This window comes from Microplitis demolitor, chromosome 10, assembly GCF_026212275.2.
Source record: "Microplitis demolitor isolate Queensland-Clemson2020A chromosome 10, iyMicDemo2.1a, whole genome shotgun sequence".
Classification (NCBI taxonomy): Eukaryota; Metazoa; Arthropoda; class Insecta; order Hymenoptera; family Braconidae; genus Microplitis; species Microplitis demolitor.
In genome coordinates, this window is record NC_068554.1 from 8,273,185 (window position 1) to 8,345,273 (window position 72,089).

A 72,089-nucleotide genomic window follows, 5' to 3' on the forward strand; every position below is an offset into this window, starting at 1 on the left:
GTTATCCGAAAGAAATTTCTAATTTCCGTAATTCTGCTTCGATATCGCGCAGTTTCGTCTCTTTTTCGATACTTGCCTGGTCTCGCTCCGAAAGGTCACTTAATCGGTCATTAAGTAGCCGTTCCCGGGCCTCAAGATCTGCTTCCCGATCATCGTGTTTTCTACACTGTTCGTTTAATTTTTCTGACAGTTCGAGGAGTTCCTCCTCTGTCATAGGTCTACGTTTATTCATTTTGCAAAATTATTGATTGTTTGAGCTTTCTCAATTGTCGAGTCAATTATTGAATATTTATGAAATCATAAAACAAATTGTCAAAGCAATCGTAATTATTACCAAACGGTAGGAAAATAAATTAATTAATAATATTAACCTAATTTCAATTAAAAAAAAAACAATTGATTTGGAAAAAAAACGAAGTAACTATTCAACTACAAAATGATCAATTTCACACAGTTTTGCGTACACCCGATAGCTTTGGCAAATTTTTATTCTTAACCCACAATTGAGAATTCTAAACAAATCATATTAGGTTTCACACTAGTGAACGATGGACAGTAATGTTAAAGTAAGGCACTAACAATCACAAAATATTCATATGCGTTCCCGACGGCAAGAATTTATATTCATTACTGATATCATGATCCGAGAGAAGAAAGAAAAAAAAAATAAATCACTTTCGTAGGGCACCGATACGTCATTTATTTATCAATAGTAAAATAAAATAAAATTCCACGGGAAATAATATAATGATTCGAAAATCGTTCCCGTCTGTAAGAGTGGTCGCGAGTATTTATAATAATAATTTTTGTGAAAAAAAAACATTAAACACTTTTTAATACGAAAGGGAAACACTCGCGGTCACTTTTCATTGAATTTCCGTAGCAACACTTTATTAATTAAAATCAAATAATAAAATAAAGGAAACTCAACAACATCCTGGTCACAGCACCAATGTTACATTCTGGCTTATCTATTAATTAGACAGAATAATTTTAAATTGACCAGGTTGACGTCGTTAGGGTGTCAATAGACCCCAGGTGCGTCAGCTGTTGACCTTCCTTTATTTTATGCGAAAATGTTTTGATGACTTACCATGGTAGAGATTATGGGCCCCATAAGTCGGCCCAAATAATCCCTTTCTTACGTAGTTTCTTCTCCTCCGCCGGTGCGTACTCGTCCTTGCCGGTGGCCTTGAAATAGGCCTCAGAATAATACCCGTAACGAGGGTCGTGGAAAGGGATGCTCCCACTAGGCGGATGGACGGATAGAACGTCCACTGGAATCAACTTCAACCCTCACTGATACCAGTCCAGAAGACTGTGTTCTCCCTTGCTGCTTCCTCTGGACAAGACGGGCCTGGAGGGCCCGGTTCCTCCTTAAGAGCGAGTGACTCCAGCTGCTGAATAATACCACCAGAACCCGACGGGTCACGAACTTCACTCGACACGATACCAGAACTTGGTAACTTATTAACCGGTTTTGGAATGACCAACGTTACCGGATCGAGGAGGACTTCCTCGGCAACGATCTCTAGGCGGGGACGTTGGTGAACTGAACAACCAAGATCCTCGTGGATCGTTCGAATGATCCGGCGGAACTGGGCCTTTTTGCCTGACCTTCGGCTTCTCGGCATGAATTTTTGGGATGCGGAAGGGAAGTGCTTAGGCTGCCGGTATCAGCGCCCAAAACAGATGAGAGTATTAGGCTGCCGGTAGCAGCGACCAATATGAGGTATGAGATTATTAGGCTGCCGGTGACAGCGCCCAAAGTTTAAAATAAAGAGTGCGTATTTGGTAAAGTACGGATATATATTTTTGCCTTAAAGTCCGAGTGACAGGATCAAGCCAGCAGTTTTATGTAGAGTTCTTAGCTCTACTAGATCTTGTGATCGACTGCCTTGATTCTGTCCCTCCTTGGTATTATACATTATCAAAAGTGTTAACGTTGCATCTCAGGTTTCCTATGAGAGAATCGTCGTGGCCCGGGTCTCATGAGTCGTCATCTGTTTAGACTATCCGCGAGCCACGGCGACTCTCTTATCGCAAGAGATTTCCGTTACATTGTTGGTGATGAATAAAATAATATCGCCAACAAAGTAACGATTTATTAATTTATTATTTAATTATAATTCTAAGAAGTGTCGAACCGTTTATTCGCCCACCGTGGCGAATAAATAATTCGAGATTTCAAAAAAAAAATTTCCAAAAAAAATTTTATTTAAATTTAATTAGAGCCAGAACGTAACACCTGTGCTAATGGATAAGTTCAGTGAAAGTGAATTAGTTTTTCTCTTCCATAACCGGCCACACAATGATAATCTGGATGATATTATTGAATCATTATTTAGTGACGTGCCTCCTGAGAAAATTGGTAAATTTGTTAACGATATAATTTCGTTCGCAAAAAATATTGAAATTATTCAAAGTGCGCGAGAAGTTTCGTGTCCAGGCTGTGCTAAAAAAAAGACAGTTAGCAAAGAATCTATTTGAAATCAGTTAAAAATCTGCAATTTCGCATACTCGGAAAGTCATAAAAATGTCTTCTTAAGGTCCAAGGTATATAAAAATTTTTATTTTTTTAATAACTTATAGCTATAAATATTCATTTAATTATTAATTTACTTTTTTATAGACTTCACATATGTACGGATGAGTGTAACCACGAGGGCCAAATCGAGTTCGAAGACATAAGTGACGAAAGTGATATTTTCGTGGATGACGCAATTTCAAATTCATATTATTTTAGAAACGCGAATGAAGAAAAAATAAAGAATTGGCTATTCGACAGAAAGAAATCAACTTACAACTTTTTCATTGGAAAGAATTATTATTAAGCTTTGAAGATCGCAAAAATTACGAAAAAGTTTGTCATAAAATCTCATTTACATTAACTAAGTTATTGTTTAAAGCTAGCAAACAGCAATAATGGAACTAATAATTGATTTCGTGGGTTTCGAGATGTCTGACGGTAGGTTTATGGTGAGCGAACTGTGTGCTACTGATATTTGTGATGAAGTGGGTACATATGGACTTGCACGATGTGAACATTGGTTGTTTGAACCACCTTTGGATCAAGTTGATGTTGCTGTAATACAGAAAAGTGTTGATCACTGTGGACATCAAAATTCAATATCATGGATAGCTGGTTTGCTACCATATGAATTATTGAAAGAAATTCTTGAAATTATGGTCAAACGTACACGATACTTTTACGTACAAGGTGAACAGAAGAAGAAATGGCTTGAAGATCTAATTGACACTGTTGTACCAATTATTGATTTAGAAAAAATTGAATTTTTCTCACCCTATCATAAGAATGATTTCTTAAAATATCAATGTCCATACTATGCCTATTACTTGAAGAAATTGGTTACTTCATGTGCATTTCAAAACGTCCAAGAGTTCAAGAGATGGCTCTGGCATTTTTATGGAATTCAATCAACATACGAAAAGTCAGTTCAGCTCTACTATCAATTAAACAATCTACTTTGTATGGAGAATCGAGATATAGCATGCTTTGATGATACATTTATCCTTTAAAATACAGTTCTGCAAATCGATCTCGCTTGGCACAAACTACCAGAAGAATAAAAAAATAATGAAAAATTGATTGGCTATTAAAAGTGTCGGGATCTATATATTTTCCGTGATGATATTCCTGATAGCTTTGCATATCCATTTAGAAAAGATTGCTCTAACTGTATTTTTTAGGTTAAGGAAAATATCTATACTCTATTGTGTATTTGAGTTTATGTAAGACCAAAATGTATATTTTTAGATTAAGAAAAATATCTATATTCCATTATGTATTTAAGGTTATGTTAGACTAAAATGTGTATTTTTAGGTTAAGAAAAATATCTTGTTTATAATGTATTTAAGGTTATGTAAGACTTGAATGTATATTTTAGGTTAAGAAAAATATTTGAGATTATGTGAAATAAAAAAATATTTAAGGTTATGTAAAACTTAAATGTATATTTTAGGTTAGAATTAATAAAAAACAATGTATATCAATATAATAAAAGGTTATTCATTTATAAATGTAAGTTTTTTAATTACTACAGGTTCAATAATTATATTTAATTTATTAATTTTTTGTTTAAATCGTTCTCGATCTCTTGCTGCTTGTTCCCATTCACCGCTTCTTGCTTGCTCGTGTGCAAATATCCATGCATACATGTAATGTATGGTTGGCGTTGGATTAAATTTAACAGTCTTCATATTAGTTTTCGTCCAATGCTGCTCATAGGATTATACTCGACTATGCGATCATGTATAATGAGACAATAAGCTGATATCTGCGCGGGAAATTGATTTGTAGATTCAAATTCTAGACGAATGTCTACTGGTCCAGAATTTATCGATTCGTTTTGTTTCGAGCGATCAATAACATACAGTGGTGCTTGTTCCAAAAATTTCTTCTTCGTTAGCAGTGGCTCAGGTTCTTTGTTGTAGTATGAAATTCGGAAATTTATATACATGACATACAACAGAGCATATTGATTGTTTGCAATGTTGAGGTTTAAATTCTTATAAGGATAACTCTGAGAGTTTAAAAATAATTTTATATCTCTGATGTTGCAGTAATCAAATACGTTGGGATTTTTAGTAGTATCATTTTTTCTTGCTGTTTGAAATCCAAGGATTACAAAACGTGGTTTCTTGAGCTGCGTAGATGTTTTGACACCCCAAATGTGCTTCGAAGTATTAGGTAATAGTGGATATTCGTAGAGCTCCCAAGCCCGGAAACTGATTGAGATAGCTGTATCACTTGTGATATAATTCAAAGCTTCAATTTTTTGTTTATCAGCCATAGTCACATATGGTACAATCCACTCGATTTTTTGCTGCGTAATTTTAACAGCTTCAGCATGAGCTCCAACAGCAGGTGTGGCCACAATGTTTGCATTCAAATCGGAATTCAATCTTATTAAAATCAATTCATGCTTTGCATTGACGATAACTTTATGGAAATCTTCAGCAAATCCAAGCAAATGACTCAGTGGTATAGATACATCAAAGTAGCCATTGCCATTGTGTAATTTGTTGACAGCTTCATCTATAATCCAGCCTGAATTTTCTTGTGTATTTTGTTGAACTGGACTCAGTGACGTGTATCCCTTCATGAGACTTGTGATCCCGACATTTTTATTACGATCCATCTCAACATCATTGAGCTTTTAGCGTATTTCTTCAAACATATGACATACTGTGATGTTTACCATGTGAGTAGTTGCACTTACAGCTGTACCATCAGAATTTTCCTTACAAATGCAGTGTCCCTTACGACCTTCAACCCATTTTGGAAACACTCTGAAATCATAGTCAGAATGTGAACATTCTAAATCCAGTATGTTTCCAGAGTAGTTTTGTGCCCTTTTTTCAGAGTGAAACCAAAGTGTTTTCAGAATGGACCCCAAGTGAGTCCAGAATGATATCAAATTTTTTTCAAAATGGGCTCAAAATGAGTGCAGGATGAAATCAGAGTGTTTTCAGAATGAACCCAGATTCGATGAAATTCAAATATTAAGGAATAAAAAAAAGTTGGTACTTTCTAAACACATAAATCAATAATAATCTAGAGAACAAATATTTTTATCCTGATTTTTTAATCAACTATGCTTTTGTTAATTAGTTAATTTTACTTGTTGAAAGTTTACATGAAAACCCTGATTATTTCTAAATTAAAAACTCCGGATTTTTTTTATACTTCTTGGAACTATTCTTGAAAGGCTTTAGAAAAGATTGCCGTTAGAAAAATTAAAAAATTTCGATTTTTTACTTCTTTATTAACAATCTAAAAAATTGTAAAATAAAAAACGTAAATAGAGGAATCAGTAAAATTTATTTATTTTTTTTTTGTTTTTTTTTTTTTTTTATTATTAAAAGCTACATAACAATAATTGAAAAAAAAATTTACTTGCATAGTTTAAATAATTTTTATAAATAAATGCATTGTTAATAAGATTTAATAAAATAATTAAAAAAAAAAAAAAAAAAAAAGAAAACGCTTAATGAAAATAACGATTTTTAAGAAAAAAATTGTTTCTTAAAAAAATTTTTTTATTGCTAAAGAGTGCTTTTGCTAACTAACAATTTCTTTTTTTTTACTCAATATTAATATTAAGCAACCATAATTTTTTTTAAAATCATCATTTATCATGTTCTCTTATATCAGAAAAAAAAATTTCTTCATTCATTTACTATTTGTTTCGTACGCAAACAATTTGTTATAAACAAATAAATTTTTACGCAATATATTTTTTTAAATAATAAAAACAACTATGCGTTTTTTTTTGTGGAAAAAATTTTTTTTTTATTTTTGATATGAGTTTTTAAATTATTGTACACTTGGACTTGTCGCTATCTTCCTGTTTTTCTTCATTGTTATTAAAATAACTTATTGAAGATACGACTACAAGACTTCAAGTCTTTTTTATTCTCCATTAATAATTTAACAAATTGAACTTTTAATTAGAGCTCTGAGTTAATTGCTTAATGAATTATGAATAAAAATAATTTTTATAAATACTTTGTTATAAATATAAGAAAATTGTAAATTAGCAAATTTGCTTTTTGGCAATAAAAAAAAAAATTTTATACTGAGAGAAAAAAGTGCATATTTTCAAGTAAAAATACTTGATCCAAGTATTTTAGATACTTAAATAGTTTCAAGTAAATAATTTCTTAATTCTAGTAAAAATACTTGTGGAATCTATTGATACTAAAAACTTATGCTTAGTTAAAAAAATACTAATGTTAAATAATAGAAAATTAAAATTTAGAATTTAAAATACTTGAAAGAAATGATTAAAAACATTTAATTTAGTAATTGAAATAGTCCAATTAAATAATAAAGATTCAGATCTAGTAGTTAAAATACTTAAGTATAATAATTGACTATTTTCATTCAGTATGTAAAATATCCAAATTCAAAAGGTAAACATGTATATTTAGTATTTAAAAATAGTCCGTATGGATGCTTCTTCGGAATCCTCTGCGCTGTTGGATATGCCTGAGAATCATTCCAAAAATGTACTCACGGGTATTTTCTCCTAGGGTACTTGTACTCTTTAAATAGGATATTATCCTGAGGTGAGTAGTTGACAACGTGACTTCTTACTTCTTTGAGCGGAGCTTATCACTTCTATTCTAACTGTCCAATTAGGAAAATGTTGCAGCGCTTTTCTGCGCCTAGCGGTGATTCTTGGTACTAATTTTTTCTGTTGCACTCTGCGTCTCTGCACTTTGTTATTTTCACTCACCTTATTTTTTCTCTCTCTTTATTTATTAAAATTTTTTACTTTTTGTTTTTTACACGGATTATATTTTTTGTGTTTATTTGTTTTTTTTTAATACATTTTTTTTTTTTTATAAATGTAAATGTTTTGACTCAAGCTCTTTCGATTGCCACCTCAACCATCCAAATCAATTCATTAGTTAAAAAGTTACAAAGAGTTTACACACACACACACACACACACACACACACACACACACACACACACACACACACACACACACACACACACACACACACACACACACACACACACACACACACACACACACACACACACACACACACACACACACACACACACACACACACACACACACACACATCATTCTGAAAATAGTCAGAATAGCTTCCTAAGGACCTCAAAAGTCGACATCTGATAAAAACTGATTTTTGAAAATCGGGATGAAAACAATAACTTCCCGAATTTTCGAAAATTAATAATTTTCTTAGCGGGAAATTAAAAATACTTGAAAAATTTTTTTTTTCTCTCAGAGTATGAAACGATTTTTTTTCAAAAATCGTTATTTTCATTAAGAATTTTTTTCTCAAAAAAAATTGTATTAAATCTTATTAACAATGCATTTGTTTATAACAATTATTTAAACAATGCAAGTAAAAATTTTTTAGAAATTATTGTTGTGTAGCTTTTAGCAACAAAAAAACAAAATAATCAAAAAAATAAAATTTCTTGATTGCTTTATTTACGTTTATTATTTTTCAATGCTTTAGATTTTTAATAAAGAAGTAAAAAATCAAAATTTTTTAATTTTTCTAATGGCGATCTTTTCTGAACCCTTTCAAGAATAGCTCCGAGCAGTAAAAAAAAAACCCGGGGTTTTTTGTTTAGAAATAATCAGCGTTTTTATGTAAGCTTTCAACAAGTAAAAATTAATTATTTGTTATTCAATTAGTTAATTATTTAATCTGTTTTTGATCTGTTGTTTTAAAAAACAATTGCGTTACGGGTAGACAAAACTAGATTAATTCTTGATCTTTAAAAAATTTTAGTCCTGAAAATTTGCAAGGATTGAACTAGATTATATCATGGACTTGTAATATTTTTATTTATTGTTAATATTTATAAAAAATATATTAAGTTACAAAATCGATTATGTTTTACTTACAATTTATTTAGTGTCTTTTGTTTAAAAATGTCAACAGTTGATGAAAGTTTTTACAGCTTTATGTTTTAGCTGTCTTATTAACTGAATATTCATAGCATTGAATAAAAGTAATAAAATAACTCTTAAAATATTAAGAAATTTTCCTTATTTACTGAATAAAATCGAAAATATTATAGCATTAGAAATTATCAAAATATTTGTGACATCTTATTACAGAAGCGCCTTACCCTGCTTAAAAAATCCGATAGATTCTTATAGCCAAAGTATAAGGCCCTATACTTAACTATAGCACTTCTCATAGAACTTATTCATTCTTATAAAATGTCTATAGGAATTTATAAGAAACTATTGGATTCTATAAGATTTTCTAAACAGGGTAGCATGTTTTAACTATCAAGAAAATTAAAGTAAATTTATGCATCTATATTATTATTATTATTATTATTATTATTATTATTATTATTATTATTATTATTATTATTATTATTATTATTATTATTATTATTATTATTATTATTATTATTATTATTATTATTATTATTATTATTATTTATATTTGTAAAAAGTCCTGTTTTTGATCTAAAAGCTATTAAAAATAGACTAAAAATTATAGTCAATAAAGTCTGTTTTTGTTTTTAAAAACAATTGAACACAGACCATGAATTCTGTTAAAAAAGTCTGTTTTTAGTCTAAACCTGATTTCAAACAGACTAAATATCATACGAAAATAAGTCTGATATTGGCTTGGATAAGGAATAGTATGGGCAAAAACAGATTAAATTCTTATATAAAAGAAATACGATTTATAAACTTAAATTAAAGAAAAAGTATTTGAATTTATCATTTATTTTAAAACAGATCTAACTTTCTGACCCGGGTTTTAATGTGAAAGACTTAAGAGAAAAATTTGCTGGAACAAGATATATGTGGAGGAGGAGAAAGTCACCGGTGCTAAGCAGTAGTGGAAGTAGTTCAGTGTTCGCCACTACATCGCGCCCAACCTATTATTGTCCTGTCCCTGGTTATATAAGTATTTCAGAGTTATTATATTCTATACTTGAAAACAATTCTGGCACGGGTACTTCTCTGTTATTTGACAGAATGACAAGTGCCTGTTTCGATGGTCATATAGTAGATGCTGTATAACATTGTGACAGCAATGTCAAACATATTTGTTTTCTTGAAAAAATTGTTTTTACAATCCAGAAACATAAAATATATTTTAGATAATGACAAAAATTGATTTTTGTATCCAATAAATTCTGTTCAATATTTTAAAAATAATATATTTCGGCAAATTTTTTTTTTTTTTCAGTATTTACTTACTCTGAATATTCTCTGGTTTGAGTATGTATTCACTCCGATCCCACTCTGGAAATATTCTGGAAACACTCTGGTATCAGTTTGTATTCAATGTGGATGCATAACGGTGTCAGTATGTATCCACTCTGGATACTTTCTGGAAACACTTTGGATTTGCTCCATATCTGCTCTGGAAATATTCTGGGTTCACTCTCAGCAAAGGGCACAAAACCGTTCTGGAAATACTCTGGAGTCCGTATGGTTGCATCGTGTTACCAGAATATTTCCAGAGTGTTTTTAGACTGGGTTGAAAGTCGTAAGGGGTACTTTTACTTGGAAGTAGACACAAGTCTTGATGTTGAACTGCAATTCTTATTTCATCGCTGTTGTTGAATGTTGATAACGCATACGGGAGCTGAGAATGCGCTTCATAGTGCGCAAACGACTCATCAAAAATGATTTGTCGTTGAAAATTTAAGATTTCCGCCGCCATGGTCGTGTACACGTCAAACAATAAGAATAAATTTTTATTTTCTTAATTTTTCACGTAATTTTAGTCCTAGCCTCTGTAAAAACTGAGCGTTCTGATGTGTTAACACCTTGTGAGGTACTTGGCGACTGATGTTGCTTGACCATATTGCTATCTTTTTATAGCCAGTACCACTTTTTGTCTCATACACGATACCCATTATTTTATAGACTTTAAATGCCGTCTTATGGTTATCGTCTCACCTCTAAAATTAGCCAGTTTTCCGTCTTGATCAACAATTCTCAATCTGAGATTTTGTATTGCTTGTACGGTGATTGGTAGATAAATGACGTGAGATGGCAATTCAACAATCTTATATCCAGGTGGCACACTTGGAAAAAATTCATGATTATTGTGAACTTTGTGCTCATTTATGTAAGCATCTAATGTCATGTTGCACTCAACTCTCAGAGCATTGAGTTTTAATATCTTCACTGGTAAATCTGATGAGTGAGTTTTATGTGGTGTCAGCTTTTGGTTTGTAAATTCCAGTAGTCTACCAATAGAATCTTGACGTGTAAAATTTACAAATTGATCACACTTAATTTCACTTCTCAATTCATTATTATTGGCTCTTATGCTGATGTTGAGTCTTTGTAATTTCTTTTGAATATATTTTTTAATGTCAGTGATTTCATAACTTCCTGTTGGTATCGTCAAGACTCTCTCCATAAGAGTTTCATATTTCACAGCTTCTATGTTTTCACTCATTGTATTATTGTTATTATTATTTTCAGTTACTGAGATATTGTCATCAAGCTTTGTAATTATTGCGACATTTCTTTTAGCTCTTTTATTCTTGACTAGTTTTTTCTCATCAATATTATTTGCATTAATTTTTTCAATATCAATATTATCCACAGGATAAAAGACATAGAATTTACTAGCACCAACATCAATATCGGGTATTGAGTTAAATGTTAATAACCCTACAAATCCCACAACATAATTCTTTGTTGATGATAATTGAATTGGAGGGAAGTAGTTAGCCTCCAACACGGATGTGGATCCTGTTAGCGTTAATGTGAATGGCTCAGCCATTACTGATGTGTTGTACACAGATTCACTTCAATTTATTGTTGTCCAGTGAGAAATTTAAGACACAAATGTCCACATATAATTGTATCAAAATCCTGATATCTTTTGTGATTATATTTCACGCTACTAACATCGAGATATTCCATCAGATCTTGTGGTGGTTGTAAATTATCAAAACTGTCAAAGTAAAAAACTTTATCATTATTTTTTTTATATACAACCCAATGAGTACCAAGTCCAAGTTTATCATCAAGATTAACAATAGCTGATTCATTTTTTCTTGGTCCAGTTTCAGGTAAATCATTTCTCATGGAAACACCATGAAAGTTTGGAATTCTTAGAGCTTTAACAAATTTCAGTAAATCGATGTTTGTGAGTGATCGATGTGGTATCTCTACTTGTTTTTTGACTTGCATCCTCTGCCGACTGGATATGGTCTCAAGTATAAGCCTTTACCCTGTAACGTAATTCTTTTTAACTTAACACTTAGATACTTAGATAACTCGATTAAACGTACGAAAAATTTACACGTAACTTATACTCAATAAATTTCCTCAAATACTCAAACTCAAAATACACAAATCGGGCTACGTTACACTTCACCGATCACTCCTCTCATTTCCTCCAGATCCTGACGGGCGCCAGCCGACTTTTATTTCCCCGGTATCGGCAACCGGTCTAAACGTACACGTAAATTAAAACCTAAATATCTAAATCCTTCGGAAATGAGGGAAAGGAACGGAGGTAGCGGCATGTCCTGGTGCGCTCAGTATGCTAGGTTGTGGAGAGAGGGTCGCGGTTCTTTTTACGCGGAAGAAGCTGATTAATTAAAATTAAATTAAACCAAATAAAGTAAAGAAAACTACATAAAATATCGTAAAGAGGACGCGAGAGCGACGCGAAGGGCCCAATTGGCTCGCGGTCGAGTACTCTCGGTCCCTCAGACAAATAAATACCTGGGTATGACATCGGGAACCTCTTGTGGACGACGAATCACAAAACTTAACACAATTCTAGATAATAATAAAATTAAAATAAATAATGCGGTAACTCAAGACGGCAAAATCACGACAAACGGCTCCAAAACTCAACAAATAGAGCCACAAGCTCCAAACGGCATCCGCCAAGAGTGTGGTCAAGGCCTATCTGTTCGGCTCTCCGACTCACAACCACTCGCTTCAAGACCCTAAACTCGACTACTGGGTCGACTCGTACTCGAGCGACTCCAAAGTCCAACTCTCGGACACCATGGTCAGTTCTCAACTCCTGTGCTCTCGTCTCCTACTCCATTCAGGTCTCCTCTCTACTACTCCCAGTCACTCTCACATTCTCGCCCGTCCATCCATTCTTCCCCCACCGCATACAAGCCGCGGACTCGCGGGTCTTCCCGCAGTATCACTCCCCGTGATATCCGGAGTTAGCGAATCTTTGGCTACCTCGAGCATCGCAAACGAGGCCTGCCGTTCCCAAATAAACGTAAATGTACCCCAGCTAACTCCGGGTACCAACTCGCAGGGGCGGCGACATCTCAGTCGCTCCTTCGTGATCACCACGTCAACCCCGAGAGCTAGGCCTAGGCCTAGTCGTCATCACTGGTCGGGAGGCACGGTATTTTGCCCACTATCCGCAACACAGCTAGACATCCCTCGTTGAATCCACGCTCAACCACACAGACACTCCAACACAGACAACATAACGTATCCATACTCGTACTCTCCAGGTTACCTGCGTTAATATCCCCGGACAAAATATCCCCGACAAAATATCCACGACAAAATATCCCCCGACAAAATATCCCCGCGACAAAATATCTCCAGACAAAATATCTCAGGACAAAATATCTTTATGACAAAATATCTACGAATATTTACGTTGACTTAAAAAAATTTAATACGAGCAATGCAAGATAATAAAGAAAGAAATAAGTATGAAATATTAAAGATTATTTTGCACTTATTTATTAACATTAATGAAAACAATTGAATTCGAATACAAAAAAAAGTAAACTTATTGATTAATTTAATAGTACGTGCCCTTTTTTCAGGCATTTTGTGTGTGTGTAAATACAAAAATATCTGAATGCACCCACTTGCAATAACATTGTGCCCTTTTTTCACACATTACTTCATTAATTATTCAACGATAGGGATATTTTGTCAAAATATATTTTGTCATGAAGATATTTTATCCTGAGATGTTTTGTCTGGAGATATTTTGTCGCGGGGATATTTTGTCGCGGGGATATTATGTCGGGGGATATTTTGTCGTGGATATTTTGTCGGGGATATTTTGTCCGGGGATATTAACGCGTGTCACCTACTCTCCACACACTTACTTCACCGCACACGTACTCCATACTCTCTACTCACTATTTCCTACACTCAACTCAACATACGTACTAACTCTATCACTTTCTAACACACAGACTCACGCTTACTCCCCTTCTACTCCATCTCCTCGGCAATGTAACGTCACAACCCATAGATGTTTGTTCCATTTTTAAATTATGACGTTTGCTCTCCTCTAATCGATTTTTAACGGCACTTGCATCATTTATAGCTTTTGCTATACCAGTAGCACCTCTAGCCAAAGCTCCTGTTGCACTCAGGCCGGCAAAAAGCGGTATTCAAAATGGTAGTACACAACCAACTTTAGATGGAATTGGTAAAGTTCGTGGCAGCCTGATATTTTTTTTCCCACCAGATTTTTTAACTGCCTGAAGAGCTCCTTTCAACGCTGTTTTGATTGGATCATCTCCAGGAGTCATGGACTTTTTAGCAGCTGTGACAACTTGTCTTAGTGCTACTTGTTTCTTTACACTAGTCTTTCTCTTGCTGGTACTTCTTTTCTGCTCTTTGTCTTGCCAGTCTTTGTCTTGCCAGACTTTCTCTTGCTAGGCTTTTTCTTGGCAGCTGTTCTCTTCTTCAACCCCATACCGAATCTTTTTTTCATCTTCACGATTTTATTTACACTCTACGCAGCAGCTTTTTCACCAATACCAGCGTATTTTGCTTGATAACGTTGCCACGCCTTCTGAGTAAGTATTTGATCAGCTTCGTGACGTGCCGCCAAATTTTCACGATTATATGAGTATGCGATATCGTGTTCTTTACACGCAGCGTCTAGCGGATTAATTCCAGAATCTCCACGAGCTAATCTCTTGGTTAGCTTTGTGCCTGATCCACAGTACTGGTATCCAGATATGTGTAGTTCAAATGGTAGCTTATTGATTATACTGTTTACGAAACCTCTACCACTGGTCTCTACACGTCTGCTCTCCATAGTAGCAGCGTCATGACTGACTTAAAATGATATAAAACCTGGTACTTATAGCTGACTGAGTAAGTTGTTGTTGTGACAACAACTTACTCAGTCTTGTTGTTGTGCAAACTGTCAACATAAAGTTTAAATGTCAAGAGGCCAAGTTGCCAGTAATAAATTTTGATTAAATTCTTTAAGGTACGGGGGTGAAAAAAGTTAAAAGACACGGTGCTTTATTACCAAACAGTGTACGTGCTATATTTTGTGGTCCATCAAATTGTGAAAAAACAAATGCTCTGCTCTCACTCATTATACACCCCGACGGCTTGAGATTTGGAAATATCTATCTCTACTCAAAATCTCCGATCCAACCGAAATATAAATTTTTAGAATCACTACTTAAACCAATAGAAGGTGTTGAATTTTCTACATTCAACGAGCATGAGGAAGTACTGAAACCGGAAGATGCAAAACCAAACTCATTGATGATATTTGATGATGTCGCTTGTGAAAAACAAGATCATATCAGAGCATATTTTTGTATGGGTTGACATAAAGATGTTGACAGTTTTTATTTCTGACAGACTTACACACGTACCTCTAAACATTTGATACGGGACAATGCAAATTTTATAGTTCTCTTTCGTCAAGATGAGATGAACTTAAAGCATGTGTATGATGATCATGTAAATACTGACATGTCATACAATTTATTCAAAGATTTGTGTTCAGCATGTTGGAATGTTGATGGTAAATATGGTTTTGTAGTAATTGACAAAGACAGTGAGCTGAATAGTGGAAGATATAGAAAAGGATTTGACTGTTTTATTAGTATAAATTAACTTGTACTTGATGAATAGCAATCAGAGATTAAGCGAACTCTAACGCATCAACATGACGACTGAGGAATTTTTAAAGCAACGAGATGTCTTACATCAGATATCTCAGACTAGTGATGCTATCCGACGGAAGCATAGAATGCTCAAGTTAGGTAAAGACACAACTGAGAAAGCAATGGGTGAAATGTTCAAGCCTATTGTTACACTTCTACAAAGTCTAGTCGAATCATCTAAACATAAAATCAAACAAGAAGTCAAGCAAGAAGTCATAGAAGAAGCCAAAAAAAATAATTCGACAGTGCATAATAATACAGAATTTGATGATGCAAATAATTATAATAGTATTATCTCTGAAGATAGAAGCGGAACTCTGGAAGAAACACAAATATCTTCTGTTGCAAGTACCCCTGCTAAGCCAGTTAGCAGTGAAATAAAGTCTTATTTAGCTAAAGTATATAAAAAAAGTAAAGATATAGATATGAGATATGGTGTCCGTAGACGTTACAATGATTTTTACATTGGTGATTCTGAAATAATTTTTGATGTTACTGAGATTAATATAAAAAATAAAAATTACTCAGTGACTCCTGGTTTATTGGAATTATTATTTAAAAAATCACCTGATGATTCGAAAGTCACACAGAATGATGAAAATAAAGATCTCGAAATAGTAAAGATGACAAATGCTCACAGAAAAAATTATAAGCCAGATGAAAGTGGCTGAGGCAGCTGTTCCGCGTGGCCCGAACAAAGGCCTCTGATCGTTTGGCGCGGGATGAAGATCCAGTTATCGGTAAAATGGGAATTTTATCGACCACTGGAGCTTCACCTAAACCAAAACTGTACTGGCTAGGTTTTTTCTGTGGTTTTCCTATGCCACTGCACCTCTATTGCACAAGGGAGGTAGCAGGGCATCACCGTGATGATGTAGTACAGTCATAAGCACAAGTCGGGCCACAGCCGCAAAAATTAATAAGAGGCGAGAAAACGGAGAATAATTTGAATGTAGTAGAGTTTTGTAAAACACTTTGAGTGATACAAGTAAATAAAATAATAATAATAATATAAGCCAGATGGTAGTTTTCATGAAGACTTGACAATCAAGTATGTTCGAATCTCCCGCGTTTGTTTTTCTCATCGCTACTCTGAGGCCGATTAAATAGAGCTGCGTCGGTGCGTTATCTTGCGCAGACGGCTTCACCGGTCCCATTCTTATCTCAAGCTCCGCCCTCTTATCCAAGTGGGAATGAAGAAGAAGACGAAGCCATTCTCAAAAATTCACTGACGCTATAAGCAACACGTGTTTTTTCCTTTTGTAATTTATAATCTTTACCAATCGCTTTAATAATTAATGTTCTTCATCTCAAATTTATTCTTAATTGAAAGTATAAATTATTTACCGTGCAAATTAGTAATTATTTAAGTAATCAGAAATTAAATAGTTAGCTAATTAATTAAATTCATCTCACCACGTGGTTGCTTACCGCCAAAGGCCATCTTTTCTCACATCACCACGTGTTGCCGCGTGATCAATATATTTATCTCAAAATTATAAATAATAGAATGCAGTGTAAATAGTGTATATCATAAAAATAAATAATTAATTCATTATTTTATAAAAATAAAATAAGTGTTAATTAAAACTATTTATTTTAATCGTAAAGAACTTCATCGCATCCAAGCTTCCGCCAATTAAGCGTTCTAGCATCTCACTATCCTTTCACTTAATTTTAAATTTAATTTCAATTAAATATTTAAGTGAATTTTTTCATTGGTCCTCCGATAGCTTAATTGGCGTTATTTAAAGTTTAAATATCATCTCAAAAAAAAAGTGCATTATCATAGTCATTTCAACGCGAGTACATTGATGAGTACCCTGGACGTGGTACTGCATTGGTGGAAAAAGTGCTGAGGGACACATCAGTGCAAATTACACTTTGTGAAGTGTCTAGTGAATCGTGTCAGTGCTTCAATTACCAGTAAACATCTCAAGGTCATCTCTACGGTCTGAACTCACGCCACTGCATCTCATCACAAGGCATCACCAGCTACTGTCAGTTTGTTCTGTTTATTTTTTCAATTACAAATTTTCTGGTTTTCGTTTCATCTCACTCTAATTACAGATTTTCATATCAAGTATTAAAATGGCTGCCGTACAAAACAGATTGACAATGCAAATGGGACGGACGTCTTTCATATCATCTCTGGCTGCAGCAGCCGAGGCAGGGGTGTTTGAGACACTCCCTCTGTCGTCAACTACCTCAAAACTCAAACTTCTCAATACATATTGGGAAAAGTTAGAAACCGATCACGAAAAGTTGCTGTCATCTAAGACGGACGTCATGATCGAGCATAAGTATTTTACCGACGATTCGTTCGAGACCACTCTCAAGCAGTTCCAGGCAGCTGCAGACGGACTTTATACCCGCATCGCGGATATCGAGGCTAAACTACCATCTCAAGGCAGCGTGCTGGCAAATTCCAGCGTAATACAATCACTCACCATCTACGGCTTTGCCAACCATCATAGTCTCAAAATTCTCAGGGAATTATCAAGACTGGAGATATTTTCACGATTTATTCGTCTCATTGATCAGGGAAAACCTAAATCTCACCAACGCCGAGAAAATGCATTACCTAAACTCATGTCTGGTTGGTGAAGCTGCTAGTCTCACCTCAAATATCAGCATCACCTCAGAGTCGTTTGAGCCAGCCTGGGACACCATCGTCAACCAGTACGAGAATAAACGACTCCTCATCTCAACGCAGCTGGACAAGCTCTTCAGCATCCATGCAGCTGAATCATCATCAGCCAAACACCTCAAGGAAGTTTTGGGCACTGCCACCGAAGCCGTTGATGCCCTGAAATCGCTCGGATCACCCACAGAGCATTGGGATCAAATCCTTGTCCATCTCATCTCACATAAGCTCGACTTGGCAACTTTGGAGGCTTGGGAAGTCAGTGTGGGAGCTACCACTGAGTTTTCCACGTTTGCAGAGCTCAAAACGTTCCTTCAAGGTCGCATTCATGCCCGAGAGGCTATGGAATGCGGAGTATCAGCAAGAAAACCCCAGTCTTTCAAGCCACCTCCACCCAAAGGGCCTCCTGCAGCACGTGTGCATAATTTACAGCAATCAAAGACTGAGGCTTTCAACGTCTCATCATAATCTCAACTTAAACAGCCTACTACTCAACAACCACCGTCAGAGAGCACCCGATGTAAACTTTGCACGCAAGGACACTTCGTGGTCTATTGCCCACAGTTTCGGGCCTACTCTCCTGACAAGCGGCATCAGTAGGTAAACCAGCAGTACCTCTGCACTAAATGCCTTCGTTCCCATAACATCTCACAGTGTCGCAATCCCAAGACGTGCGCCTACTGCCAGGACAAGCATCAATCAATGCTTCACGGTGCCACTGCGCTTACGACGACCAATCTCATTCAAAAGAAGAGCCCAACTCCGCCGCCACCAGTGGTACCTGCATCTCAACAACTCGATGAGGCATCATCATCCGCAGCTGATGCAAGTAAGTCTGATTAAACTTATTTTGAATCATCTCTTTGACTTCAATTACATCTCACCTCTCTTGTCTCTCACTCTCAGCTCACCTCAACTGTCGGATAACAAGTTCTCACCTCACCTCAAGCTCGACAAAGGTCGATAACAACAATTTCCAGTTATCATCTCACTCAGCAGCGCTCAATTCAGTACAAATCAATCACTCTCACAACATCTCAAGAACAATATCACGACCCAGTGTCTCATTAGCCACTGCCAAGGCTATTCTCAATTACGCAGAAGATAATCATCAGATTATCCGTTTTCTCAATGACCCTGGGTCTGAACTTACACTCATATCACGGACAATAGTCAATAATTGTCAACTAGACATCATTTCATCTTAAATTCCGATTGTTGGAGTTGGCAGTGTATCATCCGGAAGTACATCTGGAGCTGTAAATATCTCACTCACCTCACTTCACTCTGACGATAGTGTTATCATCTCTGGACACATTCGCAACAAACTCACAGCTGAGTTGCCAGCTATCTCAATCAAGAAACACCCGTGGAATCATCTCAACAATCTGCAATTAGCTGATCCAGACTACTTCAAGTCTGATAAAATTGATCTTCTTATCGGCGCAGATTGTTATGGACAGATTATTAGACCTGGAGTCCAAACTGGTTCACTTGGTGATCCAGTTGCAATCAGAACAATTTTAGGCTGGTCTATACTTGGTTCTGTATCATCTCAATCTCAACAATCACCAAGTAGATCTCACCATCTCATCTCCAATGATCAACTTCATGACTCAATCGTCAAGTTTTGGCAATTAGAAAACGTTCCATCACATCGCAACGAGCCTCTCACGGCGGAAGAAGCTGAATGTGAGTCTCATTTTCAATCAACTCACTCTCGTGATCACACTGGTACATATACCGTGCGACTACCATTTAAATCATCATCTCAACAACTGGGACATTCAATGCACATTGCTACCAAGTGTCTCAATCGACTAATAAAGAACATCTCACAAAAGCCTGAGTTCAATCCTCTTTACAAATACTTTCTCATGGAATACGAGTCTATGGGTCATATGAAGAAAGTCGCAGGGTCATATCAACCATCTCATATCACCTACTATCTACTTTATCACGGTGTCCTGCGAGAAGAAAGTACAAAAACCAAGCTGAGAGTCGTTTTCAACGACTCCAGTAACACAACCTCACGAATCTCACTAAATGACACACTTCACACGGGTCCAAAACTTCAGTCTGAAATCTTTGATGTCTTGCTGTACGTTAGGAGACACTAATTCATCTTCACCACGGACATCACTAAAATGTTTCGTCAAATCAACGTTCACCCAGATGATTGGGACTATCAACGTATCCTCTGGGTCCATGATGACAATCAACCTCAATCTTTTCATCTCACCACTGTAACATATGGTACACGTCCAGCACCATATCTCGTTGGCCCCGTGCTCAAACAGCTAATCATTGATGAAGGAGATAAGTATCCACTAGCTGTTAAGCCTTTTGAGAAAGGCAGTTACGTGGATGATATCTGTGGAGGAGCTGACAACTTGCATCATCTCAACAACATCGCATCTCAAATAGAAGCCATATGTCTAGCTGGTTGCTTCCCACTAGCCAAGTGGAAAACTAACCATCCTCATTTTAATAAATTGTCATCATATAACATCTCAAATTTTCGAGAGTTCAACGAATCGACATCCAAAATTCTTGGACTTTCCTGGAAGTGTCAACCATATCATCTCACATTCACTGGTCATACATCTCAAAAGGCTGCTATTACCAAAAGATCAATTCTCTCAGAAACAGCCCAGTTATTTGATCCACTGGGACTCATCTCACCTGTTGTCATCAAAGCCATGATCTTGATGCAAGATCTATGGCTAGAAAAAATTGGATGGGACGAAGTACTATCGCCTCAGATAATTCACCGCTGGAAAAAGTTCCGAGATGAATTACCTAAATTATCTCAACTTAAAATTCCTCGCTGGCTCAACATCTCATCAGACACCTCAAACATCGAGATCCACGGATTCTCAGATGCATCACAGCAAGCTATGGCAGCTGCTGTCTATATCAAGACTCATTATCACCTTATACCAGCAAAAATAACTCTTGTCTGTGCCAAGACTCGAGTTGCACCACTGAAACGTCTCAGCATTCCTCGTCTCGAATTATCAGCAGCTTTCCTTCTCACTGAACTCATCTCACACGTGCAAGCAACGCTAAACCTTCAAGAGGTTCCAGTTTTTCTGTGGACAGACTCAGCGGTCGCTGTTGCATGGATCAATCAAGAACCAAGTAAGTGGAAGGAATTTGTAAAGAATCGAGTACAAGCTATTCAACAGAATCTACCAGCAGCTAACTGGAAATTCATCTCAGGAAAGCAAAATCCTGCAGACTCAGCTTCCAGAGGCTTAACACCATCTTAACTACAATCTCATCAACTCTGGTGGTCAGGTCCATCCTGGTTGCTAGAGCCATCACACCAATGGCTAGAATTCACATCTCAAGAGGATCTAGAAGTTGAAACTGAACGCCAATCAGTTCAAGCTCATCTCGCAGTCACCAGTGCAAGTTTATCACTTGGTGATTTGCTTTCATCATCATCAAATCTCACCAAATTACTCAGGGTAACTGCAATTGTGAAACGAGCAGTTGCAGTCTTCAGAAAAATTCCTGCATCATCTCTGAACATCTCACCGCGGACCTTTTTATAATTTTTCCCCGAGACAATTTCTTATTAATTTTATTCATTTTCATTTATTTTATTAATTTTGTTTACTTATAATTAATCGATTTTTCGACTAGCGACTATGACTAGATTCGACAGTTTCCGGTGCGTGAGTTACCCGACCCACCTGGAAACTTCTAGAATATTTCTGGCTACCTGCCTGGAAATATTTGACTACGTAATCGCTCCGGCTACCTGCCTGCAGTTAATTAATTACTTAATTTTATATACTTAAGTCCGGGTCTAATTTATGTATTTTTATTTACGAAATTGATTATTTAATTTGCGAGTAATAATTTTCCGAACTCTAAGACGCGAGGCTACCAGACGTATACTATGTATTTTATAAAATTTTCCGGCTTACTGCCTGGAATAAATTTTATAAATACCTTTATAACAATTCCCAATCTCAATTCCGTCCTGGTGTTGTCCCGTGTCTCGTCCTGGTAATTGTCCTCGTAAAATTCTCGGTCTCGTTATTGTCTCGTCTCTCTCTCTCTCTCTCTCTCTCTCTCCTTCAACTCTCCACCCGTTCTCTCCTTCACCTGATATACAGACGCAATAAGTATTTATTTAAAGAAATACCGGCTACCTGCCTGGGATTTATTAACAAAATATGAAAACTTCATCGCTTGGTTCCACAATCAAAACTCAAGCTATCAATTAAATAATTACCTGGTATCATTAAATTGACGGCGTCTGTTATAGCGTCTGTTCTGGCGTCACTTAGTTGTTTTTTCCCACCTCTCGACGATTCGGATGTTCCGATGGATAATGCCCGATTCTCGTTCCGGTCCCAGTTTATAATTGCTCGCTCACTCCTGTCTTTGGTTGTCTTTTTCTCGCCTACTTAATCTAAGTGGGGTTGACGGTCGAGCAAGTGAAATTTCCACTTCCAGACGACTAGTTGCTACCTACCCGGAATACCCTGGGTGGTAATGTCAAATGACCAACAGTACACATAATAGATCTTATTTTGGACTTATTTGAACGCGGTAAATTCGAATTTACCCCGTTACAGCATGCGCGCACAATGCATGGAGATATGCAATTGACGCTAGCTGCCGTGCGTAAAAAATGTTAGATCTTTGGGGGAAGAATTCCAATCAAGTCTCACATTCAACGCTGCGTTGTATGTGTAAGACAGAGAGCTCAACGATCTCAACAGTTGATGGGTCAACTGCCTACATCTCGAGTCTCACCATCACTCGTCTTTGAAAGTACTGGCACAGACTGCGCAGGGCCTGTTCAACTCAAATACTTTCAAGGACGAGGCACACGCTGCTACAAAGGCTGCATTGCAGTCTTTGTATGCTTCTCAACTTCTGCAATTCACTTGGAAGCAGTGAGTGATTACACTGCAGAGAATTTCTCAAGGCATTCAGGAGATTTACAAGTCGTCGTGGCGTCTGCAAAACCCTTTATAGTGACTGTGGAACTAACTTTAAAGGGGCAGATGTCATTCTCAAACAACTTCTCACCAGTGCTCTCAGCGAATCATCTCATCTTCAACAAATTCTCACCTCAGACGGAACTCAGTGGATTTTTAATCCACCTGGTGCCCCTCTCATGGGTGGCAGTGAGAAGCCGCAGTCGAATCTGTCAAACATCATCTCCAACGCACAATTGCGGATCTGCTACTCACATACGAAGACTTCTCAACATTCCTCACTCAAGTCGAGGCGCTATTAAACTCAAGGCCACTCAGTGCTCTTACTGATGACCCAGATGATATCTCAGCTCTCACCCCTGGACATTCTGTCCGGGGCGCACCACTCAACACAGTTCCTGAACCCAGTCTCACCAGTGTACCAAAATCTCGTCTCTCACTTTATCAAAGAATTCAAGAAAGACTTCAATATTTCTGGGAAGAGTTTTATGCATCCTACCGCCAGGTGATTTTTTCCGGGAAAAAGGGCTAGACTCTTCACCTCCTCCGGTTTAAGCTGAAGAATCTCCATTACTTTCTTTTTCTTGATGGTTCTGGGCAATCCATAGATAATTCAAGCATAGGCTGATTAGCCTCTCCCCAGATCTTAGGCATAGGTCTGGGGGTGCGCTCGCGTATTGTTATGTCATGATAATATTCGAAATCACCGTCTCGAGGGTCGATTGGGTAGACTCGGGTACCGTTTAACTTTGCGTCAAGCTTTTTCCTACGCTTCGTGGCTTCCTCCTGCGCTGCGTACTTGTATTTGTCCAAGTGTACCTTGGCCTCTGTCATGGTCCAGGGGTTACTACGCTTGGGCATGATTATCGGATGTTCTATAAATTGAAATCAAAATTAAATGGAATCTCCCTTTTAAGGGAATAGAGTCGATGCTCCACTTACTTGCTAGCCTATCAATACTAAATCTATTTCCTATCTTAGTTAGAGATTAAACCTAAAATTTCTTTATTTTTCAAAAAAAAAAAAAAAAAAAAAAAAATAGAAATGATACTCTTTAAGGGAAGGGTATCTTAACCGTGACTATAGTAAGGTTGTCTGATCTTGCAGCAGAGATTCGTGCTGTCTTATTAAGGTTTGGGAGTCAATGTGATCTAATGGTGTGGGGAACATTATTTTTTTTCTTCATTTTATGAAGGGCGAGATTTTAGACTTTTCTTTGTTAAGTCATGGACTGAGAACGCTAATTTTCATTTGACGGGTGTTTCGGAAATCTATGTCTTTCATTTGTTTCTAGAGCAACAGTTCCGTTTTCTAAGATTTTAACTATCTCATAGGGGCTATGATAATGACTATCGAGTTTCCCCTTTCTCGGTTCTTTTATTGGGGACCACGACTACATATCCGCGGACAAAACATCCCCGGGAAAAAAAGTTCTTATATGATTATATAAAAATCATATAAAAGTGACTCATATAAAATCATATAAAGTTTTATAATGAAATTGGTCCTATAAAAACTTATATGATTTTATAAAAACTTATATAACCATATAAAATTCTATATAATCATATAAAATCTTATATAATCATATAAAATCTTATATAATCATATAAAGTTATATATAAATATCTAACGTTTTATATAATCATAGAAAGTCTTATATATTTATATAAAATTTTAGATAACCATATCAAGTTTTATAGGACCAATTCTAATATAAGGCTTTATATGATTTTATATGAGTCACTTTTATATGTTCATATATAATCATATAAAGTTTTTGATTTTGATTTTAATGTTTTCAATTTATAAAATATATGAGGTCATTTAGTAATTAATTTGTTTTCATTATAAAATAATTATTATCATAAAAAGCTATTGAAACACTTTATTTATTGAATTTTAATATATTAATATAAACAGAAGTATCCATATGCTATAATAATTATAACAATGTTAATAAAATTAAAACCTACTTTTGTAACGTAAAAATATACGTGTGTATATTGCATAGGCATTTTCGTGAATACTTTTTGTCTAAAACTAATTACTCACATAAGTTTAAGACACAGTTTTTTTTTTTTTCTAGTAATTATTTCCTAGAAAACTATAAGTTAAGATTTGGTTTTTATAAGTAAAATTATTAATACTTGTCTTTAAGTTTATCACAAAGAATGCTAACTTTTGTTTCATATATTTATATATATATATATATATATATATATATATATATTATGCATAGCTAGATGAAAAAAGAACCAAAAATGTTAATATAAATAATTATGAATTATATATGGATATATATATGTATTCCTACTGTCCGTGTCACTTTCAAAAATTATTTAGGAATAATACTTTAAATAAAAAAAAAAATAACAAAAAATATACGTAGTCGTTTGGATGACATGAATGATTTTTCGACCAGTATTGATATGACATCAACTATTCATAATATTTAAAAAAAATAATCAATAATAAAAAAATATTTAAAAAATATTTATAATAACTGCTCAAATAGAGTGAAAATTTTTGTGAGATTGTCTCTTTTTACTTAAATCTTACTTTCTTACTTATTCTTGATCAGCTGCATCTTTTTTACAGTCAACTGCCTGATGCCCATTGTTTTTTTTTTATTATTCAAATCATTATTATCATGTATTTGTTTCTTCGATTCCACAAGTTTTTGTCACATTGCCGCTGTTATTATTTTTCGACTTTCCTTTGTATCCTTTTCTTTAGCTAATTTCAATGAATAAGCTAAAAATGATATATATAGTTAAATTTACATTATTATTATTTATTTGTTTCAATAGTGTTAAATTTGATGTGAGTGAAAAATTTCTAGACAAAAAATAAAATAAAATCCTAAATCCCAATTTCAATATTATAATTTTATATTCAAAAAAGATCTATATTTCAAAAATCATTAAGTTATATTTGTCAAATATTATAAAAGATTTAGTGTAATATATTGAATAATTCAAAGTACAACAATATACACATAATAATGCAATAAAAATATAATCTCGTAACTGACTTTAATTTTTTAAGTTTATTTTTTTTATAATTATAATACGAAATTTTAAATTGAATAAGATAATTTGATAACAAAAAGTTGATTGGAATATAGTTTGTAAAAAACTTGAAAAAATAAACAGTAAAAATTATATTTGCGAAATAAACAAATAATGCAATATACGAAGAAAATAGACATACCGATGATTGCTTCTTTAGCTCTTATGCTCATAACTTCTGTATCTTGTTCCATTCTATCTCGACCTTGAGCTCTGGGAGATCTTCCTGATAAAGTAATTTTTAAAATTGCTTCAGTTTTAAAAACCCCAGAAACTAGTGTACGGGCAATTAAATGTGCCGATTTCTTATCATTGCCATGGAATGAACTCTAGACACGCAGTACACGTTATTGCCAATATTTACCATCTAAAAAAAAAATATTCCAAAAATGTAAATCGAATATTTTAAAAATCTCATTTTTGTTATTATAAATTATGTGAGATTAACAACTATCCAATTTAGTAAATACCTTATTGTTATTATAAGTAGGACCATATAGCTGATGATCATCATCGTCATTATCAAAATGATTATTATCATTACCATCATGTGCCTCAGGTTTATTTAGAGATTGTTGAGACATTTGTGCACTCGAATCGTCCTTGTCCATTTCCGAAGGCATTTTTGTTTTGTTAAGAGATTTTCCTGGTGATGAACGACGATTTAAATCGGAGTTCAAGTATAATGAACTATTTTCACGAGATTTTAATTTTAAATTATTTATGCCATTAGAAGCAGAAGTGTTAATATCGTCAATTTCAAATGTAGGAGTTGTACTTTTTGGAATTTTTTGTAGATTGTTATCAGATTTTTTGTTTTTATTTATTTTATCGTTAACCTAAAATAAAAAAATGAGACGTGAATTAGCAGCAGTTTAATAAATAAATAAGGACCTAAGATTTTTGAACAAGATTAAAAACAATTTAATTTTCTATGAGTAAAATATACAAAAGAGTATTTAAATAATACAAACCTTAGAAGATTTTGGTGAAGATTCACTTTCTTTACCAGAGGAAATATCAAGCCCTGAATAATCTGACTGTTCGGATTCAACAGAAGTATTTGAATCATTAGCTTCTAATAATTTTGATTTCTATGCATGTAATAAGAAAAAAAAAATTAATCGTCTCAAATTAGTATTAAAAATGAGAGGTTATACGAATTTAATATTTACATGAGAGCTACTATTTTTTGTTATTTTAGATTTTTTAGTTGATGGTTTGTTACACTTATATTCTGAATTACGAGGTCTTTTACGAAGTTTCATAGTGCTGTCGACATACAAATTTTTCGGAGGATCATCAATATCAGTTATTTTTGGTTTTGTTTTCAATAATTTCAATCGTTTTAGTTTTAAAGCTTCATCATCATCTAAAATAACAAGCATTATATAATTTTAATTATATAGACCGATGTCAAAATTTTTATAAAACGAATTAACAAATTAAATTATTATTAGTAATAACTTCCATTCCATAGAAAATCATATTTAAAAAAGATGGATTTTTACCTGAAAAATCAATCACAACACCTTCATATTTTTTTTTTATGTGAATAAAATTGACCACGTCACCAATTACCACAGTTTTTAAGTCACAAATAACTTTGTCATCTTGTTCAATAGTTAATGAATTATCTTCCAAACATTCAATTAAGAACATCATGTTAATTTAAATATAATATTTAAGATTTTTTTTATTGAAATATTATTTTTATAGCGCAAATCACTTAATGAAACGCACACAAGAATCGACGCTCATCTAATGTAGGTTATGAAGCATGGCGGAAACAGGATTTCCCTCGTAATCCTATAATATCGAACTGATATAAATTTGAAAATATTTTTCAAATTTTATTCACAATAATATTTTAAATAATAAACGAATTCTAAAAATTTTTTGTAGATATATTAGTATTCAACAATATTTTACTTTATGAGGCATAAAATATTATTTAAAAAGTAAAATTCGAACCATATGTCTGGCGTCAAGATTAGTCTAATAATAATGGCGTTATAAATTTACCATTGATATTTATATTCATCAACGTCCACTCAAAGTAATGTCCTATAATACCAACATAGCTATTGTTTTGGCTTTTTAAGAAAAACATAAGTGTTCAATTTATTTATCATTTAATTTTATAAAAATAAAAGGAATTAATAACATCGTATTATTAATATGTCAACCTCAGAGGATGAAGATCGTATTCCAAACAAGAAATATAAACTTTGGTTACATGATGATAGTTTAATGGTAAATATTTTGTTTTATAACCTCTGTTAAGTATAAACGGCATATAAATTCAATTATAAATCATACAGAAAGATATAAATTATAATAAATGTTGTATAAAAAGGATTTTTTTTAATTTAGTAAATTTAAAAACATTAAGTAAAATTTACTAGCTATAGATATATAAATACTTGAGTGATCGAGTATTAATTCCCTGATCTGGTACTGAGTCTCTTACCTTATCGATGTTTTTTATTAGAAAAAAATGTGATAATGTATTTTTAATTTAATTTGTTATAGATACCTTTAACCACATTGGAAAGGCATAAAAAATCGTTAATGTTTTCAAAAATTTCTGGTGAGGAAAATAAACAAAACGAAGACATTCAAATAGTTGATTATAATATTTCTTCGATTTCACATAATAATTTGGTAAATGATGAATGTGACCATGATAATAATTCTAGCAGTAGATTGAGTGAGTCAAGTAATCTAGATGAAAATGAATACAGTGACAGTAATAATGACAGTGATACAAGTGATAACACTTTGTCCAGTCGAAATATTAATTATAATCAAAGTGATGATACCAGTTCTTTTGAAGAGCCTAATTATGAAAGCTATGAAAATAACTATAATATAAACATGAGTCAAGTAGATATAGATGATAGTGATGGAAATGATGAACAAATTTGTGAAAATAATGTTACAAGTATTTTACAATTATATGAGAATAGTTCTTCGTCCCTTGATGAGAGTATAACAGCACTTTTAGATCTATATGTTAAGAATAATTTAACAAAAACTGCTTTGTCTGATATTTTAATATTACTTCATCAAATGTTGCCTGAAGATAATTATTTACCTAAAACAGTTTATAGATTATTTAAATGTGTTAGTGATAAAGTATCTGAACCAGAAGTCATAAAACATTTTTATTCTAAAAAATGTTCACAATATTTGGGTTCGAATTTAAGAACTAATCGGTGTGATTCCTGTAATGCAGATAAAAAAAATATCGCTTTCTTTTATAAAATTGATGTATGCAAACATATTAAATGGATGTTTGAAAAACAAAATTTGGCTGACAAGCTTAATATAATATCAGATCAAAACTCAAATACTATTCATGATATAACAAATGGAACTGAATACATTCGTGTGAACTCTAGAGAAGATAGACAAATTTATGATTTAACTCTTATACTTAATACGGATGGAATATCTTTGTCAAACAGTTTTAAAAGTGAGTGTTGGCCGCTTATGTTTACTATTGCAGAAATACCTCAACAATTAAGAGAATTACATGTTACAGTAATTGGTTTATGGTATGATGACGTTCATCCTGTCATGAATACCTTTTTGAATCCATTTTGTTTAAAATTAAAAAAATGTTTTGAGGAAGGCATAAATTGGGTTCATCCAAGAACAGGAAAAACCATTATTTCACGTATCATAGCTCCATTAATAATAGCAGATGCTCCGGCAAGAGCATTCAAAATATAGTAAATTTTAATGGAGAATATGGATGCAATATTTGTGAAATAAAAACATCTTTATCTAAGTTGAAAAAAAAAAAAAACGTAAAGTTCGTATATATCCTTTCATTGAAAAAGAAAAAATTAAGCTAAGAACTGGGGCCAGAATGGATAAGCAAGCAAAAAATGTCCTTCAATTAAATTTGCAACATGTAAAAGGAGTAAAAGGTAACACTGTAATAACCAAACTTCCTTTACTAGATTTAGCAACTTGCTTATTACCTGAGTATATGCATTCTGTACTATTGGGAGTAAGTCGTCAGTTTATAAGTTTATGGCTTGAAACAAAAAAAACCATATAGTTTATCAAAACACGTCAAGAAAATTAATGATTTTCTATTTAATATCCAACCACCTTATTTCTTTAATCGAATGCCGCGTGGAATATTAGAGTATACTTATTATAAAGCATCTGAACATGATGACTTTCTGTTGATTTGGTCACTTCCAGCTTTGATTGATTTTTTATCAGAAAAATTGATGCAACATTGGATATTATTTTGCAAAGCAATATTCCTTTTAAATCAAGAACAAATCTAACGAACTGATATAACTATTGCTAGCAATTTACTTGAGCTATTTGTTAAACAAACAAAAACATTATATAACGATTGTGCATTAAAGTACAATTTGCATCAATTATTGCATCTTGGACTGGTTGTCGAGCGATGGGGTCCTTTGTGGGCTACGTCGGCGTTTGTATTTGAAAACTTCAATGGCTATTTAACTCACTGTATTCATGGGACTAAACATAGAGAACAAGAAATGATAAATCATTTAAAACTTGCTCAAGGAGTTAATGTACTGAAAAATCGTATTGCCGACAAAAATTCTGTGCTATCACAAATGAATAAAATTAAGCTGCTTGGTAAATGTAAAACTGTTGAGCTCGATGAATGTGAAATGCAATTATTGGAAAAATTCAATGTAAATCAAAATAACTTTGATGTTTATACTCGTGTGAATATAAATAATAAATTGTACACATCAACCAGTTATAAAATAACTAAAACAAATAATTATACAATTGAAATTTGTTTTACTAATGATTCTACTACTTATGGAACTATTAAATACTTTTTTGAAATAAAAGATGATTTTTTTTTCGTAATTAACATATTTTCTATAGACCATCATAGAATGTTTTATAATTTAGAAATGCAAGAAAAAGTAGAATGGATTCTACCCATAAATGTTTACAAATCATCACTCCAACTTGTAAACTATAAAAATATAAAAAATATGTATCACGTCATAAGAGTCGGTAACTATATTTATAAACGACCAAACCAATTGAGTAAAATTCGTTAAAAATATCTTATTTTCAAAGGTAAAACAACGAAGTCATTGTATATTTATTATAATGACCAGACCTAGTATTTTGAAAAAAGCTTGAAACTATATAAACTTTTATATAATCTTATATGATTTTATATAACCATATTAAACTCTTTTGGAATTATACAAATTTTTTTATAACTTTATATAAAATCACACAAATTTTTATATATCATCTGAATTCTTATAAGATTTTTATATGAACATATATGATTATATAAAAGCATATAAAACTTGATCTAGTAGATTTATAAAGTTAAATATAACTTTATATAAAATCACATCAATTCTTATAAAATCCTTATAAAATTATATAAATTCTTATCAGGTTTTTATGAAATCATACGAACTCTTATATGATCATGTATGATTTTATAAAAGTATATAAAACTTCATCTAGTAATTTTATAAAGTTAAATATAATTTTATATAAAATCACATCAATTTTTAAAAAATTATATAAATTCTTATAAGATTTTTATGAGATCATACGAACTCTTATATGATCATGTATGGTTTTATAAGAGTATATAAAACTTTATCTAGTAATTTTATAAAGTTAAGCATAACTTTATATAAAATCATATCAATTTTTATAAAATTATATAAATTCTTATAAAATTGTCATAAGATCATATAAACTCTTATATGATCATATATTATTATATATAAACATATAAAACTTTATCTAGTAATTTCATAAAGTTGAATAGAACTTTATATAAAATCACATCAATTTTTGTAAAATTATATAAATTCTTATAAAATTTTTATAATATCATACGAACTCTTATATGATCATATATAAATTTTATATAAACATATATGTTTATATATGATCATATAATAACTTTTTTTCCCGGGTCCTCACGACAAAATATCCGCGGACAAAATAACTACACGGCAATATATCCTTAAGAAAAATTTATAAGGTAATATAGTAGTCTTCAAGTGAGGCTCTATCCATTTTTGACTATAAAATAAGTCTTCTGTATGCAAAAAAAAAATCAATTAAATTAAAATAAATCAACATTGCGGTTTTTTCATGATTCTAGTGTTTTTTGTCACACTTTTATGATTGTGGGTGTATTTTTATAATCATACACACACACACACACAAAATTTGTGAAAAAACGGCGCTATTTTTCATACCTTTTTTGTGTGTTCGTACATTTATATAATCGCACACACACGAAATTCGTGAAAAAAGGGTGCCATTTTTCACAGCTTTTTTGTGTGTGGGTATATTTTTGTAATTGCACGTCCCAATAGTCATAATTAACTATTGAAATGTAATTTAATCATGACATATGTATACTCGATATTTTAAATGTATTTATGAATTAAGATTAAATACCTCAATATAAGATTAAATATCTTGTATCTATGTCATTAGATCATTATATTTGCAGATTATTAATAATATTGTGATATATCGAAATTATTATTTTATACTTTAATAATAAAACTCGTCTAAACTCGCTCGATAATTCCCAATTAATCATTATCAATTAGTTATTCACATATATCGATTTGACGTTTTTTTGGCACCTAATATTTGACCGTACAGTTATTTTGTCACGGTTGCTTCGACAACTGATTTAATTTTTCGGGTAAATTTTATCTCGCGGATATTATGTCGTGAGGATGTTTTGTCCACGTTCATTTTGTTTATATTTTGTCGCCGTTATTATGTCTTTGGATATTTTGTTACGGAACCCTTTTATTATATACACAAATTTACCAGGTGAAAAATTTACCTTGTGTAAAGTTTTCTTGTAACAATCCTTTGAGTGAATTTTCGAGTCTATTAGATTAATTCGAGCTATAGCTCGGGCTTCATTTAATCGGGTCAATAAATTACCAATTGGCTCAGGGTAGGTCTCTATTTGTAAATAATCTGGGAATGAAGTTGAAGAACGGGCATTTTTCCCGAACATTAATTCGAAAGGTGTAAAATAAGTCACAGCGTGTACGGTTGTATTATAATTGAACATTGCTGTAAAAACTTTATCTATTTACAAATTTAATTATTTAATTTCCGGAACTGGGTGTTAGAAGGTCGTGAAATAATAATAGTCAAGTATAAAAAAACAATTAATATATTAACAATATCACAGCACAGTAACTTGAACAAAAGTAAAATTGATCCGATGATAAGACTTAAGAATGTAGTGAGTTGATCCGATAAGTAGGACATGGATGTGTGTATCACACCACGCCGAGCGTAACAATGTTAAAATTTAAGTAATTATTAACTACTGAACGGATTTATATATGTAATCAATCCGATCAGAATCGTAGGAATACACTGAGTGATCCGAGCAATTGAACATGGATGTGTGTATCACACCATGCCGAGCGTAGCAGACGTTGACCGAGCACATGATCACAGAATCAATTGAACAGTTTTTATTTAATCATAATTAATTGAGCATGTTGAGTAAGTTAAATATTAATTGTCAATAACGATTATACACAATTGATCCGAGCAGCACTTAGAACAAAAAAACGACGCCGATGGTCAAGCCACGCGTCGTGGACAGGTTAGAATTAATGATGTTGAGCCGATGGCGACTGAATCAGAAGTATATATAATTATATTGGCAAGATGGTTACCTGGTGAATTAAGCACGTTCTGGGAACTTCTTAATCCTTGACAGAGTGAAAGAATTTGCGGTGAAAACTGGTTTGTACGTAGAGGAAGGAATTCACTGTTGACAGCGTCGTAGCAGCAAAGATAAAACCGGTTGCCGGGGGTGAGTTAGCTGCGTCACCGGACGGCGCTAGCGGCTGAACTCCCGTCGGATCGCGGGAAATTTAGATTGGTAATCGATAATTACCAAACATTCCGGCCGCCATCAGGAACAGGGTTGCTGATTGATGAGATGATCCAAGCAGACACGCCAATGATGATCCACATGAGCTGGTTACGCGTCCCGTTCAGGTGCGAGCGGCAGCAATGCAAGTTTGGCAACTGGCCGCGTGAGAATACCATTGATGGTTTTGATTGTGGCTACTCTAGTGAGCCCATCACGCCCAGGGTGAACGTCCGTGACCTTCGCGAGAGGCCATCGATTTGGCGGAGCATTCTCATTGGTGAGCAGAACTAATGAGCCGATTTGAACATCATTCCGTGGTTGACACCACTTGGTCTGGGCCAGCTGGCGTTGGATGTAGCTGGTGGACCAATGTTTCCAGAAGTATTGAGCACGTTGTTGTATGAATTGCCATCTGGAGAGCCGTGACGAGTTGAGGTCCATGAGTGAAGGCTCTGGAATGGCGTTGAGTTCTCTCCCGATGAGGAAGTGACCGGGTGTAAGAGCGGTCAGGTCATCAGGGTCTTCGCTGATGGCTTCCAGGGGTCTTGAGTTGAGAGTCGCTACGATCCGAGCTAGGAGAGTTGTACTTTCCTCGAAAGTGAGTCGAGAATCACCGACAGTCCTCGTGAGGTGATGTTTGAGCGACTTCACCGCTGCTTCCCACTTTCCGCCCATGTGGGGAGCCGCTGGTGGGTTGAAATGCCACTTAATGTTATTCACAGTGGCAAAGGCGAGCAGTTCAGCCGATTCTCGTGTATATTGAGAAAAGAGCCTCTTGAGCTCTGAGCTAGCACCTTGGAACGTGGTTCCGCAGTCACTGTATAGAGCTGAGCATATTCCACGCCGGCTGATGAAGCGATAGAGAGCAGAAATGAAGGTGGCGGATGAGTAATCACTAACTAGTTCTAAATGAACTGCTGAGGTGACGAGACATACAAAGACGCAAATCCAGCCCTTCGACGATTTCGATCCACGTCCCTTCCACGTCTTGAGAGTCACGGGACCCGCATAGTCGACACCAGTGTGAGCAAATGGTGGTGACGGGGTGACCCGTGGAGCAGGTAATTGTCCCATCAATTGTTGGGCACGAATTCCTCGATGCCGAGCACATTTGAGGCATTTGTGAATGAACGACCGAACTGGTTGCCGGCCACCCAATACCCAATATCGTTGCCGAAGATAGGCGAGTGTGAGCTGAGTTCCTCCGTGCAGTGTACGCTGGTGGGAGTCAGAGATAATGAGCCGAGTGAGTGGAGCATCACGTGGTAATACTGCAGGGTGCTTATGTTGATCATTGTCTGGTGCATTTGCCAGACGCCCACCAACTCGGATGATGCCGTCGGTGTCCAGGAAGGCAACTAGGCGAGCAAATGGGTGATCCCTTGGCCATGATGCTTGAGTGTTGAGGAGCTTTATTTCACTGTGGAAGTAGACTCGTTGGGTTTCCTTGATGCAGAAGCTGAGCGCTTGCGAGACTTCGTCAGAGGTGATCGCATGATTGAGTGTTGAGTTGGGCTTGTGATTGAGCAGATCCCGGAATCTCCAGCAGATCACGGTGGCTCGCAAAACCCGTAGTAGCGGAATTGGGCGATCCATGATAGTCCAGTGAGATACCAGCGGTTGAGCCGATGAGTAGAACGCCTTGATGGGTCGTTCTTCAGGTAGTGAGTCTACATCAATATGAGCAGGACTGGTGGGCCAGGACGACTGGTTTTGGAGCAACCATGGTGGGCCAGTCCACCATAGCTGATGAACCTTGAGCTGAGTAGTGGTTAAACCACGTGTCGCACAATCTGCTGGATTTTCTGTGCCAGAAACGAACCTCCAGTGGCCATCTGGAGTAAGATCCTGAATTTGTGACACTCGATTCCTGACGAAGTCCTTCCAGCGCGACGGGTGAGAGTGAATCCACGTGAGCGCGACTGATGAATCAGTCCAGAGGTAGGTTGGAACTCGCTCGTAACCTAGAGTTATCTGGCAGTGACGGACGAGTTTGGCCAACATGAGAGCAGCACTTAGTTCCAATCGGGGAATCGTCATCTTCTTTAATGGCGAGACCTTAGTTTTGGAGCAGAGCAGCGTTACTCGAACTCCTCGAGCAGGATTGTGAACCTTGATCAGAACGGCAGCTGCCATTGCCAATTGAGAGGCATCTGAGAATCCATGAATCTCAAGATCCGAGCACGTGGATGAGCTGATCCATCTTGGGATTTTTATCGAGTCGATGCTGATGAGTTCTTGCTTGAATGTTTTCCACTTATGGCGTAATGTAGCCGGTAGTGGTTCGTCCCAGCCGAGTTTCACAAGCCAGAGTTCCTGCATAAACATCTTTGCCTGAATTGTGAGTGGAGCAAGGAACCCAAGAGGATCAAAAATCTGAGCAATCTCTGAGAGTACTGCACGTTTGGTGTACGATGAAGCCGAGGTTGATTGCGCAGTGTGATGGAACGAGAATTGATCTCGTTTGGAGGACCAGAGCATTCCCAAGACCTTGGTGCTGGTATCTGGATCCTCGAGTGGGTATTGATCGACCACTTCCGCGTGGCTGAGTTGATTGAGCTGGCGAAAATTACTTGCCCACTTGGCAAGTGGGAATCCGCCCGCCTTACAGAGTTGTTCCGTTTGATCGGCGACCTGTTGAAGTGTTTCGGTGTCGTCAGCGCCTCCTGAGATGTCGTCGACGTAACGACCCCGAGTGAGTGGCACGATGGCTAACGGGAATCTGTGTCCCTCATCCTTGACGAGCTGGAGCAGGGCACGAACGGCCAGGTATGGAGCAAACGTCGTGCCGTAGGTAACGGTAGTGAGCAGAAATTGCACAATATTGCCGACGTGATCGAACCAGAGTATTTTCTGGTAAATCTGGTCATCACGGTGGACCAGAATTTGGCGGTACATCTTGGTAATGTCCGTGAGGAAGATGAATCGATGTGTGCGAAGTCGGAGCAGAACATCAAGGATGTTGAGCAGAAGTCTGGGACCTGTATGCGCTAAGTCGTTCAGGGACAGCCCAGAATTGATTGGTTTGGAGCCGTTAAATACTACTCGTATTTTTTGCTTGTTATTGGCGGTCTTCAGGACCCCATGATGAGGCAGGAGGTAACCTTGGTGAGCCGAGTCATGGTCTGCGAGTACCATGTGGTTAAGTTGAAGATACTCATCCATGAACTCCCGGTAGAGCTTGTTGAGTTGTTGGTCGTTGTTGAGACGACGCTCCAGGTGCCGAAGACACCGATATGCAGCACTGTATGAGTCTCCGAGCCGAGCTGGGGAAGACTTGAATGGGAGTCTGACAATGTATCTTCCAGCAGCAGCTCGTCTGTGTGTGCTCTGGAAATGAGCTTCACATGCTTCCTCGTCAGGAGTGAGCAGATTGGGTTGATCAGATGGTACCTCTTCCTGAATCCAAAACCGTGTTAGGAGCTCCTGAAGCTCTTGATGATGATCCGAGCAGGTTACTTGTAGCATCCGAGGTGGCTGGTGAGTAGTTGTGGTGATTGGACCGAGTACAATCCAACCAAAGATAGTATTTTGAGCGATAGGGAAATCATCTTCCCATCGAATAGTTTCGTCGAGTACTACTCGTCCGTAGTAATCAGCACCAATGATGATATCGACTGGTCCTGGTACAGCGAAGTCTCGATCTGCTAACTTGAGAGACTTGTAGCGCGCGAGATCGATGTTTTCGAGCGCAATGGACGGTAGTAGAGCAGTTAAACCACTCAGGATGTGTGCAATGATGGTGATTTTCTGAGCTGAGTGTTGAGATACGAGTGTGATCTGCACACACCCTTTTGTATGACCAGCCTTGGTGGAGCCAATCCCCAGTATGTTGAGATTTGAGCGTGAGCGTGATAGAGCTAAGAGGCAAACTAGTGAATCTGAAATAAAGGAAATTTCAGAACCAGTATCTAGTAATAGTCTAATTGGAGTAGTACTTAACTTGGTCATTAAGTTGACACGGCAAGTGGCGAGCAGTACTGCAGGTCGTCGAGCAGAATGAAGATCAGGTATCTTGTGAACCTGGGAGGTTTGAGCCGAGTAAGTTGAAGAATTTTCTTCGAGCACAGGCGCAGGAATTGAGCCGAGCAGATTGCCATGCGGAAGTAGATCACATTATTGAGCAGTCGAGGTGTTGCTGCCTTGGGTAGTCAGGCTGAGCTGTCCTGGGTGGATCATGGAGTGATGATCACCCTGACATACGCGACAACGAAACTTGGATCGGCAAGCTTCCTTGCGATGGTGTCCCAGGCAGTTGGAGCAGAGCTGGTACTTCAAGACCACTTGGCAGCGGTCAGCATTGGAGAGTGCTGTGAACTTGTCACACTTCACAATGTAGTGATCGCCACGACACATATCACAAGGATATACCGTGCTTGGTTGAGCCGAGCTGGAGCCACCCGATGTCACTGGCGGTCGTTGAGCAGACGATGAACTCTGGACAGCGACATTGGCGTAAGCACTGGGTCTTCCAGAGGTTGAAGGCTTTCTCAGAGGTTTCTGAGCGTGAGCCGAGTTATTCGGACCTTGGGCTGGTCCAATGCGTTCAAGAGCTCGAGCACGAGCTATAAGAAACTCATTGAGCTTCTTGAGCTTCGGAAAGTCCGTTGATGAGCCGAGTGAGTGTTCCCACGCCTCGCGGGTTGAGCGATCCAGTTTTTTCTGAATGAGCTGGGTCAGCAACATGCCATCACATGGTGCCAGACTGATCCCCTGAGCCTTGAGCGCATTCAGTGCCTGAGAGACTGAATTGATCAGACCGTTGAGCTGTTCGGAGGACTTGGCTGTCATGGGTGTCAAGTCCAGCAGTTTGTCGAGCTGAGCCCCGACGAGCAGACGTTGGTTCTCGTATCGCTGGTGCACGGCCTCCCAGGATAGCGAGAACTGAGCATCGCACATTGGTGCATTGGCGATGAGTTGAGCAGCAGCACCTGTCAGGTGCATCTTCAGGAACTGGAGTTTCTGAACACCCGATAGCCCCTGGTGTTCCTCCATGGCTGACGTGAACATGTCACGGAACTCAGGCCATTTTGCGTAGTCACCGGAGAACTTCTCGATGTCCAGAGGTGGGAGAGTGATGATCTTCTGAGTAGGTGGCGCAACCTGGGCCGTGGGGACAGGTTGTGGAGCAGGTCTGCTAATAGCGTTGAGCAGTGAGCTGAGCCGAGTGCGAGCGCCCAGGTAGGAGCGATATGCCAGGTCATATATGCCCTCCTTGACGTACGAGCTCTGGAGAAACTCGTCAGTACAGTTGAGCCCCAGATAGTCATGGGTGGCGACGAACTGCTGCCACTCTTCGTTCAGGATGTCGATGCGCACCTGGAGTTCAGCAGCATCTCCATCTGTGGTGAAGGTGGCCGCGAGGGCCTCAGTATCTGAGAAGAGCTTGAGCCGAGAGTGTTGACCAAGAACGCGCAGCTCCAAGTCGCATTTAGCTGCAGACTTCTTCGGAGTACGCTTGGTCCTCTTAGTCTTGTCTTCAGGATCGACACTTGAATCGCTGAAGTGAGCAGGATCTAGGCGCACATCCTGAGACTTAACCGTTGACGCAACGTCGATGGTCTGGATCGTGATGACCGGTGTCAACGGGCGTACTGGAGCCGTGGAGTCGAGCGGAGTGGATCCATGTCCTGGTGTTCCACTTGAGGCGTCTTCAAACGACTCTCCAGTCGACTTCTTGTCGTCAGACATGGTAGACAATAATCTGGTGAATAAGAGCAGGTACGAATAAGAAATTGAACTGTACAGGAACTACTGACGTGACATCATTAATAAATTCCAACAACCGATCCGGCTCGAAGGACCAAAAAATGTAAAAACTTTATCTATTTACAAATTTAATTATTTAATTTCCGGAACTGGGTGTTAGAAGGTCGTGAAATAATAATAGTCAAGTATAAAAAAACAATTAATATATTAACAATATCACAGCACAGTAACTTGAACAAAAGTAAAATTGATCCGATGATAAGACTTAAGAATGTAGTGAGTTGATCCGATAAGTAGGACATGGATGTGTGTATCACACCACGCCGAGCGTAACAATGTTAAAATTTAAGTAATTATTAACTACTGAACGGATTTATATATGTAATCGATCCGATCAGAATCGTAGGAATACACTGAGTGATCCGAGCAATTGAACATGGATGTGTGTATCACACCATGCCGAGCGTAGCAGACGTTGACCGAGCACATGATCACAGAATCAATTGAACAGTTTTTATTTAATCATAATTAATTGAGCATGTTGAGTAAGTTAAATATTAATTGTCAATAACGATTATACACAATTGATCCGAGCAGCACTTAGAACAAAAAAAGGACGCCGATGGTCAAGCCACGCGTCGTGGACAGGTTAGAATTAATGATGTTGAGCCGATGGCGACTGAATCAGAAGTATATATAATTATATTGGCAAGATGGTTACCTGGTGAATTAAGCACGTTCTGGGAACTTCTTAATCCTTGACAGAGTGAAAGAATTTGCGGTGAAAACTGGTTTGTACGTAGAGGAAGGAATTCACTGTTGACAGCGTCGTAGCAGCAAAGATAAAACCGGTTGCCGGGGGTGAGTTAGCTGCGTCACCGGACGGCGCTAGCGGCTGAACTCCCGTCGGATCGCGGGAAATTTAGATTGGTAATCGATAATTACCAAACAATTGCCATAGCTAAATATTTGTCCCAATCTGAGAATGATTCTATGAATACTTTTAGATATTCAACTAGGGCATGATGAGATCTTTCTGATAAAATTATTATTAGACTGATAAAATTATTAACTAAAGCTTCGGCTATGGTTTCAGTCCGTACGTCTGGTATCGTGACGGTGGCACAAAATTAAAAAAAATTGTCTTGTATAGTCAAAGCGTGTCTGTTACCGTCTGGAGTGAGCTCAAGTGGCCCAACTGTATCAGTTGAAATCTTTTCAAAAGGTTCAAAAGCTGTGTCAGTTATTATCATAGATTGTCGAGTCTTTATTCGCGATAATTTTTCACGCTGGTAAACGTCACAGTTCTGTATAAATCTATATATGTCGTTTTTCATTCCACGAATTCTCCAAAATGTTTTTACTGCGCCTTTGTGACCTCCAATTAGACTAGAGTGATGCTCAGTAATTATTGGTAATTTTTCGTCTTCTGTCGGGCACGTTATTTTACCTTTAGTAAGTGTGTGATTTAGAGCGCAGAATTTGAATATTTTAGTCAAACAAGGTTCGATTCCCTCCCCGATTTCATCGTCATTCACAGCTATTCTTAGAGTTAATATTTTGTATTTTTCTCGAGCGCCTCTTAATCTACACAGAGAGTCCGATATCATTTCTGGGGTGGTTTTATCAAAGTGATGGGGCTTGAAGAATACGGTGAAAACTCATCTTTTTCCATATTGTGTTACAAAAACCTGTCCTACTTTAGGCTTATTTATCTTAAATTCTAATTCAGAGATGTAATTTAGTGCTTGCAGTAATTAGGAACTGGCTGAGTGAATTTACAATCGGCTGAAAGAAAGTGAGCTATATTATCCTTAATGTAAGTGAGATCGTCTCGACTATGAGAAATTTTTAAAAGAGGTTCTCCTACTGATCCAGATCTGAGTTTTTTTTTCAGTTTAGGACCAATAGGATTTCTACCTACTTCTGATAATTCTGGTTCTGTTTCAAAAGCTTCAGTTATCTGCTGAGCTGTAACTGCTTTGGGCAGCGGGTAACTAGGATTCGGTTTCAAGGAAACCGTTGTCTCTAAGTTTTGATTTTCATTTATTACTGGATTATCGATTCCGCTTGGTGTGTTCTGTTTTGGTGAAATTGAGTTCCGATTCTCGTCAGATCGTCCTGCTAGGTTCTCTGAAGTTATATCTAAATCAAAATTTAGTGGAGATCGCGGCGAAAAACAGATATTTTCTCCTACTGGAGTTTTTAATAATTTATAAGCACCCTCATCCCAGTACATTTCATCAAAGGATGACATGAGTTGCCGGTTGATAGAAGGTGTTACTTCACCGAAAGAGGGCATGGCTACTTGTCTGCGGCTTTCCTCTATCGCTTCATCAATAGACTCAATTTCGGATTCCTCCGCACATTCCTCCGACTCATCGATTTCTTCATTATCTGCATCTGAAGCGGCTTCCTCTCCATATTCTTCTTCAGAATCTTTATTTCCCGCGCCTTGTCAGGTACCGTCAAAATGGTGAAAAGATCTTCTAATTTCTTTCACGAGGTTTTCTCGGGCTTCAGCTTCCTCTCGTTCTTGTTCTTCTCGTAACTGCGCTGCAGCTTGCTCCTGTTCTTTTCTTCTTCGCATGATCACGTGAAATTTTCTGAAACTGTCTTGTAAATTACCCGATTCGACCGTCTTAGCACTCGAATCTTTATCCACTGGTTGCGCGCTAGTATCTTCTGATAACTGAGGGTTATCAGATTCCGTTCCATCAGTTTCGGTAAACTTCGGCTCTATTTCTACCACGGAGGGTATTTCCTTGGAAAATGCTCTGGCTGGCGAGGTTGTTACGTGTGATAACTGTGGATTGGACCTACTGATGTTTTCATCTGCTGAAGGAAGCTCAGAAGTTTCTAATTCTATATAATTATGTCTTTTATAGAGATGATCGGTTGATCGTGACTTGACCACTCTTTGTCGCAATCTGGAAGCTATGGTGTCCCTAGGCGCCAGAAAAACGGGTTTCGCCTTTCCCGGAGGATTAGGTTTATCCGTTTTCCTGGGTCTACCTGGCCCCCTTTTCATTGGTACATTCTGAGGGTCGTCGATTGGACACATGGTGACTTGAGTTATAGGAAGAGGTTCCATCAAACGGGTTGGAGGAGTGTTTGATAGAGCATCGGCTAGTTGATCGCCTACTTTCCGTTTAAGGACAACCTTCAACCTATCCCCGTTTAACAGAGATTTCCATTTTACTTGTCTATCAGTTAAATAGACTCCATCTTTCAACCATGAGATGCAACCTTCGTTGGTTTGTACAAGAAATTCGCGAGAATGTAAGTAAGGTCTAAACTGTTTAATAGCAAATACGAGTGCCAAGCATTCCCGTTCTTGTTTAGTATATCTAGTTTCCGCATCTATCAATGTACGCGACCCATACGCAATGAGTGAAAATTGTACGATTCTTTCAGTGTTATTAGACTCCGATTCCATTTCAAACCCTTGACCTAAGATGCAACCTAATCCTACCTGAGAAGCATCAACTAACAAGACGAATGCTTTGTCTGGATCGGGATGGAACAACAATGTTTGCTCGCAAATCGCATCTTTTATATCGTCAAAAGCTGTTTGGGCTTCATTAGACCATTAAAAAATTTCGCTTTTCTTTGTGAGTTCAGTCAATGGTTCAGTTCTTTCCGCAAAGTTAGCGATGAATCTACGCAGATAGTTAGCGAGGTCTAAAAATTTTCTCATTTGAGTATGATTAGTGGGCTCGGAAGCGGCTTTTAAAGCTGAAACTTTAGATGGATCAGGTTTCATCCCTTGGGGACTGATTATGTGCCCAGGAAAAGTCACTTCTTTACAGAAAAACTTACATTTTTCGGGTTGTAAGGTTAGATTTGCTTCTCGGAGTTTTTGTTAAAATTTTCTTAGTCTGTTGTTGTGCTCTGTCAGATTTTTAGCAGGGATCAGAAAATTATCTATCAAATTCTCAAATTCCCCAGCATTTCTCATATCTTCTGCTTTATCATCTACCATTCTTTGAAAAGTTGACGGCGCTACGCTGAAACCAAAGGGCATTCTAACAAACTCATAATGTCCCTCAGGTGTAGAGAACGCTGTTTTTTCTCGATCTTCCGGAGCCGTGGGAACTTGGTGAAAACCACGAGCTAAATCCATGACACTGAACATTGTTGCTCCGCTTAATCTGAGCAACATGTCGTTGATGTTAGGTAGAGGATATGAATCATCGACCGTCTTTTTGTTAAGAGCTCGGAAATCTATGACCATTCTCCACCGTTTGCGTCTTTGCTCATCTGCTTTCCTAGGAACGATCCATAACGGAGCGTTATATGGAGATCTGGATCTCTGAATAACATTGGTCTCGATTAACTCTCTCACTTGACGTTTAGCTTCATCTTGATGTTCTTTGGGTAACAGAAACTGTTTGATTTTTAGCGGCTTATCGTCAGTCAATGGAATTCTGCAGAATGAAGTTTTTGATAGACTTAGCTCGTCGACTGGAAGGAAAAATCTATCGTGAAAATCCCGAACTAACTCTAGGATATGTTGTTTTTGTCCCGATGTTGAATTATTAGTAGGAATTCTTTTCAAAATTTCTTCAATGCGATCTGAGGTTTCTAGATGAGAGTTAAACAATTCATCCGGGGATTCACTATCGCTTTCGCCTGGTATATAATGTTGGATTACTTCGTATTTCTCGATAGGAATTGGTTGCATTTCAAACTCAGCTCTGCATTCACTAAAATTGGTTATCATTACGATAGCGTCCCCTAAGATGACTCCAGGAAAAGGCTAGACTTGGGGTAGATACCCCTCATCTAAGGAACTCGCTTGAACGGCAATGGATTAGCAGATACTGGTTCTCAGTGGTAAAGACAACCACTGTTCCCTACCCCCGTTAATGAAAGGTATATTCTGTGTAGGTATATTTATTAATGTCAGTGACTGTTTATTATATGATAATTCTGCTTTTTCTTTCTTCAAAATGTCATTACCAATGATGCCCATACCAGCGATAGGAAAGTCGTCTCGTACAAGATGAAAGTCAAATTCTTCCAAGAACTATTCGGATTCGAAAATTTTTAGCAAGACTACTCCTAAAGTTTTAATAATTCTAGTACCGATTCCACTTAATTCTAATATTCTACTAGTATCTATTAAGAGATGGGGCTTAAGAGCATTTAGTTTTATCAGGCTAACACGTCCACCTGTATCAATTAAAAATTGTTGCTGTTTTCCGTGCAAGTCGCTACACGATGTCTTAATAACAGGGCCCGAATCAAGGTTCAATGTAACCTTATGGTTTTGTGTATTGTAAACAATAGGAATAGGGCGTATAGGCCTATTTCCTAGAACCATAGTATTGGTAAAGAACGTCATGATAGCTTTGTTATCAATAAAGAAATCATAACCTATGACAGTGTTGTATTGGTTGATGGGAACTGCTGTTACGTAGAAGTCAATATCTAGATCCCAAATATTAAATGTGGTTATACCAATTATGGGAACACACTCTAGAGTGATTCCATTTACAGATTTTGATATTTCTTGAACTTCTACTTCTTCTTTCAATGTAAATAAATTAATGAAATAATGAGAAGACCCTGTATCAAGTAAAACAGATACCGGCCTATTAAAATAATCTTTGTTATTTAAAATGACCACCGGGCCATTTCCTATTGCTCTGGAAAAGGTTTTGCATTGAATTTCTTCTGCAGATCCCCTGCACGGGTCGGACTTTGCATGTTCCGTCTCTGAGGGGGTAGAGTAGTTTGGTTGCCTGACATCCCCCCTCCCCATGCATCGAGCACCATTGGAGTTTAAATTACGGCCTTTTAAAGCTTCCATTTGTTGCAGCAATTCTTCGTATTTTTTCCGGTAAAATTATAATTCTTTGTTCATGTTATCTGGCTCTTGAATCGGTACCTTCTCTTGAAATTGCACATGCTTCGCAATACGGTATCCCTCTGGCCTTGCCATTGGGTCCTCTAAGTTACCAAAATTAGCCGTTGCCGGCTCGCTTTTCAAAGGGTTGATTATCTGGTCGGAGCTAGGAGAATAGGCAAATGACTCGGCCTCCTTACTAGGTTCGGGTCCGTAAACGGGGGTAGAGGCATTATTATACTCCTGACGATTTGTTAATTGATTTCTATACTCGTCATACTCCCGAGATAGTTTATAAGCTTCCCAGCATCAGTGCGAGAATTTTTACCATCATACCTCCGTATTCGATTCGAGTTATTTGCGTGATTGCCAGTAAGTTAGATCGTTTCCTTAACTTCCTCAAACAGAGTGGTTAATGTAGTCCCTTCATCTTTAAATTGATTAACAAAAGCAATTTTAAACTGTTTCGGAAAATCTTCATAAAGAATGTCTTTAGCATCCACGCAAGCTGAAATATAAGCTGCGGGTCCGTTCGGTTCTTTATCTTTGATCGCCTTCAAGCTAGATAAGATATCTTTTAAACGATAGTAAATCTCTTCAATGGATTCATCACGCTCCCGTTGGCATCGCGCTAGCTTTCTCCTTAAATATCTGATAGGGTTAAGAGGCCTAAATTCTTTTCTGAGAAGTTCTAAAACCTGATTTACAGTAGTCAAATCTTTTGATTCTACATAACGTCTCGCTCGCCCTGTTATCCTATTTGAAAGGTGGCCCACGTATAGTTCCTGATTATTTTTGGGCAACAGATGAAGTTGTTGTATAACCGCTCGGTTAAATTTTTCATATGTTATCTCGCCATGCCTGGAAAAAATGGGAACCGTAGCAGCAAAATCTTCTGAAGGGGTATAAAATCGATCGATAGGATCTATGTTAACGGTGAGGTTCGCGTTGTTAAGTGTATTGTTAAAGGTATTATTCGCAGCGGTAGCGGCTGCCAGCTCTCGCCTTTGACGTTCAAGTTCCTGTCTTTGACGCTCTATCTCCGTTTTTAACCGAGCAATCTCTGCCTTAGACATATTTATTTATAATTAAAACCAAATCTAAATTATTTATTCCTAATAACCCCTTTAAAGGCTTAGTAACAAAAAAATAATCACTTTTGTTCTCAATTAGAGAAAGGAGTTAATAACTCAACAGTGATATTTTGATGCGTAGTGACGACTATACATTTACGTAATATATACCTATAAATATTTTCAAAAATTTACTTATCTACTTTTTTCCCTTTTTTTGTACTTTAGCTAATTAAATATTAAAATTAATATGCTTAAAGTAAATAATCAATGAAATGCTATTAAAATAATTGTCAAAGAATATTTTTCTTAGATATTTGAGTGAAAATTAAAGTAATATTTTCCTCTAATTTCGAGTAGATATTTTATTCAATTTTAAAATATAATAAGCATGACTTTAGAATATATGTTTTCACTTGGAGGAAAAGTAAAGGAATTTGGCCTGGGTTTTTATGACCTTAGGTACCTGGGTCGGTCAAAGGATATCTTTGACGTCAGGAGACCCAAGTGTTGTATAACCGTAAAGCAATATGCTTATCTTCAAAGTGAAAATATAGATAAATATATATATATTATTTTATTCACTTGTTTGTAGAAACTAAGTTATTCTTAAAGATATTACTCTTGGGTAAAACTACTTCTCAACAAAAAAAACTTTTGTACAAAATAAATTAATAAAATAAATTTTATTTTAAGTGTATTTCCATAGTCTACAAACTTCCTTTTATTAGGGGTTTTTTTTTCGAACAATACCAAAAAGAAAGAGGAAATAGAATTTACTTATGTTGTATAATTTTTATGCTTTACAGTTTGAGTTTATTTTAATTCTTTCATTGTATTCACCCAAGTCCCGGAGGTCATAAAATCGAGCCCATGCCGGCCATCCTATTTAGCTGCACAAATGTGTTTTTCACGTTTCAGACTAATAAAATAAAATATATTGTATTTTCTAAAATAAATATTTCTAAGAACAAAAATATTCAAAATATAGAAGTGAAAGTTTTGTAACTGACCTTATTTTATTATTATTATTTTTTTTTTTCAAAGACTTCCACGAAAATAAATACGTTACGCTGATTATACAAATAATTCTTTGTTCTCTTTTCTCATTAAACTACAAAGTTTAAATATTGAATTTCAATACTTAGCTACAATGACCGAAAATGGTCACACGGCTCCAACTGCCGAGTAGACATAAACATAAGATAAATTATTTAATTTATTAAATTGTTGACGCGCGTAAGATTATGTATGTATATATATGTATGTATATATGTATATCTATGAAAATAATTTATAGTTATTTAATCTATATTATTATTTTTCTCTTCTTATTTTATTATTATATTATATTATGGGTTTTGTTTAAATAATTTTTCCTCAGAATCTTGAGTCATCGAAATGAGATACTTCCTGCGATAAGACTGCAGTAACTTTTGAATAATTATTTAACTGCTTAAACATATATATATATATATATATATATATATATATATATATATATATATATATATATATACATTTATTCATTTTAAATTTGATTTATTATGAAAATAAACCGAGGAAGACGAAATGAAACTCTTTATATGTTAATTAAATTTTAAAAACTTTTGTTGGTTCAAGCGTACGAAAATTTATACTGAGGGTAGTAAAGTGTTACTCCCGATAGTGCTTTGCTATTATAAAAAAAAATTCCTGTTATTTTATTATTATTACTAGCAATTTTTGTATTCTGTAAACAGGTCAAGATTTTCTATAGTTTTTTTTATTTATTTATTTTTTTTTTTTTCAACAAAAAGTTTCTTTTCTTAAAACTTTTATCGCTCTTTATATCGCTTTTGGGGAAATATGGGAATGTATATATATATATACGTATATAACTAAATGTTAGTACAAATAATTTATGATCAGCCTCAATCACATACACAATAGAAATAAAATAATAAAATATATAAATGTAAATTAACAGGTGGGTTGAAACTTTCAAAGTATTTTTTTTTTATATTCTGTATGCATTTTTTAGGGAAATTTTTACTTCCACTATGTTCCTATAATGGAATATAACTGATTCCTCACTTTGTAGGACATAGATTTAAAAATAAATCTGTAGTGGAGCAAAACATCATAAAACAATACTTTCTCTATATTCATACGGCTCAACAAAATTTAAAGATATTCTATTTACTTTCTTTATTTTATATATACCAAAGTGTTATTTGAGTAATTCGAGAAATTATTTCCGATGATAATAAAAGTATCAAAGTTTCAAATAAATATATGCATTCTTATTACTGTAACTTAAGTCTATTCCTAAGAGGAAAGAAAGATACTATAAAAATGTCTACACCCCACAAGTTTATAATAGAATAATAAAATTAAATCTATAAAAATGAGAACATCGATTTTTAAGTGACCGATCCTTTGTAATAATGAAACAATAAAATCCTACACGATTTTCCCTGCATATATAAAAATAAAATTCCTTCATTTTTATCAGAAGAACATAGAGATAAAACTCTTTAAAGGAATATATTTGTAATTTTTAGCATTCTCCACAAATTTATCAGAATAAAAAAAAATTTTTTTTACAGACGAAAATTTAACAGTTTAAAATTATACCGTTTGTATGATTCTACTTTTACGTGAAATTAAAGAATAGTACTCTAACGTTTGAATCCCACCGCCGCCACCAGGAAATTGATTGTTATGTCCGACTTTTGTTTTATGAATTATTTGGTTGCGTGGATTAGGCCTTCGGACTAACCAATGGAATTTTCGGCTCAAATATTATTCAAGCCTTATTTTGTTTAATTTGGGATACGTTTTGATGTGGATTTTCTTTTATTTCTAGCTCAATTAGAATAAAATTATCTTTGTTAATAGATGAATGCAAAATGCGCTAGTCAATACAGACGATTTTTGTTTTATAGCGTCCTTATTTCCTCTTAAATTTTTGAGGCTGATTGGAAACTATGATAACGATGAAGAGAAAAAGAGATCAATTATGAAGGCCTTAGCTTTGTGCTGATGTGTATATATATGCATATATTTTGTATTTTCCTTTAGAATGTTCCCGCGTTGTAGATCCTTAAATTGGCCGCTAGCTCTCGGTTCAGGCAATCTCCAGATAAGGATGAGGTAATAACTTATTATTCAACTTATTTTTATGAATAATACATAAAGTTATTGTCACCTATTTTTTTTTTTTTATTTTCAACTCGAATTTCAAATTGTTGATAAAAATTCCTTTAATTTTTCTTTGAAGAAAATAGAGTTGATACTCTTTAAAGGAATTTATTTTTAATTTTTAACATTGAATAATTACATTCAGAATATAACACCAATTTTACACTGATTACAATATTTAGATATAAATTTGAATTTTATATATTTTATTGTATGGATATAATAATGCTCACAAACTTTAGTTAACACTTAACTAAGCATTTATTCTCACAACCGATAACACTTTACTTATTCAAAATTTCTCTCTTTTCGTTTATTTATATTTTATGCGGTTTTATTTCTTTCTAGGCGAATTTTTTTGACGTGACAACGTCTTATAAATTGGTTTGCCGGGTGACACTTCAAGAAACTGCGTTACGCTCCGCTCACGTTATGCGCTCACAATGAGAGCGAGTGAGAGGCACGCGTCCCTTCCACTCGAGCACAGTTAGCCCGCCTAAGAGCGAGAGAGACAGAGCGAGAGAGAGAGAGTGAGAGAGATAGGCATACACACCGGTTCATGTCTTGCGCTTCTATTTCGCTTAGGCGCCTGCATACAAGTTTACACGTTGCCAGTTAATTGTAAAACGATTGTGTAGTGATAATGTGAAGGTAGTTATGTATGTGTAAAGGTAAAAATAAAATTTTGTTAATATGAAATTCAGTGCGAAATTCTTTGTATAAATTAATGTTTTAAATATAATTCTTTGTATAAATAAATGTTTTAAATTGTTACTATTATTTCATCCTTCTTCCTACTATACGAATGAATATTCACATTAAAATTATTTTACCACTCAAAGTCGTTGTCACGTAAAACTTTCGCCCGTATACCGACTTTACAGGCAACCAATTTTTTTTTTTTTATTGCATATAACAACTTTTGAAAATTCCTTTATTTTCCCTAACAGAAAATAGAGATGGTTCTCTTTAATAAAAGCAGATCTTCATTTTTAAACATTTGTTTACTACTTCTTTTGATTTTATTTTTCCTCGCGACGCGATTTTATAATTGCTTAATTTGAGCTGATGCTTTGATCTGTATGTATGGATATATATATATATATATATATATATATATATATATATATATATATATATATATATATATATATATATATATATATATATATATATATATATATATATATATATATATATATATATATATATATATATATATATATATAGTTCCGTATATTTTGATATATTTTTCACTTTGATAACTATTGTCTTCGCGATGCGATTTTTTTTTTATTTGTTTTATTGAATTATAAAAGCTATTCTAATCGGTTTTATGAAATATACGAGTTGAGGATACTGCTGTACCTGGCTTATGACTCTTGACTGAAAACTTTGGATTCAGCTAGCAACCGAAATGTAAGCCTGTGCTCGGTAGTGCGAACTTGCTCTTGAAAATTTTTGAACGCCGCAACCATGGGGGTCCGAGTTTAGGGGAAGGAAAAATTTTAGGTGAGTTGCATCTTGTGAGATGTCCCGTTGACGGAACTTAATTCAAGTCAATGCTAATTACGCGCATTAGGCGATCTTAGCTGACAATAAGTGGGGAACGAAGAATAAGGGAATGAAAGACAGAAAGAAAGAAATCTGGTAAAATAGTATTGTCACACTCCATTGAACCCCTCCTTGTTTCTCTCAAGAGAAAATAGAATATCTATTCCTAGGGAGTGTTCAACATGAGTGACTGTAAGAAAAGGTTGCGAAGTCGGACATAACAATATATAAATTAATTAGTTTAGTGAAAAAAAAATTTTATAAAATCACTACGATTATTCATTTAAAAATTTATCACTAAAACACTTAAATTATTTATATAATGTTCAAATAACCACTTAAAAATTGTTTATTAGAAGTTTATCACTACACTAGTATTATATAAATTAAAAACATTAAATTTTTTAAAAATCACTATGATTGTTCATTTAAAAATTTATCACTCAAGTTATTTATATATTGTTCATTAATAATCACTTACAAAATGGTTTAATAAAAAAAAAATTTTTTAAAAGCACTCACTAGGAATTTTAAATCGTCAGAGATTCGTAATTCATTAAGGGAACTCGTACTTTTTTGTGAAGTATGCTCTCGCGCGGTGCTGTTAAAGGTGGTGGGTCACTCACCAATTGCGCAGTAGAAAGTTCTGGTACTCATGAGTACCAATCTTATATAATAAAATCCCCAGAAACTTGAAAAAATCCCCTAGAAAATGACAATGATTCTCTAGAAAAAGACAAAAATTCCCTAGACAGCATCAACATAACCTAAGATCTAGATGACGCGACGGAAAGTTTGACGTCATCTATTACGCAGTTAAAAATTTAACTAGATGTGTCCCCGGGAAAAAAGTTCATATCTGGCTATATATAATTAGATATGACCACATGAGATCATACATGAATCATATATGTGCCAATATGATTCATATATGTTCATATACGACCATATATAAAGGCAAAGAAATTTCTTCTAACTTATACCCAAATAATATAAGATCATATGTGGTCATGTATGATCGTATATGATACAACATAAAATATTTTTCCTCTATGTTCAGTCCACATAAGATCATAAATTATCATATATGGACATATATGAACATATATACTTACGCAAAAAATTAAAGGAACAGAAAAATGTTATAAGTTATTTTGTTATTTTTGGAAAGCTGTAACTTTTTAAATAATAATCGTATCGAGATTTTTAACAAAAGGATTGTATAGTTTGATATCTCTAGTTTCGGTACATTTTTATCAAAATTTTTTAAAAGCTCAGGCTATTGCACAAACATGAGAAATACCGCGAGACAAAAAATTTCAAAATGCAAGGAAATGACAAAAGAAAAAAAATTTCAAAAACTGAATTTCGAATACAAGAAAAAAAGTTTCAATTTTAAAAAAAAAAAATTTTTTTTTAAATCTTCCTTGCATTTGCTGAGTAACCAATGCAAAAATTTGAAAAAGTCGAAAAAAAATTATTTTTTCATTTTGATTATGATTACACAATTACAAGAAAAAACCTTGTTCCTACAATTGTTTAGCAAAAATATGATCGATCATTCCCAAAAAATGGTTCGATAGTACAATTCGAAAATTGACAGGGTTATTGGGAGTGCATTAACCTACAAAAGTCCCTGGCAATATTAGTCTTTTCATCAATATTTACAGAGTCGTGGTTGATGTCCTTTATTTGAAATTCCTTTTTTTGTACTTACTTCTAATGGATGTTAAAAATAAAATTGTTTTTTTTTTTTTAGAAAAATGATGAAAGGGTCTTGTAGGGAGTTTATAAAAGTTTTTGATGCCTCCCTTAAATTTACTGTGCGATCATTGGTACCTAAAATATCGATGGTCAAAGTTAAAAGGATCATTCCGTGGGCTCTTCGGAAAAAAAAAAAAAATTTATAAATTTTTTGTTTCGCGGTATTTCTCAGGTTTGCGCAACAGCCAGAGCTTTTAAAAAATTTTCAATAAAAATGTACTGAAACGAGAGATTTCAAGCTATAAGATGCTTTTTTTAAAATCTCGATACGATTATTTTTCACAAAGTTACAGGCACTCAAAAATCACTAAATAATTTATGAAATTTCATTGTTCTTTTAATTCTTTGCGTTAGTGTATGATCATATATGAAAGACCATAACATTTTTTAAATGATGTTCAACTTGTGTAAGATCAGATATGGTCGGGAAAGAACATATATGATAATGCATAAAATTTCTTACAAGTTGTTTAACTTTTATGAAATCAGATATAGTCAGGTATAAAGAGACATGAAAATTTTTTACACTATGTTTAACGCATAAAAAATCAGATATGGTCAGGTATGAACATATATGATAAAACTTGAGTTTAAATTTTAAGTTTAACTTTCAAGTTAAACTTAAGTTTAAATTTTATTTTTTTAATTTGTTGAAGATAAAAAATACTTCTGATTCCGCATTAGAAAACAAACTTCTCAAATACCGTCTAAAATATCAATATAAACGTAAATATAGTTGAGATTTCTAAGATCAATATATAAACCTATTGAATAGTCCCAACTATTAAGTCCATGGTTTGGCAGAGTGGTACAAGCTTCAACTGATACGCAGAAGGATCCAGGTTCGAATCCCAGAAAAATACCGAATACCTTTTTGTCGATAAAAATATTAATAATGAGTGAACAATAACTATAAATAAATAGATTTCAATAAATGTTAATGAACAATAAAATTAAAACATTTTTTTAGTTCAAACAATTTTTGTCAAACCTATATGTATATCATGTATGATTATATTTAATCATATATGATCACTTCTAATCATATATGATCATATCTAATCATATATGATCAGACATGGCCAATTTTCATATATGATCATATATGAATGCCCATATGTGATCATATATGGTCAGACATGAGATTTTTTCCCGGGTCATAATCTAAAAATAGAATCAAGTGAGTCACCATCTAAAAATAAACTCTCTGGAACATTCTACTGCGCAGTTAAAATAACAATGGAAAGTTTTTTTTTCGGAACTGGATGAGACATCATCTAAAAATAAACATTTTATTGCGCAGTTAAGAAATAGAACGAAGGAACTGGATGATTCACCATCTAAAAATAAATCTTCTGGAAAACTCAACTACGCAGTGAGACATAAACATTGACTGCGCAGTTAAAAAAGAACAAAGGAATTTTTGAAGCCAATCAAATTAATTGAAAAATATTTTGGTGAGGGAATAATAAAAAATAGTTGAGCTGAATTTTTTAATACTTCAGTTCACTCTTGACTGTCGCCGAGATACAAGCTATAAAAATGGAAATGATACTGGATGTACAAGGATTTAGAGGTCCCGATAATCAGTTTATTGTGAAAGAACTTGCTACTGTCACGATCGGAGAGAGTGAAGGCAATGGGCGAAGGGTTATTATTAATCAATTATTTAGTAAAACTACCCACAATATTGATTCTATTACTCAACCAAGGAGCCTAATAGGACCGTCACGTGGCTAGTGTGAGAATGTTTAATATTTGGCAAGTTTTAAATACAAAATAAGTCTATTTCGTACCGAGCGGAAGTACGACAGACAATCCCGATCATTGACCTGCGTGGCTTTAGGGTAGGTCAGGGATTTTAAAGCGAGAGAAGAGCAGGTAGGTGAATATGAGCCCTCGAGAAGTCCCTGTTCTTTTACGTCTGTCTCTTTCTGTACCCGCTGACTTAGGAATGTTAGAGTAAGAGGTATAAATAAGAGAAGGATGATTTAAAAAAAAGAGAAGAATCTGTATATTCTTATTAAAGTTATAATGTTGTTTTACATGTGTGTACTAATATTAAACAAATATAATTAACTTACCACTCAGGTTGAGGTGGTTTACAATCTCGCTGATCACACTGTCTCACAATTCATCACTTTGAATTTATGATCGCGGAATTGTTTTTGTTTGATTCGCTGGGACCCTGCCCGTGGCTTAGGGATTTTACTCAGCGGAATTTAGTGCACCTTTTGGACTCGGAGCTACTGGGGTGCCAAGCGGATACACTCCCCTATCTGTCGAGTACGAGTATGAATATTTGATTTTATTTAGGATTTCGATCTAGGAGCCCGGATTCCTAGGCTATAGACCGTCACGAGACCGATGATCCTGGTGAGTCAAATCGGCCGCGATTTTTGCAAGATTAAATTCTAGGTATTTGGCCAAGGAGCCCGATTGCCTAGGCGGTGGACCGTCACGTGGACAACGATTAAGATTTTATCTCTGATTCGCGGTACTAGTCGGACTTAGGCCGATAGAACTAATCGGAGGTTTTGAACTTATAGAACTTCGGAGCGAGAACCGGCAGAGATCACCTGGCGAGTGACTCGAGATCCGACAGAGGTTAGTTCTGATTAGCGATTGACTGTCTTCGTTAGATTTTTGGCAGTTTATATACTCTAATTTTGATGGGAAAGTCATATGTTTTCTTATGCAACCAACCGATCCATCTCATCATTTCGGACAACAACATGATTAGTAAGTACATGGATCCGGTTTAGATACCTTTCTAAAAATTAGATAAGTCCATATATGGAAACTGAATCATATTATTTTTGTGTAAACAACAACGGATGAGTAAATGCTTTATTGAACGTACATAGATCCGGGTATGACTTTCGAAATGTCATAGGTGACTCGGAATATGGAAATGAGATGGTCATAGAATCTTTGTATATATTTGAATTTCACTTAGAAGTCCGGTGCACACGTTCAAGTGTCTCGCTGAGTCGCAGATAAACTTGTCTTTGGGTACTACGCCCGTACACACACACACACTCTCTTATAACTGTATTGTAAATAGATGTACGCAGGTAAGTGTGGATGCAAGATGAGTATACGGCTAAAAGATATAGTTGGGTTTGAGCATAGACTCTGTCCTTTTTGATGGAGGGAGAGAGAGAGACAGGTATATTATCATATCTATCGATCTTCGTCTATTCTTACACATCGTGCACGCACTTACATAGGTACCTGCGAAAGGTGTAAGGATCTCAACGAGAAGAGTTGGGGTGTAGTTTGGTAAACCCTTCTTGAAAGAAAAATAAAAATGGTTAAATCGCGATACGTATATATAGCAATTGTTACACTACAATTACAATTCAACAGGTAATTGATGATGTTGAAGAGTTATCATGTACATTATTCAAGCCACCTTATCACTGGAAATCATAATCACATCAATATCAACGACTAAATACTTGGGCAACACATTATTATCATGGAATTAACTGGAATGCTGGAAATACATCAAATTATAATCCTACCAAAAACAGATTTTCTGTATAAAGTCGCGCTAAGTACACGTTTAAAATTATTTAAAAGTAAAAAAAAAAATTATTTTTTACAAAAAAAAAGCCAAATCGAAAAAATACCAAGGACCTAGTATGATGCAAAATCATAACAAACATTTTCATAAAATTTCAAAAAAAAATTGTATAGCAAAATTTTAATGTACTTGGTGTGCGTTACTACATGTACTCGAGCAAAATTAATTTCTAATAAAATCAAACATGTTTTTTTTTTACTCTTTTGTAAGCACACCAAGTACATTGAAATTTTGTTATACAATTTTTTTTTTTAAATTTTATGAAAATGTTTGTTATGATTTTGCATCATACTAGGTACTTGGTATTTTTTCGATTTGACTTTTTTTTTGTAAAAAATATTTTTTTTTTTACTTTTAAAAAATTTTAAACGTGTACTTAGCTCGACTTTTATACAGAGAATCTGTTTTTGGTAGGATTTTAAGTACTTGGTATTTTTTCGATATGATTTATTTTTTTTGTAAAAAATAATTTTTTCTTATTTGTAAAAAAGTTTAAACGTGTACTTGGCGCGACTTTATACAGAGAATCTGTTTTTGGTAGGATTTGTTTTCTTTTTGTCGTGTTGATTGTGAATAGTTTTAATGTATACTATTAGAAATCGACTTTCAAACTAAACTCAAAAAATTCGTCTTAAAATAATGCGTAGTCGTGATATATAACACGTGAGGGTATACTGTTTATAGTATTATTTTTTAGAAACAATATAATAGTACTAACTCATAATTTAGTACTGCCAAATATTATAACCTGCTTGATCTATTTTTATAAGACAAATAGTTGCAGTTGTTTAACGACAGTTCCCATTAAAATTAACGTCAAATATATTCATCAACGTCGGGCTTTTCTGTTAATAATTTTAAATATCAAATGGTTTAGTGGTTTGACCCCTCTTCCAGCATCTTTCACCTATTACAACTAGCAAATGGTGCTAAGTACTTACCCTCCCTCTCCTTTGACTCAAGGGTATGCTTTTCTTTTTTTTCAGAATCTCCATGGACATATGAATATACATATATATATATATGCACTAGCTATTGCTTGCGCGCTTCGGTTGACACGTCGTAATGTTGGATGAGTCTTTATTTTTTATTTATTATTGGCATCGACATCTTAACATTTACCGTTCAAATATTCGTAAATATACTTATTCTCTTACACTTTTCTACGGAAAAAAAAGTTGTAAGTGGTTTTGAAAATTTTTAGAATCATCTGATGCGTCATTAGTTGTTGGTCTATAGTAATGACTTAATTAGAGAAAATTATGCGTATTTTCGACGCAATTAGTAAGTAAAAATATTTCAATTGATCTACATATGTATATATATATATATATATATATATATATATATATATATATATATATATATAGCAGTAAATTGCCTGATTTTGGTACTGTCTAGCGGATATAACTATATATACAAACTGTCTAGCGTATATAACTATGTATACAACGAAAGGGTTTAAAATTTTGACGTAAATATTGACTGCAAGTTGTTACCAACGTTCGTAGAAAGTTGACGATAATCTACTACCGCAACCTGTCACCAACTTTCTGAGAAAATTGAAGGCAACTTTTCGTCAATCCTGTCAACTAAGGGAATGCCAGCTATTGGCATACATTGGAACAGTATTTGCGGCCAACTTGATAGCAAGTTGCTACAGTTGGTTGTCACTAGCTCGCTTCCAAATTGATTTTCAGAAATCGCTTAATGAAGTTGTATATTTGAGCTTCAACTTAACTCCTCATTATAAACCAACTCAATATAAACCGATCCGATTTATTTCAATTGCAATCGTTTGTTGGTCGTTTGTCGATCAATGTTCACCTATCAAAGTTGTTTGAGGGTTAATTGCTTAATTATGAAAAAGTAAATAAAAATTAACCTTTAATTTTTTTCATTGAACTCCTCTATTTCGATATTTTTTTTATTTTTTTATTTAAATTGCTTGGAAATCGTTTGTCGGTGATTGTTGGTGAAAACAAATAAAACAGTAATTTATTTATAACAAAAATGTAATTAAAAAACTAAAATTTCCATTAGTAGTCTTCAATAAATAGTATTTTTTTTTGTATAGTGATATTTTGTTTTTGTATAATGATATTAAATCTTCCGTTAAAAAATTAACTTAAACAATAATTATTTGTTTCCATTGATTAAAAACCTGATTTCCAAATTTCGCCAATAAGGTATTGACAGGTAGCGCCACAATGTTGTTAGATGTACGAAATTACCCTAAAAACAACTTTAGATTAAAACTGACAGTAATTTGACAATTGATATTATCAAAATGTGCTGTCTGAATTGGCCGACAATTTGATAGCAAAACTTGAAAATAAAATTAGCCGTTAATTTTTTTTTAATTTAGAGGTTACTTTTTTTACTAGAAAAAAACCCTAATAAAAGTTCCCATGAAATTTTTGTCAAATGTCTGACAAATTCGGGCTTTTCCGTTTTTGACGATAAATCGTATACGACTTTCGAAATGAATTTGCATTCGAATTCGAAGTAGTAAATTTACGTCAAATTGTATAGCAAGTTATATGCAAATTCTCGTCAAAAACGGAATAGCCCGAAGTTGACAGACATTTGAGAACAATTTCATAGGAACTTTCCCTAGGGTTTTTTTCTAGCCAAAAAAAGTAACCTCTAAATAAAAAAAAAAATTAACCGCTATTTTTTTTTTTCAACTTTTGCTATCAAATTGTCGGCAGATGCGGGCGGCAAATTTCGGTAATTTCAACTATCCAATTACTGTCGATTTCAATCTGGAGTGACTGTTAGGGCAGTTACGGCAGACGTCAACTAACCCTAATAGCACAATATGATTGAGCAAAAGTTTACTGTACAAAAGTTTTGTTGAATTTTTCCTCAAACTTCCGTCAACTTTGGACTTTTCCATTCTTGACGACAAGTTGTATGCAACTTACTATTGAATTTGACGTAAATTTACTGCTCGAATTTAAATGCAAATTCACTTCAAAAGTTGACTAGAAAAAAGTTGTCTTTAATTTTCAGGCAAATTTTATGTCAATTTATCGTTAATTTGACTTGAAAAATTGTTAAGTATATTTTTACGCTCAAATTGTAGACAATTTTACGTATAAATTTGCATACCTTCTGAAATGGTAAGAATGAAAATTATCGACCGTTTTTTTTCGTACAAGTTTATCTGAAAATTGAAGAAAAATTAACCGCAAATTTTTATTTTCAACTTTTGCTGTGATATTGTCTGCAGATTCAGGCAGCAGATTTCAGGTAATTTCAACATCAAATTACTATCAATTTCAATGCTATTAGGGTAAGTTTAGTAATTCCAGGTATTGGCCGTGCTTAGCTGAATTAAGTCCTCTGTAAATATAGTTAAGATGTAGCATAGTAGAAGCAAAGCATACTTATTAGACTAAATTTTAACTAAATCTTATTAGGTACACGTATAGGATTTAGTTCGGCCGAATACGGCCATCAATGACAACATCTGTACCTATCATAGCCCTAAATGACACGATTTTGGTACCACCTTTAAAAGCCACACTCTAAATATAATTGCTTAGCAAGTTCTGCTGTGGAACATTTACGGGTAACTTAACAATAAGTTTCTGGGAAGTCTTGGCTGGATAATACTTGCGTGCAAATTGATGCAAATTAACTACCGTCTGAACATAATTTGACAGAAAAACTTGCCATCAATTTGAATTGAAACTTACAGTCAACTTAACGTCATTGTCTGACAGTAACACTTGGTCGAATTGAATTCAAGTTACAGACAATTTACTGTCAACTTGAAGGTAACTGTTTGCTCTCCAACACTTTTCCTTCGAAGTGGCTAATACGGCAGTAGCTTGAAGTTAACTCACGGTTGAAGGCTATCAGGGACCTCGCGAATATAACTAGAGAGAACATACAACATTCAAAATTTTTTAGCAATCCACAAATTATATTTCCTAAATGAAAGGTATTATTTGACGCAAAATTTAGTTTTAGTCAATAATAATAACTTAATTAGAGATAATCATACGGATTTTTAACGCAATCACTAAGTAAACATTATACTTTAATTGATCACTACATAAATATATATACATAGCACTAATTAAAAAGTTGGTGTCAATTAAATGTGACCAAATTGGTGACAACTTTCAGCTTTTGGAAGAGTTCCTATAAGTTGTTATCAAGTTTCTTATAACTTGGCAACCAGTTGCGGCTAATTTAAGGAAATGCCAATTTCTGCGGTCAACTTGATGACAAGTTGCGGCAATAGATTGTCGTTAGCTTGCTGTCAGCTTGGCCATCAGGGTTGATACTGCTTAGCGAATAGAACTACGCCATAAGGACTTTAAACATGAGTTTTACATAATCGTAAAAGTTTTTTTTGCAACTATATAAAAGCATTCCTAACAGCACAGTTTGCTTTAGCAAAAGTTTACTTATAAAATTTTCCTTGAATTTTTCATAAAATTTATGATTATAAAACGAATTTATTTAGGCTCATAAAACATTTGCATACGAAACTATAGTAAAAAATACAGACTGAAGCACCGCTGGTGGCGAAGAAACAAATCACTGCTACAGAAAAATTTCAATATTTACTGAATCATAGCATTTCTTACAACTTTTTATTCTCTGGCAGTGCCCTTTTCGCATGAAAAAATTTGTAAAAGGATTAAAAATGGGAATACTATAGTATATGCTGGCCCAATTTAATTATTTAAATTAGTTCTCATAACTAAAATGGGTAAAGTTTCCTAATTTTATGACGAACAATCAATCATCTTTCGATTGCAAAAGGAATTTTCTAGATATATTGTTTTTTAAAAAAGTTTTTAAAAATTGGAGCTAAATACCGTTCTGTTTACGGTATAGAGACACGGTAGGCTAGCGCCATGACACTTCACACATATACATGTGTTTGAACGTGTACTTGGCGCGAGACACTACCGTGTCTCCTGATCTGAATAAAGTAATTAATGATGTAACACCTTATTATAAATATATTAAACAATTTATATTGAAAATTATTTGTAATTTAATATACTGTATTAAGAATACAGTAAATCAAATTACCAATAATGTTTGTCAATGTTAAAAACTTTTTATTGGAAACTAATCAACGGTTGGGTAAAATCACAAAACAAGTAAGAAAAATAGAAATTTTTGGTAAAATTACAATGGGTTATGAAATTTACAAGTCAGAGTTGTAAAAATACTAAAAATATTTGTAAACTTTTAATGACTATAGTAATTTCAGTTACAATTTTTTTTTTGTAAATTCACAAAAAATTGTAGTAAATCAAATTACAAACAATGCTTGTAAATTTTAAAAACTTTTAATTGAGAACTGATCAACGGTTTGGTGAAATCACAATATGTGTAGGATTACTACATGAAGATAGTAAAACACCAACTCATCTTGGTAGGTTTCCTAACACGTTTTGGTAGATTGCTCGAATTGTATTGTATATCGTATTGACAACACACTGATTTGTAATTTACTCATTTTTTGTTTTGTAAAATATTTGTAATTTTACAAAAATTTTTTATAGTATAGCTCTGAGCCCTTCCAGTTATTAAACGTCTCTAATTTTCATGGCAGTTGAGAACGAGGAGAAGGAGGTTTCATTGACAGTGAGCGATTATCAATTCTTTGTTTCCTAACTGGATCTCCAATGTAAAATGGAGAATCTGTTACAGTAAGAAATAAATTTGTATGCTGTTTTACAGCTCCTAAGAAAATCGCATGTAAACACTAAACGGCAAGTCCCTTACTAAGATTGGCAAACCAGCTAATGAAGAAATTCCTTTAATGCCATTAGTAGTTGTCTTGGTTTCATAGGCAGTGAGCATGTCACCTCTTATTTCTTCATTAGTTTGCAGATTTCCGTGAGAGTGACTTCGTGAATATATGTGATTATTTCTACGATGTTCTCCCATTGCGTAACAAAATGAACATCCGTTATATCGATTAAATTGTTTCATTCTCATAATTACAGATCTGGCTGGGGAATCGACATTGCAGGTTATCACTACAAATTTAGATTTAACTTTTCTACCTTTTGAGGTCTTCCAATTAATTCTAGTTTCATTTTATTCTTGAATTTTAGTGACTATCGGACGTAATAAAAGATTCAAAGATGGATGGCATAAATCTACAACAACTCGTATCAAAAGCTCATGCTTTTTACGTAAGTGTTGAGGTAATTCATTTATCTGCAAGTAAACGGGCCATGCACTAGCCTTTGAAGATTTAGCTACCTGACAACTGTCTGTGTTGATTGTTACTAAAAAATTTAATGGATTTTCCAAAAATTTTCCAGGTAAACACAAATTCTTATAAACTTGTTGTGTTGATTTCTTTTTTTTAATTCTCATTCTTTTTCCTCTAATTCAAAATTATGTGGCAACCAGATTGTTCAACGAGTAGTCTGCCGGTTATAGCGCTTTGTATTGAAGACAATTCTTTACGTTAAAATAATTGGTGGCCTTGAAAAAGGCCGTTGTGATCTTGAGAAAGACCGTTGAGATTGACGTTTAATGCTGAAGACGACGATGAGAGAGTTCGATGCTGGTCCTTAAAAGAACCGTTGGTTATGGCAGAGTAGACTTACTAGAGACCCGGAGGTCTGCTTGATTAGTTCTGAAAAGAACTAGGTCAAGTTGAAAGTTTCTTACGAGACTAGTCCTGAGAAGGGCTAGTCGAACTTAAAAGTAAGTTCTAAGAAGAACTGTTGAAGTTGAGTAGTTGCTGGAAGATATTCAAGCTTTGCTCGCTTGAATAATTACTATTTAGCACTGATAGCCTTGCTCGCTATCGGAAGAGTCTTCTACCAGTCGGACTGATCAAGAACGAATGCTTGCTACTCTCAGATTCCCTTCTTTTATACCCGAGAGTTCGGCTTCTAGAATGTTCTCGACGGAGTGGGAGAAGTCGGTATCTGCGCTCGAATGAGATGGCTGGCTTTCGAAGAGAAGGGGAAAAGTTCAGAACTGGCCAATGAGAAGCCTTAGTTGAGGCTGGAGGAGGTTGAGTTAATTCCTATTGGTCTTTGGCGTACTTAGAGCGAGCAGTGTTTCTCATGGTCCGCGCGAAGTTAATGAGGCATGGTATCCCTCCATGGTCCGCGTAAAGTTGATGACTTTACTTCTGAACACAGATTTTATTTGATGGTATTACGGTTCACTTGGATAGACAGGATAATCGACAGCGAGTCCGGAATAATCAGATTACGGTATTACGATTGATTAGAAGATTGATTGATTGATCGGTATTGATCTGATTATTAATATACGTAAATTAAAATTGACATAAGCAGTGAAAAATCTAGTGAAACAATGGATTCTAGAGATGTAGATTGGCAAAAAGTTACAAATATTTAAAAAAGAAAATATGCAAGTAACTCAAACAAAGATGTAAATTAAGATAGTGGATCACTAAAGAACACTAACTCAACTGGAAATAACAAAAGAATATTACCAATTATAGTAAATCAACAACTAATCGATATAACAAATTTTCTGAAACAAGTAAGAAAAGATTTTGTAAAAGAAATAACATTTAAAATTAATCCAAAAGGAATTAATATCTACACATCCAGCAAAGATGATTTTCACAAAGTAAAGCACAACTTGACCACGTTTTATGTGCCACATCATACATTCAGTTTCAAAGAAGAGAGACCGAAACGTCTCGTCCTAAAAAATCTTCCATTACCAATGAACATCGCAAACATCGAACTTGAGTTAAAAAATAATAATTTATCAGCAAAAAAATAGTGATAATAAAAATAAAGCTATAAACACTACAATACAAGACATTAGACCAATATATTTAATGACTGCTAATAAACCTGAAGATATCGCTGAAATCATAAAAATCAAAACAATCGCATCATTTCGAGTAACTTGGGAGAGCTATAGAAGTGCCCGTAAAATAACTCAATGGTTCCGATGCCAGGAGTTTGGACATGGAATCTCAAATTGTTGTAATCCACCAAAGCGCGTTAAGTGTACATCATCACATCTAACGGAAAATTGTGAGAATACCAATGAAGATCCAGCAGTTTGTGCAAATTGTCAATGTCCACATCCGGCCAATTGGAAACAGTGTCCTAAATACATAGATTATCTCAATAAAGTAGAAAAGCAATGAACTCAACGCAAAAATATCAGCAAATCGTTTTTTCTCCAACACCAGTTTCCACAACTACTGAAAAATTCAGTCCAGCGAGAACTAACAAAAACACCTATCATCCGAAGTCGACCATGGGGAAACGCGAGCGAGATCCACCAGCAACCAGAACCTTCGTCCATGGGAGTACCACGAGGCCAGAACATTAACAGAAATGTGTCGATAGTAAGTAGTGATAGTGAGGCGAAAAATACCATTATTAACCTACCTGAAATAAAACAGGTATTAGAATTTAACGAACTTATCGTAGAAATTAATAATCTTGAAACTATTTGTGATATTAGAAAATTAACTAATACTGTTAGAGAATTAAATAATAAACTTATAGATTGTCATGATAATATATTAAAAATACTAATAATAAGTGAATACATAAATGGCTAATAATCATGTAAAAGCGGAATTGAACATCGTTTATTGGAACGCTAACAGTTTACTAAATAAGTTACAAGAGCTACCATATTTGCTCAATAAATATAACATGGACATATTATTATTAAACGAGACTAAATTCACGAATAAAAATAAATGTTATCTGCCAGGTTACACCTGTGTTATGTCCAAATAATTTTTTTATTCTAATAATTATTTGAAATAATTATTACAGAGCTCTTCTTTTCAAAAGCGCGCGAAAACGCAGCGTCAGCTTTTTCCAACTTTTTATGTGACAAAGAATAGTGGGAGGATAACTGCAATAAGTTGAATGAACAATCAATAAACTGTCGTCACCTTTCACCAATGACAATAATTAAAAATTCCCCATCAATCACCAAATCAAAGTTTATAAAAAGCCTGAGCACCCATAGCTCTTGGCTAGTCGGTTCTTCTAACTTACGGTCCGCGAATATTCGAACGTCGAACTTTCGTGCACTCTTATTGCAGGATTCCGCCCCAGGCGTTGAAAAGTCAATAAGAGGATCTTTAATATTTTCTATTTAAACCTTATTGTAGGAATCCGCTCCACGAGTCTGGATCACATCTCCAGAACTCTTCCAGGAGGGATGCGAAGTTTTGTTGGATACAGGTTCTGACCTGAATCTCCTTTGCATCGATGCTCTGGGGGATGATACCACCTTTTACCCTGAAAATGGCGGTGTGGTGGGCGGCATAGCAACCAGTAGTATGCCAATAATTGGAACTGTAACCCTCAAGATCTTTGACGTAGATGTTTGTTTCCAGGTTGTACCTAGACCACCAGGTGGTTATCTGGGCATCCTTGGAAATGAATTTTTCATCAAAGAGCGAGCTGGCATTTCCTTTTATTGGAATACGCTGGTCCTCAAAAATAGACCTACCCGTCCTATCCCTTTTTCAATGGATAACGACCTTGATGTGAGATATATCCTGTCCCTAGGGACAGGGCCAAAAATTTTCAACTCATGTAATTCGCTTCATGGAGAATTACAATGCTTTCTCATAGATACAGGGGGGGATGTATGTTTGATAAGTTCTTCCGCTCTTAAACCCGAAATTAGAGTGGATCGTGGTAATACGATGCTACTCCGTGGTTTGAATGGACAGTCCATGGAAACATTTGTTACTTTAGAATTAAAGGTTTTGGGTTCAAAATTCCGATTCCATGTCTGTGATGGGAATTTACCCTTCCATGGTGTCGGAATTTTGGGCAACAACTTCCTGAAAAACGAGCAAGCGGAGATTTCATACCATCATCAATCTCTGAATTTATCATCTCGACCTTCCCGACCTTCACCTTTCAGTATCGGAATAAAACCATCCCGTTCATACGTAATTCCACCCCGTATGCGGATGTCCGTGTCAGTACCTGTTGTAAATCCTGAGATCAAACAAGGCTACCTTCGTAAGATTCCTCTTAAAGAGGGACTCGGAATGGGCGAAGCCGTTGTTTCAGTTGATGACGATCAAGCGATGTGTATGGTCATCAATACCACATCAGATCCAGCAGAAATCGAAATTGAACCTCAAGTGCTTGAAGAATTTGAATTTGATCATCCTGATCCATCTGACGAATTTTCCGACATAGCGGAAATTCCATCCGGAACACATTCACTTTCTAAGCGAGACCGTATCCAAGCAATCTTTGATAAGATTCCTACCAATCATCTCAGTCGCACCGAAAGGAAGCAAATTTTCCGACTTATTCAGAAAAATCATGACATATTTCACCTCCCTGGTGATCGCCTGGGACGTTCCAAAAAGTTCACCTGCAAAATCGAAACCACGAGTGACAAACCGGTCCGAATCAAGCAATATCGGTTTCCTCAAGAACACTGCGACGAAATCAAGAAGCAAGTGGATAACCTACTTAAGCAAGGAATTATTCGGAAATCAAAATCTCCGTATAATTCTCCTTTATGGATTGTCCCTAAGAAATCTGATGCGCAAGGTAATAAAAAGTGGAGAATGGTTATCGATTTTCGAAATCCAAATAAGATAACCATTGGGGACTTTTCAACCGCCTTCGAGAGGCTGGGCTAACTCTTCAGCCCGAGAAATGCAAATTTCTCTGGCCCGAGGTGGAATATTTGGGTCACATTATCACTAAAGATGGTGTGAAACTCGACCCAAAGAAAATTTCATCCCTTGAAAACGCTTCGCACCCCCGTAATCATACAGAAACGCGAAAATTTATGGGATTAGCAAATTACTACCGACGATTCATTGAAAACTTCGCTGAAAGAGCCAAACCGATCACTGACCTTACCAGGAAAACTAAACCGTTTGTCTGGTCGGTTGATTCGCAAAAGGCTTTCGAGGATATTAAAAACGCATAATGCGAAAATTCATTCCTTGCCTATCCGAACTTCAATCGACCTTTCATATTGGCAACCAGCTCCTCTGATGTCGGTATTTCAGGCATCTTCAACCAGGAACTGGAGAACGAATATCGTACGCCTGGAAACCCCGACGAAAATATTGAGAAAATTGTCTCCTGTACGTCCCGAATCTTGCAAGAGACCGAGACAAGATACACACACAATGAAAAAGAGTGTTTGGCGGTCTTGTACGCGGTACAACAATCTCGGCCTTACCTTTATGGTAAGCCTTTCACCTTGTATACAAGCAGCCCTTGTATGTCTTGGTTGAAAGGCAGCCAAACTGTCACCGAACGACAAATTAAATGGAGATCCAAACTAAGTGAATACAAATTTTCGGTTATAGTTCGACATAAAATCTCAGAACAATATGCCGAAGGATTGTCCTACAATCCTGAAGGTAGATCTCCAGAAGAAATGGATTCAAACCAAAATTCGGTCGAGGAAGCAGTGATGCTCCCACTCAGGAAAACTTCTTGTCCTGACGAAGAAGCCATAGCAGCTGTAAAACGAGGAAGAAAACCTGGAAATAAAAACAAACCTCGGGTTAACAGCACCCCACAACCTCGTGATACAATCGCATCCCGATTACGGATGAGACGGGCTACAAAACTGTCGCAAAACCGGAAAAAAGTAAACTATTGTGAAATAAGTACGACCGAACCTGACGTCTCAGAAAGTATCGAAGATGACGTTTTCGAGATAAACCAACCAGGACCATCCTCAGCACCTCAGGCTCCAGTCAACCCGGAAATGGAGATTGGGCCAGAGCCCGGGCTAGAACTGGAAGAAACAGATGAGGAAGAAGAAGAAGCAGTCCGACTCATGAATGAAGAATATCTGCTCAACGAATTGGAGATGAGTTCCAGTGATCAGGGAGATGAAAACACTCCTGAGGCGATAAATCGACAGCAAATGAAACTTATTCCGACTATCTCGCCGATCTTATGAGTAGACTGTCAGAAGTCAGAGAAATCGCTCTTGATTGTCTCAATAAGGCAAAACAAGATTCCAAAATTCGTTACGATCGACACATACACGCCCAAACTTTCAAGGTAGGCGACTTTATTTATGTTCTAAAGGAACCACAGAAAAATAAACTCTTTATTATACCGGGCCCTATGAAATCGTCGAAATTAACGAATTTCGGAGTCTGATCTACCTGAACGACAAAGGGAACCGCAAATTGGTTAACCCTAATAAAGCTAAACCTGCTTTTGACCATAAGGCTAAACCTTTATAAAGTTCTCTGTTTCAGATCCTCAAATCTCTCACCATCATGAGACAATTATTGATATTCCTGGTCATCATCATCCAAGGGGGTCAATCCAAGGACGACCTGACCATCCAGCCAATGGCAGACAACCCGGGTCTACTGTATGACCCGTTTAAGAAGATTCACCTGGTAGAAGAAAACTGGTGCATCATTTCTTCCATTAACGTCCGAGGATTGGTCGATATGTATCCCTTTGAGTGGGACCATCTCCACTCGACCATGCTAGGTTGTACCAAAATTATCGACTCTGGGTCCTGCATGCACTATCTGAAGATGGACCTGATAACGGAAATACAAACCTCCATAAACCAAGCTAAAAGCCGTTTGGACCATCTCCTTGAGGAAACAACATTCAAAACTCCGCCGTTTGACCATAATCAACGAGCTCCATGGTTCGGGTTTGTTGGCACAATTGCCCGAGAACTGTTTGGAACCATGGACTATGAAGACAAAGAACATATCACCAAGGAGATCAACAAATTATATCAAGACAATGCAGAAATGGTGCACCTAGTACAGAACGCCACTCATCTTGTCAAGAGTGAGATCAATATTATTCTCCAAAGCGAGGCGCAAATGCAGTCTAATTTAAATAATCTCGCAGATGCTACCACGAACTTTATGAACTCCACCAATAATTCCTTGGGTAAACTCGCATATTTGATGAAAGTTATGATGCTGGGAGACGAACGAAAGGAGATCGCCAGTAAACATCTTCGAGTCCTGAAGGAAGCTGAAACCATCATAGAGGAAGCCAAGGTCGGGCGACTTTCCCCACAAGCTATATCACCAAGACAACTCTACCGAGCAACCGTTGACATCATGAGGAAGCATCCGGATTTGAATCCACCTCAACCAATTGACCGAATGGATATTTCAACCTTGTCAGCTGTGTCTACAGTAAAGGTAGCAAGGGCGAAAGGTTACCTACTTATCATAGTAACCTTACCCCTATTCCATAAAATTCCGTTATTGTCATACGAAATGAGACAGTCTGCGGAAGTCCAAGAAGAAGTAGACTGCGAAATGAAGCTGCTTCTGAAGTCAACTGAAGATATCTCCAGAACGTGCAATGTCCGCATCATCCCAGGATGTAAAATCACTTGGATCAAGCTCAATTAAACAAATTCTTGGGCGTATTCGACTTGTAAGGAAGAAAAATTAATTTTTAAGTGCTTAAGTCCAGTCGAGAAAGAATATCACATCAACGGAACAGGAATGGTCCATGTTAACGGTAGATGCGAAGTTAAAAGCGAAAAATATATAATCAAAAGCATAGATGAAGAGATCACTCAGCTGAACATCACCTTGCCAAGGTTAAACTTAACCTTGGAAACGCTATCAACGAACTTAACAGCTGAACCCAAAATATCTGGATTCCTCTTCAAGAAAAACGTCGATTCGTTAAAAACAATAGACAAATTCCAACCCTGGGGAGCAGGATTGGAAGAAACGGAAAATAGAATGTCTGAAATATCGTTACACTATCAAGAAGACGATATCCACCGAACGATGACAGTGGGAAACATGTCCATCCTAGCTGTCCTGGGTATTATCCTCGTCGTTCCAGTACTCTTCAAATGTTGTGTATGCTCAAGCAAGAAGCGCTGCTTCACCTGCAAGAAAAACAAGCAGCCAGGCGAGGTACATCCCAAAATAGTAAAAGAAACCAGACGTACCTCAGACTCCAAATTAAGGTCTGTCCAAATCAAGGGCCAACCAGAAGTCATCGAGCTCCAGAAAAATCCACCAGCTCTTTCAAGTCGTGTCGTTTTCTCTGCAAGTAAATCAGTAACTCCAACTCGTACCACGAGAGGCCTTCGCCTCTCAGATTTCAACGCTCCGATATAATCATCCTAAACAAGATAAGAATAATGTATAAGTCAAATCAAAATTTCACGGAAAAATAGAAATCCTCTTTTAAAGTACTTAAAATCCAGACTCCAAAATAATTTTTGAGCCTTTCTGTAATTTTACAAATTCCTATGCATTTATCGACACTTTACGTTGTCTTGAAAGAGGATTCCTATTTTACCGGCATAACATTTCAAGGAAAAATTATATTACTATATTCTTATTAGGGAAATGTTTAGAATCTAAATTTATAAGATTAAGTTTCGAAAAATCATATATCTAAATTCAAAAATTCATTCAAAGTATAACAAATATTTAAGTCACCTGGACATTTGAGAAAACAGGAGAATTGGTAATGCCTGTCAAAACTAAAGAAATTATTTTAAAGAAAATCTAACTAAGAGACAAGTGCTTACCTCTCACAGCGCATGCGCAACTCTGAACATTATTAACAGTCGCTTCTTACAGCCGTTGACACAACTCCTGAGGAAACACCATTCTCCACTAAAATTCGCCTTTTAAAATTCAGCTCCAGGAAAACCTCCTTATTACTCCTATTTCACCTCCTATAATAAAAGGAAATGGAAGCAATAAATAGAAAAGATATTTTTTTTTCTCCAAAACGAACATCAGGATGTTACTCACCTCATAATGGTCACATGTTCCTTAAAAATTTTAATTAACTTACCTGGCGAATTGCGCCATTTAATAATAATAATAATAATAACAATAATAATAAATTTAAAAGAAAAGAGGAAAAGAAATAAAAACCGCTTTTTCTCTCCGTTTACACTAGCATATTATTTATATCCGAGATTGTATACGGTTATTAAAAAGGATGGGTAGGTTCTGGGTTAAAAGAAGGAACAAACGATCTTCAAGCTCATTTCCTCTTTATTGAAAAGAGAAAATTGATTGCCAAAAGTGACCCGAAAGTGATAGCATCTCCTGAGTCACCCAGCAAACGCTGGTGATGACCAAATTGCACCATTTTAGTCCTCGAATTTTTCTCCCTCTGGCTCATCTTTCCCGTCCTCCTCAAAGAGCCAAGAAATTGGTACCCAATCTTCCATCCAATCATCTAAATCCTCGTCCTTTTCCCTCCAGAGATGTTTACTGCAGGCCAGGAAAAGCTCACGCTTCAACCGGTCAGGGCAGTAGGGCAGAGAACCACAGC

At 35.4% G+C, this 72,089-nt stretch overlaps 4 protein-coding genes across 4 annotated transcripts; 2 read left to right on the forward strand and 2 right to left on the reverse strand.

Annotated features, from left to right (window-relative positions):
* Window positions 1-4,218: 4,218 nt before the first annotated feature.
* LOC106693502 (uncharacterized) lies at window positions 4,219-5,163 on the reverse strand. The gene has a single exon (XM_014441408.1). The coding sequence runs from the start codon at window positions 5,161-5,163 to the stop codon at window positions 4,219-4,221; it is 945 nt and encodes a 314-aa protein (XP_014296894.1).
* Window positions 5,164-18,798: 13,635 nt separating this feature from the next.
* Window positions 18,799-20,216, forward strand: LOC103578571 (uncharacterized). The gene is made up of 2 exons (XM_008559700.1): window positions 18,799-18,925; window positions 19,546-20,216. The coding sequence occupies exons 1-2, from the start codon at window positions 18,799-18,801 to the stop codon at window positions 20,214-20,216; spliced, it is 798 nt and encodes a 265-aa protein (XP_008557922.1).
* A 27-nt stretch (window positions 20,217-20,243) lies between these two features.
* On the forward strand, window positions 20,244-21,371 carry LOC103578574 (uncharacterized). Its single transcript, XM_008559701.1, has one exon. It carries the CDS (start codon window positions 20,244-20,246, stop codon window positions 21,369-21,371), a length of 1,128 nt encoding a protein of 375 aa, XP_008557923.1.
* Window positions 21,372-34,178: 12,807 nt separating this feature from the next.
* On the reverse strand, window positions 34,179-38,021 carry LOC106693489 (uncharacterized). The gene has a single exon (XM_014441388.2). The coding sequence runs from the start codon at window positions 38,019-38,021 to the stop codon at window positions 34,179-34,181; it is 3,843 nt and encodes a 1,280-aa protein (XP_014296874.2).
* Between the last annotated feature and the right edge of the window lie 34,068 nt (window positions 38,022-72,089).

What these genes read in the sequence shown, in the direction of transcription:
- LOC103578574 (XM_008559701.1), top strand. Translation starts at nt 20,244, where the DNA reads ATGTTTCGTCAAATCAACGTTCACCCAGATGATTGGGACTATCAACGT.
- LOC103578571 (XM_008559700.1), top strand. Translation starts at nt 18,799, where the DNA reads ATGCTTCACGGTGCCACTGCGCTTACGACGACCAATCTCATTCAAAAG. An exon ending in ATCATCCGCAGCTGATGCAA is followed by an intron (nt 18,926 to 19,545) that starts GTAAGTCTGATT and finishes TTATCGGCGCAG; the next exon opens with ATTGTTATGGACAGATTATT.
- LOC106693502 (XM_014441408.1), bottom strand. Translation starts at nt 5,163, where the DNA reads ATGGATCGTAATAAAAATGTCGGGATCACAAGTCTCATGAAGGGATAC.
- LOC106693489 (XM_014441388.2), bottom strand. Translation starts at nt 38,021, where the DNA reads ATGACCAAGTTAAGTACTACTCCAATTAGACTATTACTAGATACTGGT.